Here is a 72,089-nt window from a genome sequence, read left to right as displayed (position 1 = left end):
ATTCCGTGACAATAAAAAGATATGGATGCTTAAGTATGTATTTGGTTCATGAATTTGGACCAAAAAAAATTCATGAATTCAGATAGAAATTTAAAAATAAAAAAGGAAAAATTAAATGAAATATAAATAAGATATAATTACATTTCAAACTAGGGGTGAGTAGCGGATATTCTGATCTGTCCAAATTGACCGAACCGAACTGATTCGTCGTATTTTGGACGGATGCGTGATGACGAACGAATGGTTGTGGATTGATTTTTTTCAACTAGCCTAGTTTTGGACGGATGATGGATTTGAAATTCTTTTAGCCACAAACGAACAGCCAAACCGCAAGTACCTCAAGTTATTTGCAAAACTTTGTGTTTTTAATTTGTTTAGATATTCTGTTTATGTTTTCAATTAAAAAAGAGTTTAGATATTTTGTTGTGTTTTCAATTTAGAAATCCTTTTATCAAATGGCAAGTGTTGATATTGGTATTTTTGTGTGAAAAATATAAGGCTTAATTTTTTTATTTTTTAAAAATCAAATTAAATAGTTTTTGAATAAAAAAAAATAATGAAATAATTTTGATAATGCATGATTTTCTTATATGTATTTATTATTGGTATTTGACAATTTACTTGATAATCTTTTGCTTGTGTTGAGTTGGATTGCTATAAAAAAAAAAGTTGACAAGTTATATATAATGTTCAAAATTTGTAAAAGTTTAAACTGCTAAACCGATTTGCATCCGTCAATCCGTTAAATTCGCATCCGTCAATCCGGTGAATGGATGTGGATTGATTTTTTTCAATTCGTCAATCTGACGGACGAATAGCGAATTGGAGATTGTTTGGCTGCAACTGAACCGCGAACACCCCTATTTCAAACACATTTCACATATTTTTTTCTTTTCTATTTTCAAATCTCTATCCAACCTATAAAGCACATACAACATAAAGGAAGGGTCACACATTTTACATATTTTTTTCTTTTCTATTTTTAAATCTCTACCCAAATTATGAAGCACATACAACATAAAAGGGAGGGGTTAGCCCCTTACTTCTATAGCTTGTGATAATAACGTCATTGAAAATTTTTTATGTTAAAAACCCCGTTTGGGGTTTGACCTTTTAGCTAAATTTTTTTAAAAATATTATAAAGTGTTACATTATTTTTTTATATATTTTTATAAAAATTAAAAGTTAAATTAAAATAATCAATTTTTAAGGAACTTAAATCAATAACATGATTTAACTTTATTTATTTATTTTTTACATTGAAAGTAATCGTAATCATAGTACAAGGGAATGGACACCGTTCTAGAGAGATGGGAATCTATGCCGAAGGATGTAAATGCATACCTCGGGTAAAGTTATAGATTGAGCAATAAATTTTTGGGGACATTACAAACAGTTCTCGAAGTTGGGTAAAAATATAGATTTTCTTTTGAGGTTTAAGAAATTATAAATTGTTCTTTGAAGGTCAAATTTGCATAATAAATTAGGAAGAAATCTGTATGAAAATAAAAATCTCAAGGGACAATTTGTTATGAAAATATAAACCTTAAGGGGCGGGATGTAATTTTTCAAACCTCAAGGAGAATCTATATTTTCATCAAATCTCGAGGGACTGTTTGTAATTTGCCCTAAATTTTTAGTATAAATTATACCGTAATTTTTATAAGGGATATTTATTAATAAATCTCATTTTAAAAATACGTATTTTAACTAGTCTTAATTTTTTTTTTATTGATTTGTTAAGCTCTATTAATAGAGAGTTTCTTTTTGTGTGATTCTATTTTTGATTTTGGTAATGTTTTGGTGGATAATTATACCCTGTTATGAATGTAACATATATGATGTGATATTTTAATATGACATGTATTAATGTGACATTCCAAAAAAATTCAAAACTCTTTAATGTACTTTTTCTAAATGTGATAACGTAAAGGGCATGATGTGACATTTCAAATTTTTTATTTCAAAAAAAATAAAAATCCCTTAGTGTATTTTTCTCACATGTGATAACATGATGTGTATGATATGACACTCCAAAATAATAAAAACTTTTTAATGTACTTTTTTAAATGTGACAACGTGACGAGTATGATGTGACATTTCAAAAAAAATAAAAAATTCTTTAGTGTACTTTTTTCAAATGTGACAACGTGGTGAGTATGATGTGATATTCTAAAAAAATTAAAAATTCTTTAATATACTTTTTTCCAAACGTGACATGTGACACTCCAACGTGGCGGGTATGATATGATATTTTTTAAAAATAAAAACTCTTTAGTTTACTTTTTTCAAATGTGAAACTCTAACGTAACGGGTATGATATGATACTAAAAAACTCTTTAATATATATTTTTTAAAATATAACACTCCAATATGACGGGTAAATAAGTCATTACATATCAAAATAACTAAATAAATCTCAAGAAAAGATATGAAACTATAGAGATTACAAGTTCAGAATATGGACATTAGGCTTCGTTTGTTTGGGGTTATAGGGAGGGGATTGAGATTGATAGTGAGGTGTGACTACTATATGGGGTGTTTGTTTTGAGAGATGGGGATGAGACTCCTAATCCCTTGGTATTAGTAAAGGCCTTGGAAGGAGGATTGAGAAGGAGGAGGTAGATATGGTATTAAAAAAATAGTGAGGGGATTAGAAATTTTTTTATTTTTTTTATTTTTTATATATTGAGAATTTTTTTAAAAATATTAATGTTTAATTTTTTTATATTTTTTATATTTATTTTATTATTTTATAAAAAAATAATTTAACAATTTTTACACTACCAACTATCATCAAAATAAACACAATTTTATTTAGGAAAATTTACCAATAAATCCCATTTCACAAACTATTAAACCAATTAGTCCCAACTTTATTCTTTTGTTCGAATAAGTCCTATCAGTGGGAGTTTATTTCTTGTTGATCTTATTTTTCATATTTAGTGTAACTGTGTGGACGATTTTACCCATTATTGTTTTGTTTCCATGTACTGTTGGGGCCATCAATGTGATCCCTCACTTCACCATCACTTCACCATTTCCCACATTATAACTCTTCCCCTCTTCTGTCTGCAACCCACCCGCGCTTCTCTCTCTCTCAAATTTCGTTCCCTCCAAACCCTTCCACAGATTTAATCTAACAAAACTCCTCTCATCTCTCATTTCAGATCTCTCTCTCTCTCTCATCTCAGACCCCATCTTTCTCTGCCGCTCTCTGTCTCTCGTCTCTACGCCGCCGTGGCCGCACTCTGCCGCTTGATACCATCGGCGCAACCAGTCTCCATCTTCTCTCCTCTCTCAACCGATCGAGACCTCTCTTCTCTCCCTGTATTTGTGTGTGTGTGTGATGATGATGGCGACTCAGATCTCAGTCTCAGATCTGCAGATGCATGTGTGTGTGTGTGATGATGATGGCGACTCAGATCTCAGTCTCAGATCTGCAGATGTGTGTGTGTATGTATCTGTGTGTGTGTGTCTGCCCCTCGTAATGTATGTGTGTATTTGTGTGTGTGTGTGTGTATCTGTGTGTGTGTGTATGTATCTGTGTGTGTCTGTGTGTGTATCTGTGTGTGTGTGTGTCTCTGTGTGTGTGTGTGTGTGTGTATGTATCTGTGTGTGTATCTCTGTGTGTGTGTGTGTATCTGTGTGTGTGTGTCTGTGTATCTGTGAGCAACAGTTAGATGAGGGTAATTACGTCCCTCACAATTAAATGGGACTAAACGGTTTACTAGAATAAAAATGAGACTAATTGGTTCATAAATTTACATTTTGAAATTTATTGGTAAATCTCTGTTTTATTTATCTTATAGTACAAGGGAATGGACACCGTTCTAGAAATATGGGAATCTATGCCGAAGGATGTAAATGCATTCCTCGGGTAAAGTTATAGATGGAGTAATAAAATTTTAGTATAAATTATAGCGCAATTTTTATAATTATAAATTATACTATTAATTAAGTATTTGTAGTTCGAAACGTATAATTTTTGTCTTAAAAATAAATTATAAATTTAGTTTCTAAAATTTACTTAAAATATAAATAATTCTTGTAGTTTTGAACTGTATTTATATTTCAGTTGTACTCAACAAATTTGATATATCATAGTAAAGATTGAGTCCAAGTTATTTTTCCTAAATCTTGAATATTTTGTAACATCTCAAATATTCAGTTAAACCTATTAATTAATTTTCAGATAAATATAATCCGGTTAACTTGATTTTTAATATGTATCAATATTTCACAAAATTAAGATACGTAGATTAGTAAACATACTGCAGAATCAGGTATATCTCACAAATTAAGAATTTCAACCATGTACTGCCAAAGGGTGCAGTCGGTTACTTTTGCTTTCTACCATGCAAATAGGGGCAGCACTAGAGTAAGAATACGGGGCTATTAAATTCATAATTTAATTACAAGTTTTGGGTAAGACTTCTCACATGATTCTATGAAGCATGATGAAAATATACAAAAAAAACAATAAGATTTCGGGGACAATCTACTCTCTTCATTCACCATTCGAAGCTTATTCTTTTCTTAAAAAAAAAAAAAAAAAAAAAACTAATTTGGAGTTAGTTTTAAAAAATTACAAATTAGGGTTTTTGTAATAGAAGAAATTAAATATATATATATGAATAATTTCATTCAATAGATATTGGTTGTAATTTAACTTATGAGAGAAAAAAATTATGACTCGAACACTCACTTTTAATTATTTTTTTTCTATCTGTACAAAAAACACTACAACATATAAAAGCATCTACAACAGCTCCCTTATAAGGGGTTAATTTTTCAAAAATCCTTTCCCAACGGATCCCTTATTCAACCTTCCAAATATAAGTATTGCTACAGTGACTATCTATTTGTAGGGAGTCACTGTAGCTCCTTCATATCTGATAAATTCTTATTTTATTTTGTTGACGGCGCGAAAGGGATGTCCTCCCGAATGTCTTCCTGGATGTCCCGTGAGTGCCTGTAGCTGGAGAAGGAAAATGCCTAAAATTGGCCTGATCGGTCGACTGCCTAGTTGTCCAGCCGATCGACGGCCCTTCTTTGTTTTCGGCTACTTCAATCTACTGCTTTGCTGGTTTGTTTTGCATTCTGTCTTGGGTCTGTTTGCTAGGAGAAATAAAATATTATGTTAATAGAATAGAAAAAGAATAGAGAGTTTGTTGGGAAAAATAAATAAAAAAAGTGATTCCTAAAATAAAGAATAAATCTTTTAATAAAATTTTAGGGTTAAATATAAATAGTCTGGTACATATGCTTTAAGGGTTGGGTTTTGGAGGCCATATTTTTTCCTCACCTAAAGTAAAGATTTTGTTGAAAAAAAAAAAAAAAATTAGAAAATCAATTTCTATTGTCATTAGAGTCTTGACTAAAAGAGTCTCGAAAAGTAAAAAATGGTCTTTAGTGACAACAATTTAAAAATGTCACTAGTAAATTAATGTGCTTTTAATTAAAAAAAATTTTATATAATTTTTTTAATACTTTTTGAAACATTTTTTTTATTCCAAAAATATTTTTTAATACTTTTTGAAACATTAAATGTCTAATTTTATCCCTAATTTTTTTTTTTTACTTTTAGCAATTAAAATATTTTATCTTTAAAAAGTGATTTCATCACTACAACATATAAGACTTTTAGAGACTAAATTTTTTTTTCTCTACAAGTAAAAATTTTGTTACAAAAGATATTTAGGGATCAATTTCTATAATCGCGAGGATAGTCGGTAAAAAGTCGTCCCGAAGAATAAAAAACGAAGTTTTTAGCGACAAAATTTTGAAAATATCACTAATAAATAGACTTTCAAGAACAAAATAATTTGGTCTCAAAATGGTTTATTTTTTGAGAAAAAAAAATGTCCCAAAAAAGATAATAATTTATCACTTATGTCTAATTTTCAATGTTCGTTCCTAAAAATATAATAACACTTTTCGTAACAAAAATATTTGGTACCTAAAAAATAATTTTGTCGCTAAATTTTGATCTCTAAAATCTTAAATTTTTGTAGTGCATTCTTAAATTTTTATCAATAAAACTTTATTTTGTTGTAGTGAAAACCCTACTTCTGTAAAAACAATTATGTTCTTCAACCATATACCTTCACAATCACAAATACATCCTTGCAAAATATTGAGTATATCATCTGCCACAACTTAGCTTCCTAATTTTGCTTTCAATTCAATATTATCCCACTGCTTGTGAGTTTATACATTTTGTGTGTCTTGAAGGGGAGTGCGTTTTTCATACATTTTCAATATACTTTTATTGTTACCGATAAAAATAAAATAAAATACAGATATGATGGACTTATGTTTAAGACAGTAAATATCTATGACATTGATAGTGAGTACATCAAAAAAGAAAATACACCTTAAAACACAAGTACTTCTCTTCACACACGGACACCCAAAAAGAAAAAAAGCCATACTAGTTATTGCCATAATATTATATGGCTACCATTGGAGCTTGGGTGGGTTATAAACTCACTTTATATTACAGAAATATAGCTTTAGCCTCTCTCAGCAATTTGACTAGCTTGCCTTGGATTTGGAGGCTCATGATCTCATTAGAACCGCCAACCAACTCCCCCCCTATGAACACAGCAGGCACACTAGGCCGACGTCCTAACGACAACAACTCCCTTTCCAATTGTCGTCCATTTGAAAGTTCATCAAGCTCGTAAATGGCAGGACTCGCTCCAAAACTATATATCAATGTCTTAATGGAGTGGGAAATGCAACAATCGCTTTTGCTGAAGATCACCACCGGCCTTTCAGTGCCCAAATTCGACACGGTGGCCATTGTTGGGAAGATGTTGGATGAGTGATGGTTGAAGAATGCGTGTAGTGAGGAGAGAGTTGAGAGTTGGCTTTGAAGAACTTGAGGTATGATGGGAAGTTATATATAGAAGACTAAGGTGGTGAGAAAAAATATATTCTAAAAGATAGATAGTTCATTATTAATATTTCCAAAACATAATCATTTGTCATTGCTTGAGAGTGACCTCATAAATGTATCTATGTACAATGGAATAGCAAGTTGATAATAAGAAGATCCTTATAATATAATACAATAATATACTAAACGTGATGACCGTGCAAGAGTTCTACGTTCTCGAATGACACCATTCAACACTGACGTAGCCTTCACCACGTAGGATTACATACATATATATATATGCATTTATATATTATGAAATGTGAAGGGGTTTGGCTTAGTGGATTGAGGAAGTAATCATATGGCTTACCATATAAGAGATTTTAGGTTTAAAACTCACAAAGACTAAACAATCCAAACTTTAGGGCCACTAGAGAATTTAATCGAAATGTGCATAAGTTGGCCCAAGTTATCAAATATATATATATTTATATATTTATTATTTTTTAATTCTGGTAAATCTACCCTTAAATGTTTTTTTTTTATCGTCAATAAATAAATTTTTTGAAGTAAAACAAAATACAATAAGTATATCAAGGTTTTAGAGACGAAATATTTTAATTGTTAAAAGCGTTATTTTAGTTATGAACTACTATTATTTTAAGACTAAAATTTTATTCTCAAAAAGTAAACTTTTTTGCACGATTTTTTTTCTTTCTAAAATTATGTATATTGATAACATTTTCAAAATTTTATCGATAAATATTACTTTTTTACTTTTCAATACGATCTTTTACTAACGACTCCCCTAACAACACAAATTAATCCACCAATGTTTTTTTGTAACAAAATTTCCATTTTTTGAAGATAAAAAAGTTTAGTTGCTAAAGCCTTTATATATATTAAATAGCATTGTTCATTTCTTGGATGACATCGCCCCAATTGGAAATTAGGAAATGTGGGTAATATATTCTCCGCATAATAAAATCATGCACGGGATTATAGTACGTAGTAATGTTTCAATCAAGCAATTATATATGCTACCTTTTCTTTTATCACCATGTGTGATTCTTTGTGAAAAAAAGGATATATATATATATATATACTTAGGGCATCAAAGTAATGGTCTGTTACTATTTAGAGGAAATATTATTTTACCTGTTAATTTATCACTCGTTTTTTAATTTGACATCTATATTTCGATTTATTTTATTTTAATTTTTAACAAATTAATCAATTTAATTCCTGCCGTCACATTCCGTCTGTAATTGGACGGAATGTGCTGATGTGGCACCAAGTTCATTTGGAATTTCATTTTACCCCCCAAACTATACCTTAAAAATCAATTTGCCCCCCAAATATAAAAAAATTAAATTTAAATATTTAATAAATAATTTTTTATCTCGATAATGAAAAAATTAAATTTTAAATAATATATATTTTGTAAAAAAATAATAAAAAATATAAAAATTCTCATTTTGAATTATTTTGAGACTGTGAAGCATGGATAATTCGACAAACATGTCGTACCCGTACCAGGTACTTACTGACATATGATATTTTTGCATACGTACCGCGTATACAAAATATGTACTCAAATTTTTCTTTCTTAATTTTTGGTCTACCCAGATATATCTAATATATATCCAAGCCGTGCCATCCCTCTATCGAAAATAATATTTTTCTTCTACTACAAAGATAAAATTCTTTTTACTAAACTTCTTTTTCATTTTTAGTTTTGTACTTAATATGGTTTTAAAATTAAGTTATGGTTTATAAGTTATTTAATATAATAATATTTAATTTTATTTTATACCTATGTTTTTGGCATTAAATGTCAATTGTATGTTGGATTTAACAAATTAACCATTTAATCAATTTTTGTATTATTTCAAATTAAAAATAAATATTTTTTTACAAACGTATTAAACCATTACCCTATTTTTTAAAAGATTTTACCATGTCAATATACTTATATCGTACCAATATCAGTACTCATATCCATACTTGTGCTTCATAGGTTTCAAATTATCTCGATTTGATCTTAGAAAAACCTATTGAGCCGAAAATTTCTTGACTACTTTATGCGTGTGCGCGCACGCGCAATTGTAACTAGTTTATTACCCAAATTAATTTCAATAGAATTGATTGACTAATAGTAATTTCAAAATTGAGTGGAAATTTTTTTTTTCAAAATTCAGTAAGTAACCGGTATGGGTACGACATGTTTGTTGAAGTATCCATACTTTATAGTCTCAAGATAATTCTAAATGAGGACTTCTATATTTTTTTATTATTTTTTTGCAAAGTACATAATATTTAAAATTTAATTTTTTTCATTATTGAGATAAAAAAATATTTATTAAACATTTAAATTTAATTTTTTTTAATATTTGAGGGGTAAATTAATTTTTAAGGTATAGTTTGGGGGGTAAAATACCTCTAAATGAACTTTGGTACTACGTCAGTACATTTCGTCCAAGTGTAAACAGAATGTAACGGCCGGGGTTAAATTAATCAATTTGTTAAAAGTTCAGATACTAAATTGAAATAAATCGAAGTAAGGCCGTCAAATTGAAAAACAAGTGATAGTTTGTGAGACAAAATGAGATTTCCTTTACTATTTATGTCAAAAATGACAAGAAATGTGAAATCTTCAATCTTATTTGATAATGAGATACTATATCATTATTTATACAGAAAATCTAACTAATCTAGCAAACTACTAGCCAACACTCATACACTCTATACATACAAATATTATTCTAACTGAATCAGTTGTACAGAGAAGTTATCCTCTGTTGATGCTGTGGTGCTCTTGCTGTGCTGTTACACTGGCTGCATTTTTTGCACTGTGGTCTTGAGCTATACTCTTATCATGCCCCCGCAAGCGAATGGGTAAGGTACGTACTTGTAGACACCCCATTTTTGACCGACCTTAAGACTCAGACGTCACCAACTGAGCGCTCGGTGATGTTGCATATTGTGCTCGTTCTGAGGTTGCGGAGTCTCGGCTGCGAGCCTTGCCTCCGGACTTCGGGGCTCTTTGGTGCTTTGCCTCGATTTGCGAACCAGGTCCTGCTTTCTCTATTTTCTCTTCCCAAAGGGAGGGAGAGGTCTCGTAGACCATCTCTCAACGGCCGTAGGCTACGTTTCGTGGTTCTCAGCCATTTTTCTCGTTTGGAGGCTAGTTTTCGGTTTTCGGAGCCGTCGACTGTATGCCTCGGTTCGGGACCGCTTAATTACTTCTGTTTGCTCTGATTTTTGGCACACACCTTATTTCCTCCCTTTAGAGGGACACTGTGGCCTGGGAGACCACCTTCGTGGTCATACGCCACTTCCGGTGCCTAACAGCCTGTTTTCGGGGCCTCGGACTGCGCCTTTTGGCCCCCGAACTCTCGTTTTGCATCCGTCTTGGTCCATTTTTGGTAGGGACCCTATTTTCATTGTTAGGAAGGTGGTAGTATAGTGGGAGGCCACCTTTTTCTCTTGGAAACCAGTTTTCTCTTTTTCTCTCTCCTAAAGCTAATTTTTCTGACAGAAAGCTGGTTTTTCTCACTTTTGAGCCACAATTTCTGGCTTTTCATACCACCATTGCGTTGTGCTCAACTGGGAGGCCACCAATATGGGTAGGCCGACCAGTAGTTATTCTTGACCCTTTTGAACCTTGCTAAAAAGCTAGTTTTTCTCTCTCTTGGGTCAAATTTTCTGATTTTCCACCATACAGCTGTGTTGCACTCATCTGGGAGGCCACCTTTCTGGGGTGGCCGACCAGCATTTCTCCTTGAACCTTTTGACCCCCGGTCGGTAGACCAGGGGGAGTGGCCGGCCGGCCACTAGAACTGGTCGGCCTGCTTTTTGCTTTTTGCTTTTTGCTCTCTCTGAATGCAATCTAGTTGTGCCAGTTGGGAGGCATTTGGACCATCCTCCATACGTGTATGGAGGATATTTGAGGGTTCCTAGAGAAGCTTTGGAGCCTCTCCTCTATAAAGGAGAGGCTTGTCTTCATTTGCAAGGGTTCAGCAAGTTTGCTAGAGGCTTATACACTTCTCTCTCCATAGCTTACTATTCCAAGCTCCAAACCCTAATTTTCTTGCACCATTTGCACACCAACCCTTGGTACAACACCTCCATCATCCACCCAAGCATCTTGGAGCTGATTTGCAGAGGTTAAGGAGCTCCTATCTTGGTCCAGAAGCTGCTGGAAACCTGCTCTTCAAGGGTAAGTCTCCATTTTCCTTTTTCTTGCATTATTTTGCTCCATTGATTAGCCTTATTTGCAAGCATTTCTGGACTTTGTCATAAACATTAAAGTGCCTTATTTTGAGCTCCTATTGAAGTTTGATTAAGGATACGTTTCTGTTTGAGGTCTCCTACATCCTTGTATGCTTTATCTCTCTTTTAGGGGTTATTTTGCATGATATCTTAGCCTTACTTGAAAGCATTTTTGAGATTTTCCATAAACTAAAAAAGGTCTTATTTTGAGCCCCTCTTGAAGTTTGATTAAGGGAATTTTTCTGTTTGGGGTCATCTTCCCCCTTCCATGCTTCATTTCCTCATGTTTTGAGCCTTGTATTTGAGCATTTGCTTTGGCCTTGGTTTGGCCTTTTAGTCACTGAAATCTGGTGGATTTTCAGTGGCTTAGATGTGCTTTTGAGCTTCAAAATCAGAGAGGGGTGACCCTCTCACCCCTTGTTCTCTTTACTAGCATTGTTGGCCTTCCAAAGGGGCTCCATCTTGCATGCTTTGAAGTCTTATTCCAGGCCCTATTTTGTGAGTTTTAAGGTCTGCCTTGACTCTGTCTGGACCCCGTTTGGTCATATTTTATGTCTATGATGCATGTGTAGAACAATCCCATTCAAGGCCTTTCAAAGGGACCTTTCATTGCATGCTTCCTAGACCAATTTCAGGCTCTTTTTGGTAGGTTTTAGGGCTGTCATAACTCATTTTCAGAGGTGGTTTTGCCCTTTTGTTTGTCTGTCATGTATGTGTAGAACAACCCCTTGCATGGCTTTCCAAAGGGGCTCACCATTCTTGCATGTGTTGACTAAGTTTCAGTGGTTATTTGGGCATATTTTGGCATGAAATACTTCTTTTTTTTGCTGGTTGGGTGAGCCCTCATATGTTTCATATAGTTGTAGAACAACTCATGGTTCACTAGCTTTCTTTGCATGGTTTGTTGGACCTTGATTTTAGAACATTTTGGTCATGTCTTAAACTGATAATGTGCTTATTTTGGACTGCCCTAGCTCTGTTTTTGGGTCTTGTGGTTGAATGATGCTAGTTTTGCATGCTTGTAGTTCAAGGTCCATGCTTAGCTTTGAGTTTTAAGATCCATTCCATGCATATACTGAGGTATTTTCATGCCTTGGGGTCATTTTTCATCAAATTTTAGAGCTTATATGAATGCCATGCTGTCATGTTTTCATCTCTTTAAATGCGTTTGAGAGTCGGGCTTGTATGCCTTATTTACCGACCATTGAATGAGCTCCATTCCGTTGTATTCCGAGCCATCATTTTAGGCCATTTCCCCACTATTTCAGACCTGCCTAGGGTTTGTTTGGGGTTGGTTTTGCCTTTGGTGCATTGCTTTGGGTACCTCAAGTGTAACGCACTTCATTAGTTTCGGTACCCGGGCCCCCTAGCTTGCATTGTGTGCCATATTTGCATGTTTCGGAACCATATTTCATGTTGTTTTAGAGTTGTAATTTATGCTATTCCATGCCATCTTTCATCCCTTGTGTAGACGTCCCCGAACGCCCCGGGAGGAACGAGTCCCCCGTTCCGTTCGATATTGGGCTCACTACAGTTCAGGACTCTAAAATTGTCACGGTTCTAAATCTGAACCAAAGAGTCCAAACCCGGCAAATCGTTTTGAGAAAACAAATTTTGAAAGAAGTGACAAACATGGACTGCTTTGCCAGATACAGAGTCGCCACCTAAATATTTTATTTTGGGGAAATTTAGGAAACCCTGACTCGTTTGCCTAAGGCCACGTGTCCGTCATCACCAAAGTTGCCTCGGCTCGGGAATTTGGATATGATTGGGGAAGGTCACTTCGTGAGCACTCCCGCTCGCCCGATCAAAGATCGGCCTCTACTAACCATGATATCTATTTTTGAAAACATTATGTGTTCTTGTTCCGGTTATTAGCCTAGATTTACTATGTGATGCGCACAGCATACAAGTTTAGACTGGATCGTCTGAATTGGAACAAAACATTTCATGTTTGTTTGTTTGAAAATGGTTTGATGGTACTACTCGCAAGTAGGCTAAGACGTGGATTTTCCACCCTCAGGTGGGCTTAGAAAACATGATTTTGCCACTATCTAGTGGGCTTAAAACACACATTTGATGAATTGTTCCAATTCAAATAACCCAACCTTCACCCACAGGCATTCAGGCAGTTATATCACATAAGGATATAGCCTCATAGTAAGCATGCTATCATGGTAGTCACTCACACGCATGCAAGGATGCTAAAGCATAAAACTTACCGAGTACTTCAAGCGAAAACAAAAGTTAATTAGAAATCCATGCATGACCCTAACTATACAGAAATGCCTAATGCAACACATGCAAAAATGCAACTATAGCAGGCTCGGCTATTCTAAACATGGCATATGAAATGCTACAGCTAACATGTATTCAACTTGGAATTGAAAATACAATGCAGTTAGTATGATGCGCCAAGCCCGGTGCATGCAAAACAGATGAATGAATGCAAACATGCTATCATACTGTGTGCTAATTGAAACATGCCCTAATCTAACCATCATAAGCGGGTAAATAAAAGGGAGAAAGACGTAGGGTTGGAAGACATACATCACACGCACGCACACTTATTACAACATTGCCCTCGCGCAGAGGGTCCGAATAAAATAATATACAGTCCCAAATAAATAGTACAGTCCAAATAAATAATACAGTCCAAATATGTACAAAAATCCTAATTAATTACCAAATTAACTAAGAAAACAATAAACTGGCATGCAAGCCAGGGACTGCCTTGACTCTTTTTCAGATGATGAATAATGCATATCCGGGTTGCCTTTGCATGGAAATCCACTATGATGCCCCAATTAGCCTCTGTTTTGCAATAATTTTTTGGAAAGCGCGCCAAGCCCCGGAAGACTGCTGATTCTTGATTTGCTGCAACAGAGAGCAGGAGAGGGGCATGGCAATGTATTTTCACAAATGTATGCATGCCTCAATCCTCGTGCCACCAATCACGCATCTCGATGCATGATGGCCGAGGAGTCGAATTGTGAAACTCAATATGAAATGAATGCACATATAAACACAGCAAAACCTAAACTCCATCATGGATAATCCGAAGTGTCGGTGACTGGGAATTGAGACACGTTCCGTCACTCGAAGTACGAAACGTTATTCGTTTCCCGTGCTCGGGCTAACTCCTATCCCAAGCACAATGCAATATGCATGACATGCATGAATGCAACTAATATACAACCTAGCATGCACAATACTATGAAATGGCATACACGATGTACGAGGTAACATGGCATACACAATGCGCTAACATACAACCTAGCATACACAATGCTATGAAATGAAATGACATACACAATGCACAAGGGACTTACACCAACATGAGTGGACCTCAGCCACACTCACTTAGGAGGCCATGAGATGAAAAATGAGACACTCGAAATGCGTGCACACGTGCACGCAAATTGAGAACCAAACCTAAGGCACGAATGTCACTCTACCAAAGCATGGCAAGGCATGGAACATGGTATGAAAACATGCAAATTTCAGGGCTAAAATATGACACAAAACAGCCCCGAATCATGGAAACATGGCACCCGATGCATGAAATGAATCCCGAAACATGAAATGAGGTACATGGAATGACCTATGGCTATGCAAAGCATGCATTATTTGAACATGAAGTGTGAAGAAAGAATCAAGACAGTCCCAAAAAAAGCAGATTTACAGTTTTAAGCAAGGCCAAACAATGAACACAAATAGGACTAAGCTAGCATGCAAAAATGGCCCCGTAAGAGAGGTAATGAAGCAAGTAGCAGCTTCTGGCCCTAAATGGTCAAGAGCCCTTCAACAAAGTTGAAGAGGGGCTCAAAATGAAGCAATTTACAGTCTACAACAGGCCACGGATCTAAACACAAACAGGCCTAAAACAATGTGCAAGAAATGGGCCAAAAGGGAGACAAAGAAGCAAGTGATGGTTGCTGGCCTCAAACAGAATAGGGCCCTTCAACAAAGTTGAAGAGGGGCCAAAAAAATGGTTTTTTACAGTTAGTGACCAAACCCAAAACAGTGCACATGCAAGCTTAAAATACTATGCAAAATAAGGCTTAAAAAGAGGTTTAAACACAAAGAGCAAAAAGAGAACTTCAAACAGCAAAGGTCCCTTGATTAAACATGAAGAGAGGGTCAAAATAAGGCTATTTACAGTTCGGACCAGAGCCCAAAAATACGAGCACAAGGGGCTAACAAATCATGCAAAAATAAGACCAAAAGAGGGATAAAGAGGAAAGTGATAAAATGAAGCCTCAAACAGTGAAGAGCCCTTCAACGATGTTGAAGAAAGGCTAAAAATAAGCCACTTTTCAGTTTATAATCAAGCTCAAAACAGTTTAAAAATGAGCCTAAAATACTATGCAAGAAAGGGGCATACAAGAGAGGTAAATAAGCAAGTGTTAAAAGGAAGCCTCAAACAGGAAGAGGCCCTTAAACAAACATGAAAAGGAGCTCAAAAAAATGCTATTTTCAGTTAGGGACGGAGCCCAAATATGCAAGAAAGTATGGCTAATATATTGAGCAAAATAAGGCAAGAAAGAGGGAGGAGGAGACTTACCCTTGAAGACCAAGTCTTTGACAACTCTTGGACCAAGTTTGGTGGCTCCTTAGCTCTGGAAAAAAGCTCCAAGTGGCTGGAATGGATGGTGGTGGTGTGGTGCTAGGTGGTGTAGTGTAAAATGGTGTAGGGTTTGGGAGGTTTTGAGGGTTGGAGTGTGGGGAGAGAGAGAGAGACAATATAGGAGGCTTAGAGCAAAATTTGTAACCCTCCAAATGAGAGCTGGAGGGCCTGATATATAGGAAAAAGAGGGGGAAAAGAGGGGGGAAAAATGGGGGGAAATGGATTCAAGTTTCCCCCAAAAAATGCAGCCCCTCGGATACACAATCTGGGGGGAAACAAAATACATTTCTGTAATGTACTTGGAGAGAGGATCAAGGCCTGCTGGTTTGCTAGGGTTTAGGTGGCCGGCCGGCTTTCCCCATGGCCAGCCGGCCAAGGGTCAAAAGGCTCAATGAAGATTAATGGCCGGCCATGCCAGATTGGTGGCCTCCCATGTGTGCACAACACAATCATGTGGTCAAAAACTGGAGAAAGTGAACCAGGAGAGAGAAAAGGCCACTTTTAGGAGGGGTTCAAAAGGGTCACACAGAATTATTGGCTGGCCATATGATATTGGTGGCCTTCCAGGCGTGTATAACACAAATATGTGGTTTGGGGCAAGAAAAAGTGGCCTTAGGGTGGTCAACATTGGCTTTCAAGTGAGAAAAAACGGGCGACAGAGGGCGACGGAGGGATAAAACTGGTTGTCAGAACAATTGCTGGCCTCCCACCCTTCTACGACCTTCTTAACAATGAAACAGAGGTCCCTGCCAAAAATGAACCCAAACTGATGCAAAATGAAGGTTCAGGGGCCGAAACGCGCAGCCCGAGGCCCCGAGAACTGACTGTTAGGCACCAGAAGTGGTGTTCGACCACGAAGTTGGTTTCTCGAGCCACAGTGTCCCTCAAAAGGGAGCAAATAAGATGTATGCAAAAACCGGAGCAAACGGAGGTGGTTAAGCGGTCCCAAACCGAGGCACACGGCCAACGGCTCCGGAAAAACCGGAAACCAGACTCCAAACGGGCAAAATGGCCTACGACCACGAAACGTAACCTACGGCCACTGAGAAATGATCTACGAGACCTCACCCTCCCTTCGGTAAGAGAAAACAGAGAAAACAGAGCCTGGTTCACAAACCGAGGCAAAGCATGAAAGAGTCCGGAAGTTCGGAGGCAAGGCTCGCAGCCGAGACTCTGAAACCTCTGAACGAGCACGGTATGCAACATCACCAAGCGCTCAATCGGTGACGTCTGAGTCTTAAGGTCGGTCAAAAATGGGGTGTCTACAGTTGCCCCTCTTTGACAGAACTCGAAAGTCATAAGTGACGCGAGTGAATGTCAAAGCCCAGAGACGACCCATTTTTGACAAGGCCGAAGACTTAGACAAACAAGCAAGACAAATAGAGATGTGCCCGTAGGCATGCCCGCAGGCAGGGGCAAAATGCAACCGATAATGCAAGAAGCCGAAGGTATCTCAATGATCATGCAAATGCAGCAAGCTGTAATGAAGCACATATTCGCAAATAGATGCAACAGTTTTAAGTAAGAATGCAAAGCAACAACTACATTTCATGCAGTTAGGAACGTAGAGAATTATTCAATTCTCGTTGTGTCTCACACGGAGAAGATACGATACCTGCGCGATTCGTCTGGTCGTACCAGCTTCAAATGAACCGTACATACAATATCGTACTTGCAAAATAAAGAAACTCAACAAGCACAACATATCTAACAACATATGTTCAATGTGATATCGAATGCAGACAATTGCGGTGTTGATGGAAAAGTGCATCGCAATGAGGGAAGAAACGCGCGTAACAACGCGAGTTTAAGCACGGAGGCTCGGTGATATCAAAGAGACGTGCATAACAATGCAAGTATGTGCATGAGAATGCAAGTTATGTGCATGATAACACAGGACAAGCGTAAACCAGGATGTATGTTTGTCCCAAAACAACGAGCAAGGAAATGCGCGTTTCGGCGAGGACAACTTGATCGCGGCCTCTAGTTCACCTCCCGGAGAGGTGACAACATGTTCAAAAGGATATATCTCACTTTCGATAAGTAATGATGAGACATGCATCGGAAGTTGAAGTTGAGGTTCCGGCGGAGCGATTTCACGACAGAAAGTGCACTTCTCTTGTACTTTTTTAGCTCCCGGGGACTCCAATCCTCCCCAAAATTTGCAGGGACCTTGGGGGACATGTGGGGGACATGTGGGGAACACCACCGGCCATCTTTATTGGGAGGGGGAGGCCACCGGCCAGTTTTTGAAAAGGGAATGGCCGGCCTGCTCGAAAAAGTGGCCGGCCGGCCACTTTGCCAAATTTCGGGGCAATTTTGTACTTTCACCCTCCTTTCTTTAAATACACTCATCCAAACACTTCGTGCTCACAAGTGCAGCTCTGAAAACATCTCCTCTTCCTTCCCAAACCATTTTCTCCCTCAGATCTGTGCTCTATACGCGTTTTCCAACGTCCCACGCAAGTTGTTTTCGCAAAATCTTTCAGTTTTAAGCACTTTGAACCGATTAAATTTTGGTTTCGGGGCTTCTTTTCTTATTTTCGCCACTTGAGGTGAGTTTGTCTCAATATTTGGAAGATTTTCCCGGGAGTTGACTTTTGCTGACTTTTTCATTTCCTGAGAGTTGACTTTTGTTGACTTTTTCCAATTTTGGCTCATTTTAGCTCATTTTTGCCCCTTTTGCAGATTTTCCGAAATGGCTGGTCATTTCCCCCACGGTGGAGGTCCTTCGGATGCCGGAGGTGATCCCGATGTCATGGCTCTGCCTCCGAGGGTTCGCCCTTTCATACCCGAGAGGTACGACCCACCGGCACATATTCTTCCGCGGGCTGGTTTCTATCACTTCACCGATTTCGACGAGCGAGCACCCGGGGATCTCCTTCTGCGGGAGCCAGAGTATCACCTCTCCCATGAGGCACGAGAGGTATTTACTTCGTTTTTACCTTTTCTGTAACATATTATGAATTTTTCATGCATTCAGTTTGCACTCTGAACATACGGTTCAATCACTTGAATTGCTGAACACTCAGCCCATAAATTGATTGTGAACACACGACACACATCGGTTGAGGGTTGAACACGCAACCCAAGCACTGATTTTCTGAACACACAGCCCAAATTGAAGGTGAACACGCAGCACACACTGATTGAGAGTCGAACACGCAGCCCAAACACTGATTTTCTGAACACACAGCCCAAATTGAAGGTGAACACGCAGCACACACTGATTGAGAGTTGAACACGCAGCCCAAACACTGATTTTCTGAACACACAGCCCAAATTGAAGGTGAACATGCAGCACACACTGATTGAGAGTTGAACACGCAGCCTAAAACACTGATTTTCTGAGCACACAGCCCAAATTGAAGGTGAACACGCAGCACACACTGATTGAGAGTTGAACACGCAGCCCAAAACACTAATTTTCTGAGCACACAGCCCAAATTGAAGGTGAACACGCAGCACACACTGATTGAGAGTTGAACACACAGCCTAAACACTGATTTTCTAAACACACAGCCCAAATTGAAGGTGAACACACAGCACACACTGATTGAGAGTTGAACACGCAGCCCAAACACTGATTTTCTGAACACACACACTGATTGAGAGTTGAACACGCAACCCAAAACATTGATTTTCTGAACACACAACCCAAATTGAAGGTGAACACACAGCACACACTGATTGAGAGTTGAACACGCAGCCCAAACACTGATTTTCTAAACACACATCCCAAATTGAAGGTGAACACGCAGTACACACTGATTGAGAGTTGAACACGCAGCCCAAACACTAATTTTCTGAACACACAGCTCAAATTGAAGGTGAACACGCAGCACACACTGATTGAGAGTTGAACACGAAGCCCAAAACACTAATTTTCTGAACACACAGCCCAAATTGAAGGTGAACACGCTGCACACACTAATTGAGAGTTGAACACGCAGCCCAAACACTGATTTTCTGAACACACAGCTCAAATTGAAGGTGAACACGCAGCACACACTGATTGAGAGTTGAACACGAAGCCCAAAACACTAATTTTCTGAACACACAGCCCAAATTGAAGGTGAACACGCAGCACACACTGATTGAGAGTTGAACACGCGGCTCACTTACTTTACTTTGCACGCAGCCTGTTCATTTTATGTTGAAAGATGTATCCATTCTGAATGCAGGTGACTTCTCGCACTGTGCGGGGATATGGCTCTACCACGGCGAGAGATTGGTACACTGAGCTCTCGGAGGCTGTTCGGGATTTGGTTGACTTAGCGGGGTTTGGGCCCTTCTGTACTGGGCTATCTCGTTGTCATGCCAGGAGGACGTTGATGGCCGCCTTGGTGGAGAGATAGTGGGACACCACCAACTCCTTCCATTTTTCTGCCACGGGGGACTTGACTATGACCCCGTTTGACTTTGCTGTACTGACTGGCCTTGACGTGGGAGGTTGGCCTATCCTTTACGATGAGGACATGGGCCAGTGGGAGGCTGCTTGGATATATTTGCTGGGGGTTCGCCCGTCTGTTGGTAGATCTTCGGGGAGAGTCCGATACACCTGGTTCTCTTCCCATTTCCGGCGGGTGGAGATGGAGCCCGAGACTCCTGAGGAGGCAGCACAGTATGCCCGCGGCTTTCTGATGTTCCTCTTCGGGACCACTTTGTTTGCCGACAGGGGGAACACTGTTGGGCTTTATCTGTTGAGTGCTTTGGTGGACTTGTCACAGGTTAGTCGGTATGACTGGGGTGGCGCCGGCTTGGCTACCCTTTATTGCTACATGAGCGTGACCTCCCGCGGACGGGGGGACTTACTTGGCGGCTATTGGAGAGCCTGGGAGGTACTTTCTGCCCTCTTGATTTACATTTCTGCTCCTCATTACCTGCACATTGCACACCCGGCGCACTTTATATTCTGTATCGTGCACTTTGCCCTCAACACTTCGTATTTTGCTTTGTTTTCCACAGTTGTGGGTCTATGTGTATTTCCCGACATTGGCCCCGGAGTTGGTGGTAGAGGGACCTCTCGTGACCCCGTACTCACTTGTATTTGAAGGCCAGCACCGGCCAAGACCTCGGGAGTCCCTCCTTTATCTGCGGCAGTATTTCGACACGGTGCGGTCGACGGAGGTATTTCAAAACTCTCAGTTCTTTCTGGTTTCATCTTTGATTTGTCATGTACATTTTCGATTTCTGCTTGGTTTATGCATCTGTTATCCGTAGATTACATGGCAGCCATGGGCGCCTTTAGGTGAAGGTCTCCGATTCCAGTTTGCCGGAGGGTGGGGTGCCTCCCGGTACAGGATCCTGTTCGAAGGGCCAGTTGGTAGGGCCTGGTTTTTGGGGGACCGCTTCTTGCGTCAGGTCTGGGGGTACATTTCTCAGGACCCTTCCTCAACACCCCCAGTCGATATGCGGATTGCTGATAGGCTCTCTTCCCGGGATGTTGTTAGTGCTATGCTGGGTACTGATGCTTTGCTACATCTTGAGGAGGGGGATTACGCTACTTACCGTCACATATACCTGATGCCTCCATTGACGGGAGTTCGTACTTCGACGATGAGGCTTGCTGGCATGCCATCTTCGAGCCAGGCCCGGGCTCAGGCTGCAGACTCCCCTTCCACCAGTAGGGCTGGTACATCTAGAGGTGGGGGTGGATTAGTTCCCCCGATTCCTCCGACTTATCCTCATCCTGGATGGCTGGACATGCCGACCGAGTTGATGGGGTGGCAATATGGGACTACCTCTCCGATTCCGATCCCGATAGAGCCTCCAATGCCCGGCCATCGATATGTCAGAGACCCCGACTCACCACCGGTATGTTTTACGGGTTTGATTCATTACTCAGATACTTGGACGTTCATTCCTTTACTGATACCCTTGCCTTTGCATCTACAGCCCCCTGTTGAGTACATAGATCAGGTGCTCGAGATGGTAGCCTCACTTGAGGGGATGGTCCTGCGGAGGGAGGCGCAGTTGTCCATCATGGGCTTCCAGGTACCCTTTAGTTTTCTGGCATTTATCATACTTCTGATGATATGCTGATTTCTACTGCATTGATAGGCCACTTGTGTAGAGCACATCTGATACACACCTCACTTATACACTGTGTTTACATATACCCACTTCATGTAGTTTTCTCGTATCTGCATCTGATGTACATATTTGGACTGATGTATTTAAATTGAACCCTTTATTCTCAGATGCCCCCGGTATATGCTCAGCCGTAGGCCGGGCCACCTGGGCCTTCTCGGGGAGGTGGACCATCCGAGCCTTTTCGAGGAGCTGGGCCATCTGGGCCTTTTCGAGGAGCTGGCCATCCAGGCCTTTTCGAGGAGCTGGGCCATCCAGGCCTTTTCGAGGAGCTGGAGGGGGGTCATCTCGTAGACGCAGAGCACACATTGTAGAGGAGGAGCCCGTTGAGGATGAGGAGGAGGAGGAGGCTGCAGATCGTCAGTCGGAGACATCTACTGACAGAGAGGACGGCTCCGGTCTCGATTTCGGGAGTGGAGGCGAGGCTGAGGGGGGTCCCGAGGATGACGACTCCGATTCAGATGATGATGATGTCGATGGTGGCGGAGAGTCTATTCCGTAGAAGAGGATGAAGAGGGCCTCTTATTCCTGCTCTTGAGAGCACAGATGCAGTTGTTTCCTATTTTATTTATCTTTTTGCTAGTAGTTGTAGCACATTGTACATTATTGGGCAGTTTTATTCTTTGTAAAACTTGTGCCTTAGCCTGTAAAATGTTGTAACAAGCGAGGCATGATGGAATGAAACAGCTTTTGAAAAAAGTATTGTATTTTAAACTCTTAGCATCATATCGCATCATTTTGCATCATAATGGAAATGTGCATTGTGCATTTTGCCCAGTCAGGTAGTGAACCGACGTAACAATTTAACTTTCTAGGATATAACAAAACCTTAGCAAGTTTGCAACTCGATAAGCAAAACACAATAGCGTTGACAACTCAATAAATAAGACTCAAACAAAAATTGCTTAAACAAAGAGTAACAACTCAAAAACACGAAACACGACAGCTCGACAAACAACTCGATAAACAAAACTTAACAAAAAAGTGTACTTCGGACGATCTGGGCAACGGAACGCATCCGAAATAGAGGGAAATAGAGGCCTTCGACACACCCGTTGTATGGAAATGCTTGAAACTTTCTCTTGGAGGGTAAAACAGGGCTAAAGACACACATTGGAGCATGGCCGGCTACTTTTGGGGGCCGGCCGGCCAGATTTATTGCAGAGGGGAGGCCGCCGGCCAGGTTTTGAAAGAAGAAATGGCCGGCCTGCCAGAAAAGATGGCCGGCCGGCCACTCAGCTCAGCAACCGTCAAATTTTTGACACTTGTCCCCCGAATAGTGTCTTTTCCTCTTTAAAAGCCTTAGCTCCGTGTTTTGATTCAATTCGTCTTAGTTTTGCACAAAAATGGAGGCATTTCTCGTTGAAAATCTCACAGCTTGAATCGCTTCTCTAGATGGTCTTCCGGGGTTTTGGCTTGAATGCACTGTTTACGCTGAGTCGCACTCCGTTGCACCTTCCTTTCCTCCATGCCGCGGCGAGGTTTTAGAACCCGGTGACGCATGTCTTTAGCTTTGGTGGGCAAGAGGTATGTCCGACTTTTGAAGATTTTCAAGTTTTGATGGAATCTGAATGTCATGAAGAGATCTTGCCCCAATTCCGCTTTGGCCACGCCCAAGCTTTAGGGCAGATGTGTGGACTCACCGCGCATGACGCTCGGTCTCTGATCTGTAATGGGGAACTGGATATCCTCGGTTTGATTCATCGCTTTTCTGACGCTGGTGACCGCAGCAACCATTATTGGCAAGGTTTCCGGTAACACGCCCTTTGCTTGTGCCTGCTGTCTCACTTTCTGCTTTCCCCGGGCTTTGGCGGATTTAGCATTCGTCTGATTGAAGTTGCTCAAGGCTTGAAAGAAGGAAAGAGCTGCATCGCCATGACCTTGGCCGAGACACTGATGGGCTTGGATGCTATCTATCGCCGGGAGACGACTAGATTTGTTGGGAGTCCACTGCCGCTGTAGGTAATGTTTCCCACCCAATCTTACATATGTATTTGCTCACATCACTCGGCCCCCAGGCTCGTTTTTTCTCACAAAAACCCTTTTCTCACTTTTCTCTCACCGTACATCTCTCTATTCTTTATTCTCTCATTTTTCATCCCTCCCCCAGGTATGGTTGATGGACAAATTGCAGGTCGTGGACTCTTGCCCAGCCTACTCAGCTCGAGGCTATTTCTTTCGATAACGCCTAGTCGATGCCCCTGATGAAAGGTGGTGGTTTGACTGGATGTGCAATTTGTCTGTAGGTCACATTGCTTGGCGTTGTCCTTGGCTCAATCTCCCGGTAATGAGCTATAGCATGTCCCAGCTGATCGGGATCCAGTTAATTGGTCTGACCCACTGTGTGTTCTACTTTTCGTTCCGGTTCTTGCGCCAGTTTGGTCATGATCAGATTTGCCCGCCAGAGGGGATTGAGTACCCGGCCGCTTTCCCGGTCCGAGGTGCACAGCTTGCCCGATATGCCACAGCATGGAGGACTAGAGAGCTCCTGGCCCCTGCTCTCACTTTCAATTGCACTTTGTCTGACGAGTGTTGGGACTGGCTTAATGAGGAGGCACAGGTCGGGCCCAGCTTGGCATCAGAGGCTTCGACCAGCTCTGGGAGGGGGCGCAGGGATACTTGACTTGACTATGCCCCGAATTTATTGTTTTATTAGTACTTTCAAGTTTTCTTTATGAATGTAATAAAAAACAACTTCGATTGTATGCAAGAGTAGGAGAACTCTATTTTGAAATCAATGAAATTGAAGGTTGTGGTACTGAAAATTTTCCGCTTTGGTCCAAAAATGATCTTAGTTGTAAAGAGATTAATTTGAACAAAGTCAACTTTTATTAAAACTTTTCAAAACCATTTTCGATATGGATCAGAACTGGACACGCCTAAGATTTGTCACTGAGATGCACAACCCCGGATCCCTGCAACTGGAAAGTTGCCCATAGTCTGAAGAGTACCGCGACACTGCATTTCAACGAAAATTTGCCCCTAGTCTGAATAGCACTGCACCGGAGATTCCGATAAATGCTGATGGATAAAGATGACTGAGATGGTCAAAATGGACAAAGTTGATAGGGGAAAAGTTTATGGCTGAACTTCAGGATGAAGTTGCCTACGTATCCCGAAGATAGGAATCAAGCCTTACGTAGTTCAGGCTTAGGTTCACTCGAGTATTTTCACTCTCCTTTTACGCTCTAATTTTTGCCAAGGTCGCCCTTTGCGGGTTTTCAACCTTGCGAGCTCAGTTTTTATATTTTTCAATTTTTTGTGCTCTAACTTTTGCTTAGGTCGCCCTTTCGGGTTTTCGGCCTAGCGAGCGTCTCAGGGGTAATATTTCTTCAACTTGTCCATGTTGATCGGTTGGAAAAATTCCAGGCCATCTAGGTCCATCAGAACCACAGCTCCACCTGACCAGATAGCTTTAATGATGTAGGGACCAGTCCAATTGGGTCTGAACTTGCCCCTTGGGTCGTGGATGGGAGCTCGGTTGTCCTTGAGCACCAAATCTCCTTCCTTTAGATTCCTGGACTTAACTTTCTTGTTGAAAGCCCGGGCAATTCTACGTTGATAACCTTGAACATGGTACAGTGCTTTCAGTCTTCTCTCATCAAAGAGCATGAGTTCCTCAAACCTGCTCTGCTGCCAATCTGCTTCGGCTATTTGACACTCAACCAATACTCGTAATGACGGAACTTCAATCTCGATAGGTAGAACGGCCTCCATCCCATAAACCAATGAATACGGAGTTGCTCCGGTAGAAGTTCTAATTGAAGTCCTGTAGCCCCACAGAGCAAATGGCAGCTTATCTGGCCAATCCCGGTAGGTTTCCACCATCTTCTGCAGTATGTGTTTGATATTCTTGTTGGCGGCCTCGGCCGCTTCGTTGGTTTGCGACCGGTATGTGGATGACTTATGGAAAGCCACATTGTATTTCTCCAACAAGTCAATCACTTCCTTCTTAAAGTGGGAACCATTATCTGAAATGACCTCGTTCGGGACCCCATAGCGACAGATGATGTTGTTTCTGATAAAATTTGCAACGTGCGACGCCTTCAACACCGCATACGATTGGGCTTCGACCCACTTCGTGAAATAATCTATCGCAACCAGGATGAACTCATGCCCATTCGATCCCTTCGGAGTGACAACCTCGATCACATCGATTCCCCAAACTGAAAATGGCCATGGCGAAGTCATGTTGTACAGCTTCGACGGCGGGATATTCATGCGGTTTGCATGAACCTGACACTTGTGGCATCGTCGAACAAAACCGATACAATCCTCCTCCATGGTGGACCAGCAGTAACCCTGTCTGAGGATCTTCCGTGCTAGCATTACTCCGTTCATATGCGCACCACACTCTCCTCCATGGATGGCCTCCATCAGGCGCTTCGATTCCTCGGCTTCAACACACAGCTTATACATTCCCAGATGACCTCTCTTATACAGCTTACCCCCACAGATGATGAATTGAACGGCCATTCTTCTGATTGCCCTTTTATCCTTGGCATTTACCCCTGGCGGGTATGCTTCATTTTCCAAGAAATTCCAAATGTCGTAATACCAGGGGTTTTCGTCCTGAACCTCATTTATAGCAGCGATCGACTCATAGGCTGGCGCAAATTTCTGGTCAATGACGACTGGACGCATTCGGATTCCAAACGGGATGTGTATCATGGAAGATATAGTTGCTAAAGAATCTGCGAACCTGTTGTTCTCTCTTGGAAGATGAGCAAAGTTTAGCTTTTCAAACCGAGGAATTAACAAGTCCAAGGTCTGGTGGTACATCATCATCTTTTCTTCTTTGACCTTCCAGTCTCCTTTTGCTTGAGACACAACAAGTTTTGAATCCCCGATGACGTCCAACCGTCTTGCTCCTAATTCCAGGGCTGCTTTTAGACCGGCAATGCATGCCTCATATTCTGCTTCGTTGTTCGAGACTTTGAACCAGAATTTGAAGGCTAGAGGGATACGGGAATTGTCAGGTGCTATCAGCAACACTCCTATCCCATACCCGTACTGATTTGACGCTCCGTCAAAGTACATCGTCCAATACTCGTCGTCGATGTGCAAAATGGCTTCATCTGGGAATGAGTACTCGACTGCTTCACCTCCTTCCACCGGATGGTCAGCTAAGAACTCTGCTACTGCTCTCCCCTTGACTGACTTGCGTGTTACATATTTCAAATCGAATTCGGAGAGCAACAGCAACCAACGAGCTAGACTACCCGTAAGTGCCGGTTTCTCGAAAAGGTATTTGATGGGATCTAGTCGTGAAACCAACATTACAGAGTGAGCTAACAAGTAGTGCCGCAGCTTCCTGGTAGCCCATACCAAAGCTAAGCAAGCCTTCTCCAGCGGGGTGTAGCGGGTCTCGTAATCCAACATCTTCTTGCTCAGATAGTAGATGGCCCTCTCCACTTTATCCTCTGATTCTTGTGCAAGCATGCAGCCCATTGTAGTCTCAGTCAGTGAAAGGTATAATATCAACGGTTTTCCCGGCTCTGGTGGTGACAACACGGGCGGGTTCTGTAAATATTTCTTGATCTGTTCAAAAGCAGCATGGCATCGGCCGTCCCATTGGAACATCTTTCCTTTCTTCAGGAGACCAAAAAGTGGTTCACAAGTCAAGGTTAATTTCGAGATAAACTGTCTTATGAATTGCACTTTACCCAGAAAGCCTCGCACCTCCTTTTCAGTCCTTGGTGGGGGCATTTCTAGGATGGCCCTGATTTTTGAAGGGTCGACCTCGATGCCCCTTTGTGTAATCAGAAATCCCAGTATTTTTGCCGCTGTAACACCGAACGTACATTTCTGAGGATTTAGCCGCAACCGGAATTCCCCGATCCTTTGGAAGAACTTCTGTAAGGCGGTGTAGTGGCCCTCTCTTTTTTTGGACTTGACAATCATGTCGTCCACGTACACCTCAACCTCTTTATGGATCATGTCGTGCAATATTGTAGTCGCGGCCCGTTGATAAGTAGCTCCGGCATTCTTCAACCCAAATGGCATTACTCTGTAGCAGTATGTCCCCCACGGGATGGTGAATGCAGTCTTTTCTCTGTCTTTTGGTGCCATTACTATCTGATTGTACCCTGAGAAGCCATCCATGAATGAGAGCAAAGCATGCCCTGCTGTGAAATCCACCAACTCATCAATATACGGCAAGGGAAAGTCGTCCTTCGGACTGGCTCTGTTTAAATCCCTGAAATCCACGCACACCTGGATCCTGCCATCCTTCTTCGGCACTGGAACGATGTTGGCCGACCAAGTCGGGTATTCGGACACCAGCAGGAAGCCTGCATCGATTTGCTTGGTGACCTCTTCTTTAATCTTAAGAGCCCAGTCCGGGCGGATCCTTCTGAGTTTCTGTTTGATAGGTCGGGCCTTGGGGTCAAGGGGGATCCGGTGCTGTACAATCTCAGGATCGATCCAAGGCATGTCTTCGTAGGACCACGCGAAAACATCTTTGAAATCTTTTAATAAGGCGACTAAGCGCTCGCGTTCCTCCGAAGACAACGTGGACTCGATCTGGACCAGCCGTGGGTCCTTCTCAGTACCAATATTCACGGTAATGATTTCATCCGTTAAGGGTTTGACAAATCTCTCCTGCTCCTGCTCAATTAAACATTGCAAAACCGGAGGAATTTCTTCCTCGTTGTTTTCAACAAAATTTTGAAAGTCTGAGTTTAAGCAATAAATTAAGGGCACAGAAAAGTACTCAGAAACCACAGTTACTTGATTCTCATTAAGCACATCCAAATCGTCCGAATTCTCGGTTATAACAGACTCAAACAAGAAAGAAAAAGACGACCTGGACATAACTGTGGCATTCGGGTTATCATCCCCAGGATTACCAGACTCAGACTCAGTCGAGCTGGAACCTGATTCCGACTCACAGGACTCGGTGGAATCAGATTCCGGCTCACTACCTGACCCGGCGTTGCTAGACAAAAACCCCTCCTCGTACTGCCAAGTGAGAGAGGGTGTGATAGATGCATCCAAAATAGTTGCTGGTAGGCCCGCAGCCGCTTAGGATACCCTGAATGGGCCTATACATTAATTTGAAAGGCTTCCCAGGCTTCTTTGTTCTGGCTCTCCCAGCCATCTCTTTACCCTTCCTCACCCAGTCCTCTTTGGTGGGCAGATAACCCAAGCCAAAGGTATGAGGGTTGTGTGGCACTTCGGCCAATGCTGCGACACCCTTCCGGCCGCTCCTTCCTAATCCCATCCCGGGGATGTGTTGTAGCTTGTTCATGAGGTAGACGGATTGAGCACTGACGTATACTCCCTCATTAACGGCCATGATATTTTGCACAACCCGGGCCTCAGCCAAAGTAAATCCTGATAAGAACACATCCTCCATGCCGTGCTCGATTTCCAAGACTGGTGTAGACACTTCTGGCGGTGGATGGATTGATGAATTCCCAAAAACAATAGCTACCCCTTTCCCGTGAGGGTACTTTAACATCTGATGCAAAGTGGAAGAGACTGCCTTGACCTGGTGTAACCACGGTCGCCCCAAAAGTAGGTTAAAGGTTGCGGGAACGTCCAAGACATGGAATTCAATGTCGTGTTGTCCTGGACCAACCTGAGTCTGAATTTTGACAGTCCCCATCACCTCCCTGCTAGTGTTATCATAGGCTCTGATCACTTGAGTAGTCGGCACGAAGTCCGCAGGCTTCAATCCGATCGCATATGTCGTCCTTGACGGGCATACATTAATGGCGGATCCCGTATCGATAAGAACCACTGACACCCACTTGTCTCTACATTCCACGGAAACGTAGAGGGGTTTGTTGTGATTTGTTCCCTCAGGTGGTAGTTCTTTGTCTGAAAAGGTTAATGCCGGGGAACCTTCTCCCGGAAAAATCAGTCCAACCAGCTGTTCTGGTGTAGTATCTATAGAGAGTTTGGCCTTGTCCATGGCAGATAAGACAGCCTGTCTGTGTACTCGCGACGCCATAAACAGTCCCCAGATGGAGATGTCTGCTTGTATTTTCTTTAACTGCTTCAATACAGCCTCCTCTTCAAACTGCTTCTCCTTCTGTTTCTCAGCTTCTTTATCCTTCCCAGATGCCTCAAGTTGGTCTAGGTTCGGGGGCTTGAAATACCGCCCGCTTCTTGTCATGTGATCAACCTCATCGAGGTACCAGGTGTCATCTGGTTGATTGCTTCCCCAGTCTTCGTCTGTATGGGCAAGACATAAGTCATCGTCTTCCCACCACATTTCGTTGGCATTCAAAAGGCACCTGTCTGGCTCGGGCATATTTGTACTCACAGCACTTTCAGCCTGCATGCTCACAGCATGCTCTGTTTTTGTGCCCACAGCACTTTCGATCCCCTCATGGATTTTGGCTTTCCTGGTTCTCTCAGATCCCTGTTGTTCTACTTGCGTCAGTGTAGTTTGTTGTTCAACTTTCCCTGCATTCACAATGCTTCTGTCCTGAGCGAAATTCTTTGTACCGGCGCTCTCCGGCAATGTAACCTGACTTCCGGCCCTTCCGGCCACAGTTGATACTCTCGCCCCTGCCAGGCCCTGTTCTGGTTGGGATTCTTCCACCACATCTGGTTGATCATCCAGCCATCCAGTGGCCTCTGCCGATTCCTCATAATCAAACCAGTTGACTGCCGCGCCCCCTGATTCTTGGTCATCGAAAAACTGTAGGTTGGCAAAGTCCTCCTCCACAACTGTCAGATCATTTGCCCCTTACTCAAATCCATCCCCCCGGATCACACACAGCTCTTCCTTCTCTGGCAATTCTATACCCAGCCCAATCTGGCCTGTTGACAAGATGTACTCACTTGGATCGTAGGCTTCCCCAGCAAAATTCTCAGACTGTTCAATCCCAGAGTCAACAATCCCATTCTTTCCTGAAGTCTGCCCTACCCCATCTTTGTTGGTCACCACCGTTGGCTCGGGTTGGGTTGTGGAGATGTCCATCATGCACAAGAAGTCAGTGCAGTCGGGAAGGAGCACCTTCGGCTTAGGTAGATGCGTAGGAGTAATATAGATGCTAGGATCGTAAGACACGACCCCAGTCTGGATAAGATTGACTCTTTTGGGAGGTGGAGCTTGGCTGTGTGTAGGGAGTGGATTGGTTGTAACGTTAGGTTTCTCTGGAGGTAGAATCACATTTTTATCAACGAGGTCTTGAATCTCGTTATAGACACCCCATTTTTGACCGACCTTAAGACTCAGACGTCACCGACTGAGCGCTTGGTGATGTTGCATATCGTGCTCGTTCAGAGGTTTCAGAGTCTCGGCTGCGAGCCTTGCCTCTAGACTTCAGGACTCTTTCATGCTTTGTCTCGGTTTGCGAACCAGGCTCTGATTTCTCTGTTTTCTCTTCCCAAAGGGAGGGAGAGGTCTTGTAGATCATCTCTCAGTGGCCGTAGGCTACATTTCGTGGTCGTAGACCATTTTGCCCGTTTGGAGTCCGATTTCGGTCTTTCGGAGCCATTAGCCGTGTGCCTCGGTTCGGGACCGCTTAACCACCTCCGTTTGCTCCGGTTTTTGGTATACATCTTATTTGCTCCCTTTTGAGGGACACTGTGGCTCGAGAAACCAACTTCGTGGTCGAACACCACTTCCGGTGCCTAACAGTCAGTTTTCGGGGCCTCGGGCTGCGCGTTTCGGCCCCCGAACCTTCATTTTGCATCGGTTTGGGTTCTTTTTTGGCAGGGACCTCTGTTTCATGGTTAAGAAGGTCGTAGAAGGGTGGGAGTCCAGCAATTGTTCTGACAACCAGTTTTATTCCTCCGTCGCCCTCTGTCGCCCGTTTTTTCTCACTTGAAAGCCAATGTTGACCACCCTAAGGCCACTTTTTCTTGCCCCAAATCACATATTTGTGTTGTACACACCTGGGAGGCCAGTAATTGTGTGTGACCCTTTTGAACCCCTCATAAAAGTGGCCTTTCCTCTCTCCTGGTTCACTTTCTCCAGTTTTTGACTACATGGTTGTGTTGTGCACACATAGGAGGCCCTCTTTCTGGGGTGGTCGGCCACTAATCATGATTGACCCTTTTGACCCTTGGCCGGCCGGCCATGGGGAGAGCCGGCCGGCCACCTAAACCCTAGAAAAGTAGCCGACCATGATCCTCTCTCTAGGTACTTTACAGATATGCATTTTGTTTCCCCCCAGATTTTGTATCCGGGGGGCTACACTTTTGGGGGGAAACTTGAATTCTTTCCCCCCCATTTTTCCTCCCTTTTTCTCCCCTCTGTTACCTATATAACAGCAGCTCCAGCTCCTATCTGAGGGTTACAAAAATTTTCTCTAAGCCTCTTGCATTGATCCTCCCTCTCCTTCTCTTCCAAGCACCAAAACCTCTCCAAACCCTACACCATTTCCACACCACCACCTAGCACCATACCACCACCATCCATTCCAGCCACTTGGAGCTGTTTTCCAGAGCTAAGGAGCCACCAAAATTGGTCCAAGAGTTGTCAAATCTTTGTCTAGAAAGGTGAGTCTTCATTCTCCTCTTTTCGGCTCTATTTTTGCATACACTCTAAGCTATACTTTCTTACATATTTGGGCTCCGACCCTAACTGAAAATACCATTATTTTGAGCTCTTTTTCATGTTTGTTTAAGGGCCTCTCCCTGTTTGAGGCTTCCTTTTAACACTTGCTTCTTTACCTCTCTTGTATGCCTCTTTCTTGCATAGTATTTTTGGCCTATTTGTAAACTGTTTTGAGCTTGGTGATAAACTATGAAGTGGCTTATTTTGAGCCCTTATTCAACATTTTTGAAGGGCTCTTCACTGTTTGAGGCTTCCTTTTGTCACTTGCCTCTTTACCCCTCTTTTGGCCTCATTTTTGCATGTTTTGTTATCCCCTTGTGCTTATATTTTTGGGCTCTGGTCAAAACTATAAATAGCCTTATTTTGACCCCATATTCATGTTTGATCAAGGGTCCTTTACTGTTTGAGGCTCCCTTTTTGTTCTTTGTGTTTAAACCTCTTTTTAGGCCTTATTTTGCATAGTATTTTAGGCTTGCATGTGCACTGTTTTGGGTTTGGTCATTAACTATAAAACACCATATTTTGGGCCCCTATTCAACTTTGTTGAAGGTCCCTCCTCTGTTTGAGGCCAGAAACCATCACTTGCTTCTTTGTCTCCCTTTTGGCTCATTTCTTGCACAATGTTTTAGGCCTGTTTGTGTTTAGATCCGTGGCTTGTAATAAACTGTAAAGTACTTCATTTTGAGCCCCTCTTCAAATTTTTTGAAGGGCTCTTGGCCATTTGGGGCCAGCAGCTGTTACTTGCTTCATTACCTCTCTTACGGGGCCATTTTTGCATGCTAGCTTAGTCGTATTTGTGTTCATTTTTTGGCCTTGCTTAAAACTGTAAATATGCTTGTTTTGGGACTGCCTTGAATCTGTGTTCACACTTCATGTTCAAATAGCGCATGTTTTGTATAGCTATAGGCCAATGCATATGCCTAGTTTTGTATTTCGGGTTCATTCCATGCATCGGGTGCCAGGTTTCCATGTTCCGGGGCTGTTTTGCATCATATTTCAGCACTGAAATTTGCATGTTTGCATACCATGTTTCATGCCTTGCCATGCCTTGTTAGAGTGGCATCTGTGCCTTAGGTTCGGTCCTCGATTTGCGTGCATGTGTGCACGCATTTCGAGTGTCTCATTTTCATCTCATGGCTTCTGATGTGAGTGTGGCTGAGGTCCACTCATGTTGGTGTAAGTCCATCGTGCATTGTGTATGCCATTTCATTTTATAGCATTGTGTATGCTAGGTTGTATGTTAGCGCATTGTGTATGCCATGTTACCTCGTGCATCGTGTATGTCATTTCATAGCATTGTGCATGCTAGGTTGTATATTAGTTACATTCATGCATGTCATGCATATTGCATTGTGCTTGGGATAGGAATTAGCCCGAGCACGGGAAACGAGAGACGTTTCGTACTTCGAGTGACAGAACGTGTCTCAATTCCCAGTCACCGACACTCCGGATTATCCATGATGGAGTTTAGGTTTTGTTGTGTTTATATGTGCATTCATTTCATATTGAGTCGTGCAATTCGACTCCTCGGCCACCATGCATCGATATGCGTGATTTGTGACACGAGGATCGAGGACTACACTCCCCGAAGAGTAGTCATGCATACATATGTGAAAATACTTTGCCATGTCCCTTTGTTGCTCTCTATTGCAGCAAATCAGAAATCGGCAGCCTTCCGGAGCTTGGCACGCATTCCGAGAACAATTGTAAACAGAGGCAAACCGGGGCATCGCGAGGGATTCTCCGCACAAGGCAACCCGAGCATGCATCATTTATCATCCGGAGCAGATTTGAGGCAGTCCCTGGCTTGCATGCCAATTTATTGTTTTCCTAATTTAATTTGTTAATTAATTAGGGTTTTGTACATATTTGGACTGTAATTATTTGGGACTGTATATTATTTATTTGGACCCTCTGCGCGAGGGCACAACTGTAATAAGTGTACGTGTGTGTGATGTATGTCTTCCAACCCCACGTCTTTCTCTCTTTTATTTACCCGCTTATGATGGTTAGATTAGGGCATGTTTCAATTAGCATACAGTATGATAGCATGTTTGCATTCATTCATCTGTTTTGCATGCACCGGGCTCGGCGTATCATACTAACTGCATCGTATTTTCAATTCCAAGTTGAATACATGTTAGCTGTAGCATTTCATATGCCATGTTTAGAATAGCCGAGCCTGCTATAGTTGTATTTTTGCATGTTGCATTAGGCATTTCTGTATAATTAGGATCATGCATGGATTTCTAATTAGCTTCTGTTTTGGCTTGGAGTACTCGGTAAGTTTTATGCTTTGGCATCCTTGCATGCGTGTGAGTGACTGCCATGAATAGCATGCTTACCATGAGGCTATATGCTTATGTGATATAACTGCCTGAATGCCTGTGGGTGAAGGTTGGGTTATTTGAATTGGAACAATTCATTCACTGTGTGTTTTAAGCCCACTAGATAGTGGCAAAATCATGTTTTCTAAGCCCACCTGAGGGTGGCAAATCCACGTCTTAGCCTACTTGCGAGTAGCACCATCAAACCATTTTCAAACAAACAAACATGAAATGTTTTGTTCCAATTCAGGCGATCCAGTCTATACTTGTATGCTGTGCGCATCACATAGTAAATCTAGGCTAATAACCGGAATAAGAACGCATAATGTTTTCAAAAATAGATATCATGGTTAGTACAGGCCGATCTTTGATTGGGCGAGCGGAGGTGCTCACGAAGTGACCTTCCCTAATCGTACCCAAGTTCCCGAGCCGAGGCAACTTTGGTGATGACGGACACGTGGCCTTAGGCAAACGAGTCAGGGTTTCCTAAATTTCCCCAAAAAAAAATATTTAGGTGGCGACTCTGTATCTGGCAAAGCAGTCCATGTTTGGCACTTCTTTCAAAAATTTGTTTTCTCAAAACGATTTGCCGGATTTGGATTCTTTGGTTCAGACTTAGAACCGTGACAATTTGAGAGTCCGAACTGTAGTGAGCCCAATATCGAACGGAACGGGGGACTCGTTCCTCCCGGGGCGTTCGGGGACGTCTACAGTTTCTGGCGACTCTGTTGGGGATTTAGAGAACTTGACTCGAACTCATGATATCTGGTTTTGACTACACTTATGTGTTTCTTTGCATTGCATTTGCATTGGTGCGCATAGGACATCGTGTTTGCCATCTGCTATTCCTGAACGGTTTGCCAGAGGCTTGTCTTGTCAAGGCATGACCATAAGGCTGACCGGTTGTGGGCTCTGCCAGTATGGGAACACAAACCCCGGTTTTACCGAGGCACCCTTTTTGACCATTCGCCCTAGTGCATATTCGGATCCATAGTGACCATTCCAAACTAGGACAGGTTGCTTACCCGTTTATAGGTTGTTTGAAACCGCTGCGTGCGTAGTGAAACCCTAGCTCCTGACAAAATAGGACAGGGAAACCCTACCAGTCAGTCAGCAAGATCAGCAGAATACTGCCAGGATGGAAGAAATGATGCGCCAGCTCCAAGAGAGCATGAGATAAATGCCGGAGGACGCTGCCCGCCAAGCAGAGTTCTCTAGACAGCAGGCCACAGTCATGGCTCAGCAGGCCGAACTAATCACTAGACTGTAACAGCAAAATGCAGCATCTGCCTCACATCAAGTTCCTCCCCCACCAGGGATCCCGTTACCCGAGCAGGCACCTACTGTCCAGAATGCCTTGCCAAACACCCAGAACACCTTACCCAATGTCCAGAACATCCAAGAGGACACAGATCTTCCAACGGGGCCAGCTCCGCTCCCGCTTCTGCCTCAACTGTCCAAAACCCATACACCCAACCACCCGAACTCTCCCTTCGAGTTCGAAATAGACCATACAGCTCTGAAACTGAGCAAGCTCGAGAAGCTCTTCAAGAAATCACAAGGAGTAAAGGCTATTCCAGATATTGAGGATGGATATACCGATATGGCCGTAACGTTGCTAGATAGATTCAAGATGCCGCAGATTGATCGTTTCGACGGATCCGGGGATCCCATGGTCCACCTCTGGTTATTTTCAGATATACTGTGGCCAATGGGCCTAACCCGACCACAAAAGCTTTCGTTGTTCGGCCGAACCCTGTCGGGTGTGGCCGCTATCTGGTACGCGAAGTTGGAAGATGAGGTAAAAAGAAGTTGGGATGAAATGGCCGAGGCCTTTGTTGCACAGTACTCGTACAATACCCAGATCGAGATTACAACTCGTGATCTCGAAACAACGAGGCAGGAGCCCAAGGAGACTTTCTTAGATTTCGTAACTCGGTGGAGGGCGAAGGCATCGATGATGACTTTGAGGCCCACTGATAAGGACCAAATCAGGATGATTGTGCGCAATCTCCAACCAAAATTGGTGCAGAAGATGATTGTACTCCCATTCCCCACCTTTTCGGATCTACATGAGATGGGGGTACAAATCGAGGATGCAATGAAACAGGGTCTGATCGACCAAGATAGGGAGCAACCAAGGAGGACTTTCAATCGTAACAACAATGCAGGCCTGAGTGGCGCTGCAACTGCAAGAGCTTCAGAGGTGAGCATGGTCACCACCATTCCCTCTTCCCTTCCAAGACCCATGGCAGCCACGCCCTTCTCCGGTGCATCCGGAAGCAACACACAGACTACCAAATACCATCCCAGAGGCCAAAGAACCTTCACCCCACTGTACATGCCCTTGTCTAAGGCTCTGGGGGTCTTAATCAGAAAGGGGCATCTAAAACCCCTGGAGCCGAGGCCATTACCAAATCCACTTCCACCCTCTCACAACCCAGCCAAGTACTGTGCATATCACCAGTAGCACAGTCATGATACTGACCAATGTTTCAGGCTGCGCCACGAGATTCAAGACCTCGTTGATAAAAATGTGATTCTACCTCCAGAAAAACCTAACGTCACAACCAATCCACTCCCTACACACAACCAAGCTCCACCTCCCAAAAGAGTCAATCTTATCCAGACTGGGGTCGTATCTTACGATCCTAGCATCTGTATTACTCCTACCCATCTACCTAAGCCAGAGGTGCTCCTTCCCGACTACACTGACTTCTTGTGCATGATGGACATCTCCACAACCCAACCCGAGCCAACGGTGGTGACCATCGAAGATGGGACAGGGCAGACTTCAGGAAAGAATGGGGTTGTTAAGTCTAGGATTGAACAGTCTGAGAGTTTTGCTAGGGAAGCCTACGATCCAAGTGAGTACATCTTGTCAACAGGCCAGATTGGGCTGGGTATAGAATTTCCAGAGAAGGAAGAGCTGTGTGTGATCCAGAGGGATGGATTTGAGCAAGGGGCAAATGATCTGACAACTGTGGAGGAGGACTTTGCCAACCTACAGTTTTTCGATGACCAAGAATCAGGGGGTGCGGCAGTCAACTGGTTTGATTATGAGGAATCGGCAGAGGCCACTGGATGGCTGGATGATCAACCAGATGTGGTGGAAGAATCCCAACCAGAACAGGGCTCAGCAGGGGCGAGAGTATCAACTGTGATCGGAAGGGCCGGAAGTCAGGTTACATTGCCGGAGAGCGCCGGTACAAAGAATTTCGCTCAGGACAGAAACATTGTGAATACAGGGAAAGTTGAACAACAAACTGCACTAACGCAGGTAGAACAACAAGGATCTGAGAGAACCGGAAAAGCCAAAATCCATGAGGGGATCGGAAGTGCTGTGGGCACAAGATCAGAGGATGCTGTGAGCATGCAGGCTGAAAGTGCTGTGAGTACAAACATGCCCGAGCCAGACAGGTGCCTTTTGAATGCCAACGGAATGTGGTGGGAAGACGATGACTTATGTCTTGCCCACACAGACGAAGACTGGGGAAGCAATCAACTAGATGACACCTGGTACCTCGATGAGGTTGATCACATGACAAGAAGCGGGCGGTACTTCAAGCCCCCGCACCTAGACCAACCCGAGGCATCAGGGAAGGATAAAGAAGCTGAGAAACAGAAGGAGAAGCAGTTTGAAGAGGAGGCTATATTGAAGCAATTAAAGAAAATACAAGCAGACATCTCCATCTGGGGACTGCTTATGGCGTCGCGAGTACACAGACAGGCTGTCTTATCTGCCATGGACAAGGCCAAACTCTCTATAGATACTACACCAGAACAGCTAGTTGGGTTGGTTTTTCCAGGAGGAGGTTCCTCGGCATTGACCTTTTCAGACAAAGAACTACCACCTGAGGGCACAAATCACAACAAACCCCTCTACGTTTCCGTGGAATGTAGAGACAAGTGGGTGCCAGTGGTTCTTATCGACACGGGATCCGCCATTAATGTATGCCCATCAAGGACGGCATATGCGATTGGGTTGAAGCCCGCGGACTTCGTGCTGACTACTCAAGTGATCAGAGCCTATGATAACACTAGCAGGGAGGTGACGGGGACTGTCAAAATTCAGACTCAGGTCGGTCCAGGACAACACGACATTGAATTCCATGTCTTGGACGTTCCCGCAACCTTTAGCCTACTTTTGGGGCGACCGTGGTTGCACCAGGTCAAGGCAGTCTCTTCCACTTTGCATCAGATGTTAAAGTACCCTCACGGGAAAGGGGTAGCTATTGTTTTTGGGAATTCATCAATCCATCCACCGCTAGAAGTGTCTACACTAGTCTTGGAAATCGAGCACGGCATGGAGGATGTGTTCTTATCAGGATTTACTTTAGTTGAGGCCCGGGTAGTGCAAAATATCATGGCCGTTAATGAGGGAGTATACATCAGTTCTCAATCCGTCTACATCATGAACAAGCTACAACACATCTCCGGGATGGGATTAGGAAGGAGCGGCCGGAAGGGCGTCGCAGCATTGGCCGAAGTGCCACACAACCCTCATACCTTTGGCTTGGGTTATCTGCCCACCAAAGAGGACTGGGTGAGGAAAGGTAAAAAGATGGCTGGGAGAGCCAGAGCAAAGAAGGCTGGGAAGTTTTTTGAATTAATGCATAGGCCCATTCGGGGTACCCTAAATGGACGCTTCGTTCGGGAGGGGGAGGACTTCCCATTTTGTGGCTTCCCAGAGCCATGGCTGAACGCGGAGAGGAAGCGTGTGCCTGGTTTCGAGATCTTCTTCGACCTGTAACTATCTGGGGATGACGTTGCCGAAGAGCAGACAGACCCATCAGCTGAGGTTGGGCAGTGTAAGGCAGTGGATTCCGAGGGCACCGAACTTGAGATGGGGGTAGCGCTGGCATGTCTACTTTCAGATCCTTCGATCGACCAAAAGTGCTTGGGGGATAACTTCTCAGTTTCCATGATTGGGGATGGAACGGCTGCGGGCCCGCCAGTAACTATTTTGGATGCATCTATCGCACCCTCTCTCACTTGGCAGTACGAGGAGGGGTTTTTGTCCAGCAACGCCAGGTCAGGTAGTGAGCCGGAATCTGATTCCACCGAGTCCTGTGAGTCGGAATCAGATTCTAGCTCGACTGAGTCTGAGTCTGGTAATCCTGGGGATGATAACCCGGATGCCACAGTTATGTCCAGGTCGTCCTTTTCTTTCTCGTTTGAGTCTGTTGTAACCGAGAATTCGGACGATTTGGATGTGCTTAATGAGAATCAAGTAACTGTGGTTTCTGAGTACTTTTCTGTGCCCTTAATTTATTGCATAAACTCAGACTTTCAAAATTTTGATAAAAACGACGAGGAAGAAATTCCTCCGGTTTTACAACGTTTAATTGAGCTGGAGCAGGAGCAGGAGAGATTTGTCAAACCGTTAACGGATGAAATCGTTACCGTGAATATTGGTACTGAGGAGGACCCGCGGCTGGTCCAAATCGGGTCCATGTTGTCTTTGGAGGAACGCGAGCGCTTAGTCGCCTTACTAAAAGATTTCAAAGATGTTTTCGTGTGGTCCTACAAAGACATGCCTGGGATCGATCCTGAGATTGTACAGCACCGGATCCCCCTTGACCCCGAGGCCCGACCTGTCAAACAGAAACTTAGAAGAATCCACCCGGACTGGGCTCTCAAGATTAAAGAAGAGGTCACCAAGCAAATCGATGCAGGCTTTCTGCTGGTATCCGAATACCCGACTTGGTTGGCCAACATCGTTCCAGTGCCAAAGAAGGATGGAGGGATCCAAGTGTGCGTGGATTTCAGGGATTTAAACAGAGCTAGTCCGAAGGACGACTTTCCCTTGCCGCATATTGATGAGTTGGTGGATTTCACAGCAGGGCATGCTTTGCTCTCATTCATGGATGGCTTTTCAGGGTACAATCAGATAGTAATGGCACCTGAAGACCGGGAAAAGACTACATTCACTACCTCGTGGGGGACATACTGCTACAGAGTAATGCCGTTTGGGTTGAAGAATGCCAGAGCTACTTATTAACGGGCCGCGACCACAATATTGCACGACATGATCCACAAAGAGGTTGAGGTGCACGTGGACGACATGATTGTCAAGTCCAAAGAAAGAGAGGGCCACTACACCGCCTTGCAAAAGTTCTTTCAAAGGATTAGAGAATTTCGGTTGCGGCTAAATCCTCAGAAGTGTACATTCGGTGTTACAGCGGGAAAAATGCTGGGATTTCTGATTACACAAAGGGGCATCAAAGTCGACCCTTCAAAGATCAAGGCCATCTTAGAAATGCCACCACCAAGGACTGAAAAGGAGGTGCGAGGCTTTCTGGGTAAAGTGCAATTCATAAGACGGTTTATCTCGAAATTAACCTTGACTTGTGAACCACTTTTTGGTCTCCTGAAGAAAGGCAAGAAATTCCAATGGGACGGCCGATGCCAAGCTGCTTTTGAACAGATCAAGAAATATTTACAAAACCCGCCCGTGTTGTCGCCACCAGAACCGGGGAAACTATTGATATTGTACTTTTCAGTGACTGAGACTACAATGGGCTGCATGCTCGCACAAGAATCAGAGGATAAAGTGGAGAGGGCCATCTACTAGCTGAGCAAGAAGATGTTGGATTATGAGACCCGCTACACTCCGCTGGAAAAGGCTTGCTTAGCTTTGGTATGGGCTACCAGGAAGCTGCAGCACTACTTGTTAGCTCACTCCGTAATGTTGGTTTCACGACTCGATCCCATCAAATATCTTTTTGAGAAACCAGCACTTACGGGTAGGCTAGCTCGTTGGTTGTTGTTGCTCTCCGAATTCGACCTGAAATATATGACACGCAAGTCAGTCAAGGGAAGAGCAGTAGCAGAGTTCTTAGCCGATCATCCAGTCGAAGGAGGTGAAGCAGTTGAGTACTTATTCCCAGATGAAGCCATTTTGCACATCAACGACGAATATTGGACGATGTACTTTGACGGAGCGTCAAATCAATACAGGTATGGGATAGGAGTGTTGCTGATAGCACCCGACAATTCCCGTATCCCTCTAGCCTTCAAATTCCGGTTCAAAGTCTCGAACAAAGAAGCAGAATATGAGGCATGCATTGCCGGTCTAGAAGCAGCCCTGGAACTAGGAGCAAGACGGTTGGACGTCATCGGGGATTCAAACCTTGTTGTGTCTCAAGCAAAAGGAGACTGGAAAGTCAAAGAAGAAAAGATGATGATGTACCACCAAACCTTGGACTTGTTAATTCCTCGGTTTGAAAAGCTAAACTTTGCTCATCTTCCAAGAGAGAACAACAGGTTCGCAGATTCTTTAGCAACTCTATCTTCCATGATAGACATCCCGTTCGGAATCCGGATGCGTCCAGTCGTCATTGACCAGAAATTTGCGCCAGCCTATGAGTCGATCGCTGCTATAGATGAGGTTCAGGACGAAAACCCCTGGTATTATGACATTTGGAATTTCTTGGAGAAGGAAGCATATCCGCTAGGGGTAAATGCCAAGGATAAAAGGGCGATAAGAAGAATGGCCGTTCAGTTCATCATCTGTGGGGGTAAGCTGTATAAGAGAGGTCATCTGGGAATGCATAAGCTGTGTGTTGAAGCTGAGGAATCGAAGCGCCTGATGGAGGCCATCCATGGAGGAGAATGTGGTGTGCATATGAACGGAGTAATACTGGCACGGAAGATCCTTAGACAGGGTTACTACTGGTCCACCATGGAGGAGGATTGTATCGGTTTTGTTTGGTGATGCCACAAGTGTCAGATTCATGTAAACCGCATGAATATCCCGTCGTCGAAGCTGTACAACATGACTTCGCCATGGCCATTTTCAATTTGGGGAATCGATGTGATCGGGGCTGTCACTCCGAAGGGGTCGAATGGGCATGAGTTCATCCTGGTCGCGATAGATTATTTCACAAAGTGGGTCGAGGCCCAATCGTATGCGGTGTTGAAGGCGTCGCACGTTGCAAATTTTATCAGAAACAACATCATCTGTCGCTATGGGGTCCCAAACGAGGTCATTTCATATAATGGTTCCCACTTTAAGAAGGAAGTGATTGACTTGGAGAAATACAACGTGGCTTTCCATAAATCATCCACATACCGGCCGCAAACCAACGGAGCGGTCGAGGCCGCCAACAAGAATATCAAACACATACTGCAGAAGATGGTGGAAACCTACCGGGATTGGCCAGATAAGCTGCCATTTGCTCTGTGGGGCTACAGGACTTCAATTAGAACTTCTACCGGAGCAACTCCGTATTCATTGGTTTATGGGATGGAGGCCGTTCTACCTATCGAGATTGAAGTTCCGTCATTATGAGTATTGGCTGAGTGTCAAATAGCCGAAGCAGATTGGCAGCAGAGCAGGTTTGAGGAACTCATGCAGTTTGACGAGAGAAGACTGAAAGCATTGTATCATGTTCAAGGTTATCAGCGCAGAATTGCCCGGGCTTTCAACAAGAAAGTTAAGTCCAGGAATCTAAAGGAAGGAGATTTGGTGCTCAAGGACAACCGAGCTCCCATCCACGACTCAAGGGGCAAGTTCAGACCCAATTGGACTGGTCCCTATATCATCAAAGCTATCTGGTCAGGTGGAGCTGTTTTTCTGATGGACCTAGATGGCCTGGAATTCTTCCAACCGATCAACATGGACAAGTTGAAGAAATATTACCCCTGAGAGGCTCGCTGGACCGAAAACCCGAAAGGGCGACCTAGGCAAAAGTTAGAGCACAAAAAATTGAAAAATATAAAAACTGAGCACGCAAGGTTGAAAACCCGCAAAGGGCGACCTTGGTAAAAGTTAGAGCGTAAAAGGAGAGTGAAAATACTCGAGTGAACCTAAGCCTGAACTACGTAAGGCTTGATTCCCATCTTTGGGATACGTAGGCAACTTCACCTTGAAGTTCAGCCATAAACTTTTTCCCGATCAACCTTGTCCATTTTGACCGTCTCAGTCATCTTTATCCATCAGCATTTATCGCAATCTCCGGTGCAGTGCTATTCAAACTAGGGGCAACTTTCCGTTGCCACACAGTGCCGCGGTACTCTTCAGACTAGGGGCAACTTTCCAGTTGCAAGGATCCAGGGTTATGCATCTCAGTGACAGATCTTAGGCGTCTCCAGTTCTGACCCATATCGAAAATGGTTTTGAAAATTTTTAATAAAAGTTGACTTTGTTCAAATTAATCTCTTTACAACTAAGACCATTTTTGGACCAAAGCGGAAAATTTTCAGTACCACAACCTTCGATTTCATTGATTTCAAAACAGAGTTCTCCTACTCTCGCATACAATCGAAGTTACTTTTTATTACATTCATAAAGAAAACTTGAAAGTACTAATAAAGCAATAAATCCGGGGCATAGTCAAGTCAAGTATCCCTGCGCCCCCTCCCAGAGCTGGTCGAAGCCTCTGATGCCAAGCTAGGCCCAATCTGTGCCTCCTCATTGAGCTAATCCAAGCACTCGTTAGACAAAGTGCAGCTGAAAGTGGGAGCAGGGGCCAGGAGCTCTCTAGTCCTCCATGCTGTGGCATATCGGGCAAGCTGTACACCTCGAGTCGGGAAAGCAGCCGGGTACTCAATCCCCTCTGGCGGGCAAATCTGATCATGACCGAACTGGCGCAAGAACCGGAACGGAAAGTAGAACACACAGTGGGTCAGACCAATCAACTGGATCCCGATCAGCCGGGACATGCTATAGCTCATTGCCGGGAGATTGAGCCAAGGACAACGCCAAGCAATGCGACCTGCAGACAAATTGCACATCCCGTCAAACCACCACCTTTCATCAGGAGCATCGACTAGGCGCTATCGAAAGAAATAGCCTTGAGCTGAGTAGGCTGGGCAAGAGTCCACAACCTGCAATTTGTCCATCAACCATACCTGGGAGAAGGATGAAAAATGAGAGAATAAAGAATAGAGAGATGTACGGTGAGAGAAAAGTGAGAAAAGGGTTTTTGTGAGAAAAACCGAGCCTGAGGGCCGAGTGATGTGAGCAAATACATATGTAAGATTGGGTGGGAAACATTACCTGCAGCAGCAGTGGACTCCCAGCAAATCTAGTCGTCTCCCGACGATAGATAGAATCCAAGCCCATCAGTGTCTCGGCCAAGGTCATGACAATGCAGCTCTTTCCTTCTTTCAAGCTTTGAGCAACTTCAATCAGACGAATGCTAAATCCGCCAAAGCCCGGGGAAAGCAGAAACTGAGACAGCAGGCACAAGCAAAGGGTGTGTTGCCGGAAACCTTGCCAATAATGGTTACTGCGGTCACTAGCGTCAGAAAAGCGATGAATCAAACCGAGGATATCCAGTTCCCCATTACAGGTCAGAGACCGAGCATCATGCGCGGTGAGTCCACACATCCGCCCTAAAGCTTGGGCGTGGCCGAAGCGGAACTGGGGCAAGATCTCTTCATGACATTCAGATTCCATCAAAACTTGAAAATCTTCAAAAGTTGGACATACCTCTTGCCCGCCAAAGCTAAAGACATGCGTCACCGGGTTCCAAAACCTCGTCGCGGCATGGAGAAAAGGAAGGTGCAGCGGAGTGCGACTCAGCGTAAACAGTGCATTCAAGCCGAAACCCCGGAAGTTCAACTTTTCCAAACCATCTAGAGAAGCGATCCAAGCTATGAGATTTTCAATGAGAAACGCCTCCATTTTTGTGCAAAACTAAGATGAATTGAATCAAAACACAGAGCTAAGACTTTTAAAGAGGAAAAGACACTATTCGGGGGACAAGTGTCAAAAATTTGACGGTTGCTGAGCTGAGTGGCCGGCCGGCCACCTTTTCTGGCAGGCTGGCCATTTTTTTTTTCAAAACATGGCCGACGGCCTCCCCTTTGCAATAAATTTGGCCGGCCGGCCCCCAAAAGTAGCTGGCCATGCTCCAATGTGTGTCTTTAGCCCTGTTTTACCCTCCAAGAGAAAGTTTCAAGCATTTCCATGCAACGGGTGTGTCGAAGGCCTCCATTTCCCTCTGTTTCGGGTGCATTCCGTTGCCCAGATCGTCCGAAGTACACTTTGTTTTGTTACGTTTTGTTTATCAAGTTGTTGTTTTGTTTATCAAGTTGTCATTTTGCTTATCGAGTTGTTTGTCGAGCTGTCGTGTTTCGTGTTTTTGAGTTGTTACTCTTTGTTTAAGCAATTTTTGTTTGAGTCTTGAGTTGTCAACGCTATTGTGTTTTGCTTATCGAGTTGTAAACTTGCTAAGGTTTTGTTATATCTTAGAAAGTTAAGTTGTTGCGTCGATTCACTACCTGACTGGGCAAAATGCACAATGCACATTTCCATTATGGTGCAAAATGATGCGATATGATGCTAAGAGTTTAAAATACAATACTTTTTTCAAAAGCTGTTTCATTCCATCATGGCTCGCTTGTTACAGCATTTTACAGGCTGAGGCACAAGTTTTACAAAGAATAAAACTGCCCAATAATGTACAATGTGCTACAACTACTAGCAAAAAGATAAATAAAGCAGGAAACAGCTGCATCTGTGCTCTCAAGAGCAGGAATAAGAGGCCCTCTTCGTCCTCTTCTGCGGAATAGACTCTCCGCCACCATCGTCATCATCATCATCTGAATCGGAGTCGTCATCCTCGGGATCCCCCTCAGCCTCGCCTCCACTCCCGGAACCGAGACCGGAGCTGTCCTCTCTGTCAGCAGATGTCTCCGACTGACGATCTGCAGCCTCCTCCTCCTCCTCATCCTCACCGGGCTCCTCCTCTACAATGTGTGCTCTGTGTCTACGAGACGACCCCCCCTTTAGCTCCTCGAAAAGGCCCGGATGGTCCACCTTCCCGAGAAGGCCCAGGTGGCCCGGCCTGCGGCTGAGCATATACCGGGGGCATCTGAGAATAAAAAGTTCAATTTAAATACATTAGTCCCAATATGTACATCAAATGCAGATACAAGAAAACTATATGAAGTGGGTACATGTAAACACAGTGTATAAGTGAGGTGTGTGTCAGATGTGCTCTACACAAGTAGCCTATCAATGCAGTAGAAATCAGCATATCATCAGAAGTATGATAAATGCCAGAAAACTAAAGGGTACCTGGAAGCCCATGGTGGACAACTGCACCTCCCTCCGCAGGACCATCCCCTCAAGTGAAGCTACCATCTCGAGCACCTGATCCATGTACTCAACAGGGGGCTGCAGATACAAAGGCAAGGGTATCAGTAAATGAATGAACGTCCAAGCATCTGAGTAATGAATCAAAGCCGTAAAACATACCGGTGGTGAGTCGGGGTCTCTGACATATCGATGGCCGGGCATCGGAGGCTCTATCGGGATCGAAATCGGAGAGATAGTTCCATACTGCCACCCCATCAACTCGGTCGGCATGTCCGGCCATCCACGATGAAGATAAGTCGGAGGAATCGGGGGAACCAATCCACCCCCACCTCTAGATGTACCAGCCCTGCTGGTGGAAGGGGCGTCTGCAGCCCGAGCCCGGGCCTGGCTCGAAGATGGCATGCCAGCAGGCCTCATCATCGGAGTACGAACTCCCGTTAATGGAGGCATCAGGTATATGTGACGGTAAGTAGCATAATCCCCCTCCTCAAGATGTAGCAAAGCATCAGTACCCAGCATAGCATTAACAACATCCCGGGAAGAGAGCCTATCAGCAATCCGCATGTCGACTGGGGGTGCTGAAGGAGGGTCCTGAGAAGTGTACCCCCAGACCTGATGCAAGAAGTGGTCCCCCAAAAACCAGGCCCTACCAACTGGCCTTTTGAACAGGATCCTGTATCGGGAGGCACCCCACCCACCGGCAAACTGGAATCGGAAACCTTCACCTAAAGAAGCCCATGACTGCCATGTAATCTGCGGATAACAGGTGCATAAACCAAGCAGAAATAAAAAATGTACAGGACAAATCAAAGATGAAAACAGGACGAACTGAGAGTTCTGAAATACCTCCGTCGACCGCACTGTGTCGAAGTACTGCCGCAGATAAAGGAGAGACTCCCGAGGTCTTTGCCGGTGCTAGCCTTCCAATACAAGTGAGTACGGGGTGATGAGAGGTCCCTCTCCCACCAACTCCGGGGCCAATGTCGGGAAATACACATAGGCCCACAACTGTGGAAAACAAAGCAAAATACGAAGTGCTGAGGGCAAAGTGCACGATACAGAGTATAAAGTGCGTCGTGTGTGCAATATGCAAGTAATGAGGAGCAGAAATGTAAATCAAGAGGGCAGAAAGTACCTCACAGGCTCTCCAATAGCCGCCAAGTAAGTCCCCCCGTCCGCAGGAGGTCGTGCTCATGTAGCAATAAAGGGTAGCCAAGCCGGCGGCACCCCAGTCATACCGTCTGACCTATGACAGGTCCACCAAAGCACTCAATAGATAAAGCCCAATTGTGTTCCCCCTGTCGGCAAACAAAGTGGTCCCGAAGAGGAACATCAGAAAGCCGCGGGCATACTGTGCTGCCTCCTCAGGAGTCCCGGGCTCCATCTCCACCCGTCCGAAATGGGAAGAGAACCAGGTGTATCGAACTCTCCTCGAAGATCTATCAATAGGCGGGCGAACCCCCAGCAAATACATCTAAGCGGCCTCCCACTGGCCCATGTCCTCATCGTAAGGGATAGGCCAACCTCCCACGTCAAGGCCAGTCAGTACAACAAAGTCAAACGGGGTCATAGTCAAGTCCCCCGTGGCAGAAAAATGGAAGGAGTTGGTGGTGTCCCACCATCTCTCCACCAAGGCGGCCATCAATGTCCTCCTGGCAGGACAACGAGATAGCCCAGTACAGAAGGGCTCAAACCCTGCCAAGTCAACCAAATCCCGGACAGCCTCCGGGAGCTCGGCATACCAATCTCTCGCCGCGGTAGAGCCATATCCCTGCACAGTGCGAGAAGTCACCTGGATTCGGAATGAACACATGTTTCAGCATAAAATGAATAAGCTGCGTGCAAATAAAATAAATAGGCTGCGTGCAAAGTAAAGTAAGTGGGCTGCGTGTTCAACTCTCAATCAGTGTGTGCTGCGTGTTCACCTTCAATTTGGGCTGTGTGTTCAGAAAATCAGTGTTTTGGGCTGCGTGTTCAACTCTCAATCAGTGTGTGCTGTGTGTTCACCTTCAATTTGGGCTGTGTGTTCAGAAAATCAGTGTTTTGGGCTACGTGTTCAACTCTCAATCAGTGTGTGCTGCGTGTTCACCTTCAATTTGGGCTGTGTGTTTAGAAAATCAATGTTTTGGGCTGCATGTTCAACTCTCAATCAGTGTGTGCTGCGTGTTCACCTTCAATTTGGGCTGTGTGTTTAGAAAATCAGTGTTTGGGCTGCGTGTTCAACTCTCAATCAGTGTGTGCTGCGTGTTCACCTTCAATTTGGGTTGTGTGTTTAGAAAATCAGTGTTTTGGGCTGCGTGTTCAACTCTCAATCAGTGTGTGCTGCGTGTTCACCTTCAATTTGGGCTGTGTGTTCAGAAAATCAGTGTTTGGGCTGCGTGTTCAACTCTCAATCAGTGTGTGCTGCGTGTTCACCTTTAATTCGGACTATGTATTCAGAAAATCAGTGTGTGGGCTACGTGTTCAACCCTCAACCGATGTGTGCCGTGTGTTCACAATCAATTTATGGGCTGAGTGTTCAGGAATTCAAGTGATTGAACCGTGTGTTCAGAATGCAAACAGAATGCATGAAAAATTCATAATATGTTACAGAAAAGGTAAAAACGAAGTAAATACCTCTCGTGCCTTGTGGGAGAGGTGATACTCTAGCTCCCGCAGAAGGAGATCCCCGGGTGCTCATTCGTCGAAATCAGTGAAGTGATAGAAAATAGCCCGCGGGAGGATATGAGTCGGTGGGTCGTACCTCTCGGGGATAAAGGGGCGAACCGTCGGATGCGAAGAGATGATGTCAGGCTCGCCTCCAGCGCCTGGAGAACCGCCGCCGTGGGGAAAGTGACCCGTCATTTCAAGAAATCTGCAAAAATGGGCAAAAATGAGCCAAAATTTGAAAAAGTCAACAAAAGTCAACTCTCGGGAAATGAAAAAGTCAACAAAAGTCAACTCCCGAGAAAATCTTCCAAATATTGAGACAAACTCACCTCAAGTGGCGAAAATGAGAAAAGAAGCCTCGAAATCAAAATTTAATCGGTTCAAAGTGCTTAAAACTGAAAGATTTCGCGAAAACAACTTGCGTGGGACGTTGGAAAACGCGTGTAGAGCACAGATCTGAGGGAGAAAATGGTTTGGGAAGGAAGTGGAGATGTTTTTGGAGCTGCACTTGTGAGCACGAAGTGTTTGGATGAGTGTATTTAAAGAAAGGAGGGTGAAAGTACAAAATTGCCCCGAAATTTAGCTAAGTGGCCGGCCGGCCACTTTTTCTGGCAGGCCGGCCATTCTCTTTTCAAAAACTGGCCGGTGGCCTCCCTCTCCCAATAAAACTGGTCGGTGGTGTTCCCCACATGCCCTCCAAGGTCCCTGCAAATTTTGGGGAGGATTGGAGTCCCCGGCACCTGAAAAAGTACAAGAGAAGTGCACTTTCTGTCGCAAAATCGCTCTGCCGGAACCTCAGCTTCAACTTCCGATGCGTGTCTCATTACTACTCGTCGAAAGTGAGATGTATCCTTTTGAACATGTTGTAACCCCTCCGGGAGGTGAACCGGAAGCCGCGACCGAGCCGCCCTCGCCGAAACTTGTATTTCCTTGCTCGTTGTTTTGTGACAAACATACATCCTGGTTTACGCTTGTTCTGCATTATCATGCACATAACTTGCATTCTCATGCACATACTTGCATTGTTATGCACGTCTCTTTGATATCACCGAGCCTCCGTGCTTAAACTCATGTTGTCACGCGCGTTTCTTCCCACATTGCGATGCACTTTTCCATCAACACCACGATTGTCTGCATTCGATATCACATTGAACATATATTGTTAGATATGTTGTGCTTGTTGAGTTTCTTTATTTTGCAGGCCCGATATTGTATGTACGGTTCATTTGAAGCCGGTGCAACCAAACGAATCGCGCAAGTATCGTATCTTTTCCGTGTGAGACGTGGCAAGAATTGGACAATTCTCTGCATTCTTAACTGCATGAAATGTAGTGGTTTCTTTGCATTCTTGCTTAAAACTGTTGCATCTATTGTGAATATGTGCTTCATTACAGCTTGCTGCATTCGCATGATCCTTGGGTTACCTTTGGCTTCTTGCATTATCATTTTGCATTTTGCCCCTGCCTATGGGCATGCCTGCTGGCGCATCTCTGTTTATCTTACCTGTTTGTCTAAGTCTTCGGCCTTGTCAAAAATGGGTCGTCTCCGGGCTTTGACATTCACTCCCGTCACTCATGACTTTCGAGTTCTGTCAAAGAGGGGCAACTGTAGACACCCCATTTTTGACCGACCTTAAGACTCAGACGTCACCGACTGAGCGCTTGGTGATGTTGCATATCGTGCTCGTTCAGAGGTTTCAGAGTCTCGGCTGCGAGCCTTGCCTTCGGACTCCCGGACTCTTTCATGCTTTGCCTCGGTTTGCGAACCAGGCTCTGATTTCTCTGTTTTCCCTTCCCGAAGGGAGGGAGAGGTCTCATAAATCACCTCTCAGTGGCCGTAGGCTACGTTTTGTGGTCGTAGACCATTTTGCCCGCCGTTGGCCGTGTGCCTTGGTTCGGGACCGCTTAACCACCTCCGTTTGCTCCGGTTTTTGGCATACATCTTATTTTCTCCCTTTTAAGGGACACTGTGGCTCGAGAAACCAATTTCGTGGTCGAACACCACTTCCGGTGCCTAACAGTCTGTTTTCAGGGCCTCGGGCTGTGCGTTTCGGCCCCGAACATTCATTTTGCATCGGTTTGGGTTCATTTTTGGCAGGGACCTCAGTTTCATTGTTAAGAAGGTCGTAGAAGGGTGGGAGGCCAGCAATTGTTCTGACAACCAGTTTTATTCCTCCGTCGCCCTCTGTCGCCCGTTTTTTCTCACTTGAAAGCCAATGTTTACCACCCTAAGGCCACTTTTTCTTGTCCCAAACCACATATTTGTGTTGTACACACCTGGGAGGCCAGTAATTGTGTGTGACCCTTTTGAACCCCTCATAAAAGTGGCCTTTTCTCTCTCCTGGTTCACTTTCTCCAGTTTTTGACTACATGGTTGTGTTGTGCACACATGGGGGGCCCTCTTTCTGGGGTGGCCGGCCACTAATCATGATTGACCCTTTTGGCCCTTGGCCAGCCGGCCATGGGGAGAGCCAGCCGGCCACCTAAACCCTAGAAAAACAGCCGGCCATGATCCTCTCTCCAGGTACTTTACAAATATGCATTCTATTTCCCCCCAGATTTTGTATCCGGGGGGCTACACTTTTGGGGGGAAACTTGAATTCTTTCCCCCCCATTTTCCCCCCCTATTTCTCCCCTCTTTTGCCTATATAACAGCAGCTCCAGCTCCTATCTGAGGGTTATAAAAATTTGCTCTAAGCCTCTTGCATTGATCCTCCCTCTCCTTCTCTTCCAAGCACCAAAACCTCTCCAAACCCTACACCATTTCCACACCACCACCTAGCACCATACCACCACCATCCATTCCAGCCACTTGGAGCTGTTTTCTAGAGCTAAGGAGCCACCAAACTTGGTCCAAGAGTTGTCAAAGCTTTGTCTACAAGGGTGAGTCTTCATTCTCCTCTTTTTGGCTCTATTTTTGCATACAATCTAAGCTATACTTTCTTACATATTTGGGCTCCGACCCTAACTGAAAATACCATTATTTTGAGCTCCTTTTCATATTTGTTTAAGGGCCTCTCTCTGTTTGAGGCTTCCTTTTAACACTTGCTTCTTTACCTCTCATGTATGCCTCTTTCTCGCATAGTATTTTTGGCCTATTTGTAAACTGTTTTGATCTTGGTTATAAACTGTGAAGTGGCTTATTTTGAGCCCTTATTCAACATTTTTGAAGGGATCTTCACTGTTTGAGACTTCCTTTTGTCACTTGCCTCTTTATCCCTCTTTTGGCCTCATTTTTGCGTGTTTTGTTAGACCCTTGTGCTTATATTTTTGGGCTCTGGTCCGAACTGTAAATAGCCTTATTTTGACCCCCTCTTCATATTTGATCAAGGGTCCTTTGCTGTTTGAGGCTCCCGTTTTGCTCTTTGTGTTTAAACCTCTTTTTAGGCCTTATTTTGCATAGTATTTTAGGCTTGCATGTGCACTGTTTTGGGTTTGGTCATTAACTGTAAAACACCATATTTTGGGCCCCTCTTAAACTTTGTTGAAGGGCCCTCCTCTTTTTGAGGCCAGAAACCATCACTTGCTTTTTTGTCTCCCTTTTGGCTCATTTCTTGCACAATGTTTTAGGCCTGTTTGTGTTTAGATCCATGGCTTGTTATAAACTATAAAGTACTTCATTTTGAGCCCCTCTTCAACTTTGTTGAAGGGCTCTTGGCCATTTGGGGCCAGCAGCTGTTACTTGCTTCATTACCTCTCTTACGGGGCCATTTTTGCATGCTAGCTTAGTCCTATTTGTGTTCATTGTTTGGCCTTGAATAAAACTGTAAATATGCTTGTTTTGGGACTGTATTGAATCTTTCTTCACACTTCATGTTCAAATAGCGCATGTTTTGTATAGCTATAGGCCAATGCATATGCCTAGTTTTGTATTTCGGGTTCATTCCATGCATCGGGTGCCAGGTTTCCATGTTCCGGGGCTGTTTTGCATCATATTTCAGCACTGAAATTTGCATGTTTGCGTACCAAGTGTGCATGCATTTCGAGTGTCTCATTTTCATCTCATGGCTTCTGATGTGAATGTGGCTGAGGTCCACTCATGTTGGTGTAAGTCCATCGTGCATTGTGTATGCCATTTCATTTCATAGCATTGTGTATGCTAGGTTGTATGTTAGCGCATTGTGTATGCCATGTTACCTCGTGCATCGTTTATGCCATTTCATAGCATTGTGCATGTTAGGTTGTATATTAGTTGCATTCATGCATGTCATGCATATTTCATTGTGCTTGGGATAAGAATTAGCCCGAGCACGGGAAACGAGGGACGTGTCGTACTTCAAGTGACGGAACGTGTCTCAATTCCCAGTCACCGACACTCCGGATTATCCATGATGGAGTTTAGGTTTTGTTGTATTTATATGTGCATTCATTTCATATTGAGTCGTGTAATTCGACTCCTCGGCCATCATGCATCGATATGCGTGATTGGTGGCACGAGGATCGAGGACTACACTCCCCGAAGAGTAGTCATGCACACATATGTGAAAATACTTTGCCATGCCCCTTTGTTGCTCTCTGTTGCAGCAAATCAGAAATCGGCAGCCTTCCGGAGCTTGGCACGCTTCCGAGAACAATTGCAAACAGAGGCAAACCGGGGCATCGCGAGGGATTCTCCACACAAGGCAACCCGAGCATGCATCATTCATCATTCGGAGCAGATTTGAGGCAGTCCCTGGCTTGCATGCCAATTTATTGTTTTCCTAATTTAATTTGTTAATTAATTAGGGTTTTGTACATATTTGGACTGTAATTATTTGGGACTGTATATTATTTATTCGGACCCTCTGCGTGAGGGCACAACTATAATAAGTGTGCGTGTGTGTGATGTATGTCTTCCAACCCCACGTCTTTCTCCCTTTTATTTACCCGCTTTTGATGGTTAGATTAGGGCATGTTTCAATTAGCATACAGTATGATAGCATGTTTGCATTCATTCATCTGTTTTGCATGCACCGGGCTCGGCGCATCATACTAACTGCATCGTATTTTCAATTCCAAGTTGAATACATGTTAGCTGTAGCATTTCATATACCATGTTTAGAAAAGCCGAGCCTGCTATAGTTGCATTTTTGCATGTGTTGCATTAGGCATTTCTGTATAATTAGGATCATGCATGGATTTCTAATTAGCTTCTGTTTTGGCTTGGAGTACTCGGTAAGTTTTATGCTTTAGCATCCTTGCATGCGTGTGAGTGACTCCCATGAATAGCATGCTTACCATGAGGCTATATGCTTATGTGATATAACTGCCTGAATGCCTGTGGGTGAAGGTTGGGTTATTTGAATTGGAACAATTCATTCACTGTGTGTTTTAAGCCCACTAGATAGTGGCAAAACCATGTTTTCTAAACCCACCTGAGGGTGGCAAATCCACGTCTTAGCCTACTTGCGAGTAACACCATCAAACCATTTTCAAACAAACAAACATGAAATGTTTTGTTCCAATTCAGGCGATCCAGTCTATACTTGTATGTTGTGCGCATCACATAGTAAATCTAGTCTAATAACCGGAATAAGAACGCATAATGTTTTCAAAAATAGATATCATGGTTAGTAGAGGCCGATCTTTGATCGGGCGAGCGGGGGTGCTCACGAAGTGACCTTCCCCAATCGTACCCAAGTTCTCGAGCCGAGGCAACTTTGGTGATGACGGACACGTGGCCTTAGGCAAATGAGTCAGGGTTTCCTAAATTTCCCCAAAATAAAATATTTAGGTGGCGACTCTGTATCTGGCAAAGCAGTCCATGTTTGGCACTTCTTTCAAAATCTGTTTTCTCAAAACGATTTGCCGGATTTGGACTTTTTGGTTCAGATTTAGAACCGTGACAATTTTAGAGTCCTGAACTGTAGTGAGCCCAATATCAAACGGAACGGGGGACTCGTTCCTCCCGGGGCATTCGGGGACGTCTACAGTTTCTGGCGACTCTGCTGAGGAGTTAAAGAACTTGACTCGAACTCATGATATCTGGTTTTGACTACACTTATGTGTTTCTTTGCATTGCATTTGCATTGGTGCGCCTAGGACACAGTGTTTGCCATCTGCTATTCCTGAACGGTTTGCTGGAGGCTTGTCTTGTCAAGGCATGACCATAAGGCTGACCGGTTGTGGGCTCTACCAGCATGGGAACACAAACCCCGGTTTTACCGGGGCACCCTTTTCGACCATTTGACCTAGTGCATATTCGGATCCATAGTGACCATTCCAAACTAGGACAGGTTGCTTACCCAATATAGGTTGTTTGAAACCGCTGCGTGCGTAGTGAAACCCTAGCTTCTGACAGAATAGGACAGGGAAAACCCTACCCCAACATAGGGGTGTTTTGGCTCTCACTTATCTGTTATGTGCTGTTAGAGTGTGCCTCTACAAGGATTGCATGTATCAGTTTATAAGTTTAGGCATCAGGCCTGCGGGCATCAGTCAGTGTTTGAGAATCAGTTATCTGCGGGTATCAGAGATTCAGTTTTGGGGACAGTGATTCAGGGATAATGATCAGTGATTGAGGACAGTGTGTATTCAGCTTATCGACCGTGTGTTGTTATGCCCGGCTGTGTGTCATGCATTTACTTTATGCTATTATGCTGTCCATTTATCTGTTTATTTCTTTCCTTATTGCTTTATTTATCTTTTTACTAGGGCAGTTTTAGCACAATTACTTCCGACCCAGTAGATATTCCCCAAGCACTTTGGACAAGAGGTCGCCGGCTCAATCGATCCGAGGATCTAGTTGACGGACAGCCAGTGTTTCACTCTCTACCCCCAGTTGTCAGAAGAAGGCCAAGAAGACGCAGTGTGTCAGAGCAGAGGTTACCAGAACAGTGGTCTACCTTAGCAGTGAATAGTCAGGCTGAGGTTTTAGTTTCTGCTATAGAGATACACATACCAGTCAGTCAGCGGGATCAGCAGAATACTGCCAGGATGGAAGAAATGATGCGCCAGCTCCAAGAGAGCATGAGACAAATGTAGGAGGACGTTGCCCGCCAAGCAGAGTTCTCTAGACAGTAGGCCACAATCATGGCTTAGCAGGCCGAACTAATCACTAGACTGCAACAGCAAAATGCAGCATCTGCCTCACATCCAGTTCCTCCCCCACCAGGGATCCCGTTACCCGAGCAGGCACCTACTGTCCAAAATACCCTGCCAAACACCCAGAACACCTTACCCAATGTCCAGAACATCCAAGAGGACACAGATCTTCCAACGGGGCCAGCTCCGCCCTCGCTTCCGCCTCAACTATCCAAGACCCATACACCCAACCAACCGGACTCTCCCTTCGAGTTCGAAATAGACCATATAGCTCTGAAACTGAGCAAGCTCGAGAAGCTTTTCAAGAAACCACAAGGAATAAAGGCTATTCCGGATATCGAGGACGGATATACCGATGTGGCCGTAACTTTGCCAGATAGATTCAAGATGCCGCAGATTGATCGTTTTGACAGATCCGGGGATCCCATGGTCCACCTCCGGTTATTCTCGGATATACTGCGGCCAATGGGCCTAACCCGACCACAAAAGCTTTCGCTGTTCGGCCGAACCCTGTCGGGTGTGGCCGCTATCTGGTACGCGAAGTTGGAAGATGAGGTAAAAAGAAGTTGGGATGAAATGGCCGAGGCCTTTGTCGCACAGTACTCGTACAATACCCAGATCGAGATTACAACTTGTGATCTCGAAACAACGAGGCAGGAGCCCAAAGAGACTTTCTCAGATTTCGTAACTCGGTGGAGGGCGAAGGCATCGATGATGACTTTGAGGCCCATTGATAAGGACCAAATCAGGATGATTGTGCGCAACCTCCAACCAAAATTGATGCAGAAGATGATTGTACTCCCTTTCCCTACCTTTTCGGATATACATGAGATAGGGGTACAAATCGAGGATGCGATGAAGCAAGGTCTGATTGACCAGGACAGGGAGCAACCCTGGAGAACATTTAACGGCAACAATAACGCAGGCCCGAGTGGTGCTGCAACCGCAAGAGCTTCGGAGGTCAGCATGGTCGCCACTATTCCCCCTCTCATTCCAAGGCCCATGGCAGCCACACCCTTCTCCGGTGCATCCGGAAGTAATACCCAAACCACCAAATACCAGCCTCGAGGCCAAAGAACCTTCACCCCACTGTACATGCCTTTGTCTAAGGCTCTGGGGGTCTTAATCAGAAAGGGGCATCTAAAACCCCTGGAGCCGAGGCCATTACCAAATCCACTTCCACCCTCTCCCAACCCAGCCAAGTACTGTGCATATCACCAGCAGCACGGTCATGATACTGACCAATGTTTCAGGCTGCGTCACGAGTGTAGACGTCCCCGAACGCCCCGGGTGGAACGAGTCCCCCGTTCCGTTCGATATTGGGCTCACTATAGTTCGGACTCTCAAATTGTCACGGTTCTAAGTCTGAACCAAAGAGTCCAAATCCGGCAAATCGTTTTGAGAAAACAAATTTTTGAAAGAAGTGCCAAACATGGGCTGCTTTGCCAGATACAAAGTCGCCACCTAAATATTTTATTTTGGGGAAATTTAGGAAACCCTGACTCGTTTGCCTAAGGCCACGTGTTCGTCATCACCAAAGTTGCTTCGGCTTGGGAACTTGGGTACGATTGGGGAAGGTCACTTCGTGAGCACCCCCGCTCGCCCGATCAAAGATCGGCCTCTACTAACCATGATATCTATTTTTGAAAACATTATGCGTTCTTATTCCGGTTATTAGCCTAGATTTACTATGTGATGCGCATAGCATACAAGTATAGACTGGATCGCCTGAATTGGAACAAAACATTTCATGTTTGTTTGTTTGAAAATGGTTTGATGGTGCTACTCGCAAGTAGGGTAAGTCGTGGATTTGCCACCCTCAGGTGGGCTTAGAAAACATGATTTTGCCACTATCTAGTGGGCTTAAAACACACATTTGATGAATTGTTCCAATTCAAATAACCCAACCTTCACCCACAGGCATTCAGACAGTTATATCACATAAGCATATAGCCTCATGGTAAGCATGCTATCATGGCAGTCACTCACACGCATGCAAGGGTGCTAAAGCATAAAACTTACCAAGTACTCTAAGCCAAAACAGAAGTTAATTAGAAATCCATGCATGATCCTAATTATACAGAAACGCCTAATGCAACACATGCAAAAATGCAACTATAGCAGGCTCGGCTATTCTAAACATGCCATATGAAATGCTACAGCTAACATGTATTCAACTTGGAATTGAAAATACAATGCAGTTAGTATGATGCGCCGAGCCCGGTGCATGCAAAACAGATGAATAAATGCAAACATGCTATCATATTGTGTGCTAATTGAAACATGCCCTAATCTAACCATCATAAGCGGGTAAATATAAGGGAGAAAGACGTGGGTTTGGAAGACATACATCACACACACGCACACTTAAGATAATATACAGTCCCAAATAAATAGTACAGTCCAAATAAATAATACAGTCCAAATATGTACAAAAATCCTAATTAATTACCAAATTAACTAAGAAAACAATAAACTGGCATGCAAGCCAAGGACTACCTTGACTCTTCTTCAGATGATGAATAATGCATATCCGGGTTGCCTTTGCACGGAAATCCACTGTGATACCCCAATTAGCCTCTGTTTTGCAATAACTTTTTGGAAAGTGCGCCAAGCCCCGGAAGACTGCTGATTCTTGATTTGCTGTAACAGAGAGCAGGAGAGGGGCATGGCAATGTATTTTCACAAATGTATGCATGCCTCGATCCTCGTGCCACTAATCACGCATCTCGATGCATGATGGCCGAGGAGTCGAATTGTGCAACTCAATATGAAATGAATGCACATATAAACACAGCAAAACCTAAACTCCATCATAGATAATCCGGAGTGTCGGTGACTGGGAATTGAGACACGTTCCGTCACTCGAAGTACGAAACGTCACTCGTTTCCCGTGCTCGGGCTAACTCCTATCCCAAGCACAATGCAATATGCATGACATGCATGAATGCAACTAATATACAACCTAGCATGCATAATGCTATGAAATGGCATACACGATGCACGAGGTAACATGGCATACACAATGCGCTAACATACAACCTAGCATACACAATGCTATGAAATGAAATGGCATACACAATGCACAAGGGACTTACACCAACATGAGTGGACCTCAGCCACACTCACATAGGAGGCCATGAGATGAAAAATGAGACACTCAAAATGCGTGCACACGTGCACGCAAATCGAGGACCAAACCTAAGGCACGAATGCCACTCTACCGAAGCATGGCAAGGCATGGAACATGGTATGCAAACATGCAAATTTCAGCGCTAAAATATGACCCAAAACAGCCCCGAATCATGGAAACATGGCACCCGATGCATGAAATGAATCCCGAAACATGAAATGAGGTACATGGAATGACCTATGGCTATGCAAAGCATGCATTATTTGAACATGAAGTGTGAAGACAGAATCAAGACAGTCCCAAAAAAAGATATTTACAGTTTTAAGCAAGGCCAAACAATGAACACAAATAGGACTAAGCTAGCATGCAAAAATGGCCCCATAAGAGAGGTAATGAAGCAAGTAGAAGCTGCTGGCCCTAAATGGTCAAGAGCCCTTCAAAAAAGTTGAAAAGGGGCTCAAAATGAAGCACTTTACAGTTTATAACAAGCCACGGATCTAAACACAAACAGGCCTAAAACAATGTGCAAGAAATGGGCCAAAAGGGAGACAAAGAAGCAAGTGATGGTTTCTGGCCTCAAACAGAAGAGGGCCCTTCAACAAAGTTGAAGAGGGGCCCAAAATATGATTTTTTACAGTTAGTGACCAAACCCAAAACAGTGCACATGCAAGCTTAAAATACTATGCAAAATAAGGTCTAAAAAGAGGTTTAAACACAAAGAGCAAAAACGGAACTTCAAAAAGCAAAGGTCCCTTGATCAAACATGAAGAGGGGGTCAAAATAAGGCTATTTACAGTTTGGACTAGAGCCCAAAAATATGAGCACAAGGGGCTAACAAATCATGCAAAAATAAGACCAAAAGAGGGATAAAGAGGCAAGTGACAAAAGGAAGCCTCAAACAGTGAAGAGCCCTTCGACAATGTTTAATAAGGGCTAAAAATAATCTACTTTACAGTTTATAACCAAGCTCAAAACATTTTACAAATGAGCCTAAAATACTATGCAAGAAAGGGGCATACAAGAGAGGTAAAGAAGCAAGTGTTAAAAGGAAGCCTCAAACAGGGAGAGGCCCTTAAACAAACATGAAAAGAAGCTCAAAAAAATGATATTTTCAGTTAGGGTCGGAGCCCAAATATGCAAGAAAGTATGGCTAATATATTGAGCAAAATAAGGCAAGAAAGATGGAGGAGGAGACTTACCCTTGAAAACTAAGTCTTTGACAACTCTTGGACCAAGTTTGGTGGCTCCTTAGCTCTGGAAAACAGCTCCAAGTGGCTGGAATGGATGGTGGTGGTGTGGTGCTTGGTGGTGTAGTGTAAAATGGTGTAGGGTTTGGGAGGTTTTGAGGGTTGGAGTGTGGGGAAAGAGAGAGACAATATAGGAGGCTTAGAGCAAAATTTGTAACCCTCCAAATGAGAGCTGGAGGGCCTGATATATAAGCAAAAGAGGGAAAAAGGAGGGGGGAAAAAAGGAAGGGAAATGGATTCAAGTTTCTCCCCAAAAATGCAACCCCCCGGATACACAATCTGGGGGGAAACAAAATACATTTCTATAATGTACCTGGAGAGAAGATCAAGGCCGGCTGGTTTGCTAAGGTTTAGGTGGCCGGCTGGCCTTCCCCATGGCCGGCCGGCCAAGGCTCAAACGGCTCAATGAAGATTAATGGCCGGCCATGCCAGATTGGTGGCCTCCCATGTGTGCACAACACAACCATGTGGTCAAAAACTGGAGAAAGTGAACCAGGAGAGAGAAAATGCCACTTTTAGGAGGGGTTCAAAAGGGTCACATAGAATTACTGGCCGGCCATATGATATTGGTGGCCTCCCAGGTGTGTACAACACAAATATGTGGTTTGGGGCAAGAAAAAGTGGCCTTAGGGTGGTCAACATTGGCTTTCAAGTGAGAAAAAACGGGTGACAGAGGGCGACGGAGGAATAAAACTGGTTGTCAGAACAATTGCTAGCCTCCCACCCTTCTACGACTTTCTTAACAATGAAGCAGAGGTCCCTGCCAAAAATGAACTCAAACCGATGCAAAATGAAGGTTCGGGGGCCGAAACGCGCAGCCGGAGGCCCCGAAAACTGACTGTTAGGCATCGGAAGTGGTGTTCAACCACGAAGTTGGTTTCTCGAGCCACAGTGTCCCTCAAAAGGGAGCAAATAAGGGGGGTGTTTGGGAATAAAAAATATAGCCTAATTTAGGCTAAAATTCACAAAAAGACAAAATAGGCTAAAATAGCTAATAAGACAAAATATCACATCAAACCCATAATCATTTCACTTTTTCTCTCACAAACATCACATCCAACCATAAAAAAATCCAATCATCTTCTCAAACACAAAAATTTTAGCCTACTAAAATAGCTAAAAACCAAAATAGCCTACTAAAATAGCAACTTCCCAAACAAAGCTAAGATGTATGCCAAAAACCGGAGCAAACGGAGGTGGTTAAGCGGTCCCGAACCGAGGCACACGGCCAACGGCTCCGAAAAAATAGAAAACCGGACTCCAAACGGGCAAAATGGCCTACGACCATGAAACATAGCCTACGGCCACTGAGAAATGATCTACGAGACCTCTCCTTCCCTTCGGTAAGAGAAAACAGAGAAAACAGAGCCTGGTTCGCAAACTGAGGCAAATCATGAAAGATTCCGGAAGTCCGGAGGCAAGGCTCGCAGCCGAGACTCTAAAACCTCTGAACGAGCACGGTATGCAACATCACCAAGCGCTCAATCGGTGACGTCTGAGTCTTAAGGTCAGTCAAAAATGGGGTGTCTACACCTTGCCATGCTTTGGTAGAGTGGCATTCCATGCCTTAGGTTCGGTCCTTGGTATTCGTGCATGTGTGCACACATTTCGGTTATCTCATTTTCATCTAATGGCCTCTGATGTGAGTGTGGCTGAGGTCCACTCATATTGGTGTAAGTCCATCATGCATTGTGTATGCCATTTCAGTTCATAGCATTGCGTATGCTAGGTCGCATGTTAGAGCATTTTGTATGCCATGTTACAACGAGCATTATGTATGCAATTTCATAGTATTGCGTATGCTAGGCTGTATGTTTGTCACATTGTATATGCCATTTCATTTGCATCGTGTTTGGGATAGGAGTTAGCCCAAGCACAGGAAACGAGAGACGTTTCGTACTCCAAGTGATGGAACGTGTCTCAATTCCCAGTCGCCGACACTCCGGTTTAACCATGATGGAGTCTAGACCTTGTTGTGTTTATATGTGCATTCATTTCACATCGAGTCGTGCAATTCGACTCCTCGGCCATCATGCATCGAGATACGTGATTGGTGGCACGAGGATCGAGGACTACACTCCCTGAAGAGTAGTCATGCATACATATGTGAAAATGCTTTGTCATGCCCCTTTCTTGCTCTCTGTTGCAGCAAATCAGAAATCAATAGCCTTCTGGAGCTTCGCATAACATTCCGGGATTAAGTGTAAACAGAGGCGAATCGGGGCATCGCAATGGGTTTCCGCGCAAGGCAACTCGAACATGCATCATTCATCATTCGGAATAGAGCTGAGGCGGTCCATAGCTTGCATGCTAATTTACTTGCTTTCCTAGTTAAACTATTAATTAATTAGGGTTTTGTACTTATTCGGACTGTAATTATTATTCAGACTGTATTATTTATGCGGACCCTCCGAGCGAGGGCACAATTGTAATAAGTGTGCGTGCGTGTGATGTATGTCTTCCAACCCCACGTCTTTCTCCCTTTTATTTACCCGCTTATGATGGTTAGATTAGGGCATGTTTCAATTAGCATACTTATGCTTGCATGTTTGCATCATTCATCTGTATTGCATGCACCGGGCTCGGCGCATCATACTAACTGCATTGTATTTCAATTCCGAGTTGAATACTTGTTAGTTGTAGCATTTCACATGCCATCCTTAGAATAGCCAAGCCTACTATAGTTGCATTTTGCATGTGTTGCATTAAGCATTTCTGTATATTTAGGATCATGCATGATTTCTAATCAGCTTCTGTTTTGGCTTGGAATACTCGGTAAGTTTTATGCTTTAGCATCCTTGCATGCGTGTGAGTGACTGCCATGATAGCATGCTTACCATGAGGCTATTTGCTTATGTGATATACTTGCCTGAATGCCTATGGGTGAAGGTTGGGTTATTTGGATTGGAACAATTCATCGATTGTGAGTTTTAAAGCCCACTTGAGAGTGGCAAATCATCTTGTTTTCTAAGCCCACCCGAGGGTGGCAAATCCACGTCTTAGCCTACTTACGAGTAGCACCATCAAACCATTTTCAAATAAACAAACATGAGATATTTTGTTCCAATTCAGGCCATTCGGTCTATATTTGTATGCTGTGCGCATCACATAGTAAATCTAGGCTAATAACCGGAATAAGAACGCATAATGTTTTAAAAACGAGATATCATGGTTAGTAGAGGCCGATCTTTGATCAGGCGAGCGAGGGTGCTCACGAAGTGACCTTCCCTAATCGTACCCAAGTTCCCGAGCCGAGGCAACTTTGGTGATGACGGACATGTGGCCTTAGGCAACGAGTCAGGGTTTCCTAAATTTCCCAAAAAAAAAATATTTAGGTGGCGACTCTGTATCTGGCAAAGCAGTCTATATTTGGCACTTCTTTCAAAAAATCTATTTTCAAAAATGATTTGCCGGATTTGAACTCTTTGATGATTCATTAGTCTTGCATTGCACTCTGTGAGATTAGATACAGGACCGTGACTTTGAGTCCTGAACTGTAGTGAGCCCAATGAACAAAACGGGGGATATTCTCCTGGGACGTTCGGGGACGTCTACAGTACCATAAGCTTAGGATAGGAAAATTGGGCAACAGGAAGGGGTTTGGTAAATAGGTCAGCAACCCGATCAGAAGACGACACATGGCCAACCACAACTTTGTTGGAAAGAACCTTCCCGCGAATAAAATGGCAATCTATCTCGATATGCTTAGTGCGTATATGGAAAACAGGATCAGAGACAAGAGAAATGGCTGAGATGTTATCGCACAATAAGACAAGAGTAGTAGTGGGAAGGTAAAGGTCGCAGACAAGCATATGTAGCCATTGAAGCTCAGCAGACGCTTGAGCAAAAGCCCGGTACTAAGCTTCAGCAGAAGTCCGCGAAACAGTGGACTGTTTGTTAGCAGACTAGGAAACCAGATTAGGCCTAAGAAAAACGCAATACCCAGTAGTAGACTTGCGATCGAGAACATCACCAGTCCAATCCGAATAAAAAAAGGCATACTAGTCTAGTGAACCAGGAGTGAAGAATAAACCATTAGAAAGAGTACCTTGAATATACCGAAGTAACCTTTTGACAGTGTTAAAATTGGCAACAGTGGTTGCATGGCTAAATTGACATGCATGGTTAACGACAAAGGAGATATTAGGGCGAGTGATAGTAAGGTATTGCAAGGTACCAACAATACTACGATATAGAGATGGTTGAGAAAATGACACTGAGGTGGCGGAAGATGGAGTGGACTTGGATGCCATAGGAGAAGAACATGACTTACAGTTGAGCATACCGGTCTTGGTGAGAATCTCAATGGAATATTTTTGTTGAGAAAGAAACAAACCAGAGACAATGCGGGCAATAGAGATACCAAGAAAGTAGGATATATCACCCAACTCCTTCATGGAAAATACTGTGTGCATATGATGTATAAGGGAGGAGATGTGCTGAACACTATTCCCAGTAATTAAAATATTATCTACATAGATTAAAAGAACAATGATAGTAGTGGAAGTCTTCTAAATGAATAAGGATGAATCACAATGACTATTCTTAAAACCAGAGGAGAGCAAATAGGAGGAAAATGTGGAGTACCAAGCTCTCGGAGCTTGTTTAAGGCCATAGAGAGCCTTCTTTAACTGGCACACATGATGAGGATGAGTAGCACTTTCAAAACCTGGAGGTTGAAGCATGTAAACTTCTTCCAGAAGAAGACCATGAAGAAAAGAATTCGAGATATCCAATTGTTTAATAGACCAATTAAAATGGAGAGCCATGCTAAGAAGAACTCGAATTGTGGGTTGCTTGGCGACTGGACTAAATGTTTCCAGGTAATCAATACATTCTTATTAGAGATAGCCCTTAGCGACAAGTCGAGCTTTATGGCGAGCAATAGGCCCATCAGAATTTTTCTTTAAGCATAAAACCCATTTACAATAGATGGTATTTTTGTGAGGAGGTAAGTTAACCAGAGACCAGGTACACTGGGCTTACAAGGTGTTAAATTCCTCATTCATGGCTTTAGTCAGTTCAGGAGTTTGAGCTGCTTCAGAAAAATGAGTGGGCTCAATAAAAGGAAAAACAATGGAAATATGAGCAAAAGAAGCCTTTGACTGAGTGATAATGGGATGGATATTGGAAGGAGATGGATGTGTGGAGAAAAAAAGGTCAATAGTAAGAGAAAAAATAAGGATAGGAATAGGGAGAGGTTGAGATAGAACAGGCTGAATTGGTGAGACTATAGTAGACAGAGGGGAAAACCGAGCTAGGATAGTGGTAGGATGCTGAATTGATGCAGTCTGTAGTGCTGGCTGTACTACTGTGGTTGCAGTGGGCTGAGGTAAGACAGAAATAGGATGCTGAACTAGGATAGTGGCAGGATGCTGAACTGATATAGTCTGTCTCACTTACTGTGCTGATGCAGTCTGTCTTGCTTGCTGCACTGATGCAGTTTGTCCTGTTGGTGCTACAGAAGCTACAAGCAGAGCAACTGATGGCTGAAGAAAAGGAACCACTGGAACAGAGGGTGAAAACAGAGGAAAAGAGGACTGGGAAGGAAGAGAGGACCATAAAAAGGAAAATAACTGAGAAAGACTAGGTGTAGAAAAAGTATGGGATGAAGAAGTAAAAGAAAAAAAAGATTCATTAAATATGACATGCCGAAACAAGTATATTTCACCAGATATTGGGTCAAGACATCGATATCCTTTAATAGAGAGGTGATAACCAATGAAGACACAAGGAATAGACCGAAGAGCGAGCTTATGAGGAGCATAGGGTTGAAGCCAGGGAAAACACCTACAACTAAAACTTTTGAGAAAGGTAAAGGCAGGTGGATGATGAAATATGACCTCATATGGAATTTGATTTTGAAGTTTAGAGCTAGGTAACCTATTAATAAGGAACACAGATGTAGCAAGAACAACAAACCAATAAACAAGGGAAATGGCAGATTGATGGAGCAAAGCAATTGTGGTAGTAACAAGATGCCGATGTTTTCTCTCAGCAACTCCATTTTGTGGAGGAGTGTGAGGACAACACAATTGCTGAATGACTCTATGAGATTTAAGAAAGGACTCAAATTGAGAGCTGGTGTATTCACCACCCTTGTCAGTTCAAAAATTTTTAAGAGTAGTCTCAAATTGAGTTTCAGCAAAAACCTTAAATTCCATAAACATGGTAAACACTTCACTTTTATAACAAAGGGGATAAACCTAAGTGAATTTGCTAAAGTCATCAATGAACAACACATAGTACTTATAGCCAGAAATAGATGGAGAGAAAGGACCCCAAATATCACTATGGATGAGAGAGAAAAGCTTATTTACAGTAGAGTTAGACAAATTAAAGGAAAGTCTGTGACTCTTTGCTACATTACAATGAGGGCACAAATGCTTGCTGGAAAAAAAAGTAGTAGGCAATTGAAATATATGCAAAAGATATTGGAATTTCTGAGCAAATGGATGACCAAGTATGGTGTGCCATGTATCAGTGGTCAAGCAAGCAGTTGGGTGATGTGTAGGTAAGGAAAAATGGGAAGACACCTTTGATGAAGGCCACTGATAAAGACCATGGCTATGAGTACCTTTAAAGAGAGGTCTCTCGGTAGTCTTGTCTTGAACCACAAATGATTTGTCATCAAAAATAATAGTGCAATTATTGCCAGAAGTGAGTTGATGGACTGAAAGAAGATTAGAAGAAATATCCAGAGCATGAAGAACGTTAGTCAGTTTAAAAGGAAAAAAAGGAGTGGGAAGAATACCATTGCCTGTGTTATGAATGGGAAGATGACTACCATTACCGGCTGTGACGACCCAGACTTGTTAATCGTGATTTTAATTAATTAACTATTTGTTAATTCTAATTGAACTAAGTGCCAAGTAATTTAATTTGTGCACATCTGTCCAAATTGGAAAATTGCCTGTTAAGGTTACAACTTTGAAACCGAAATCGACAATCTTATTAGGTGCACAAATTCAAATTGAGTACATGGATGGGCTTATGGGAATTTTTAGAGCTATTTGGGAAATTTGATTGAAAAATTGATTCAGTTTACTGAAATTGTCTGTGATTGAATTGAGCCTTAATTGGAACTATTAATTATGTTCCTACATGTTAATTATGTGATTAAGTGTTATTGATTGTTATGAGATTTATTGAATTGTATTGTTTGAATAGATATGTTAGAATGAAAATTAAACCTGTCTGATTCGCTAATTTAAACAAGCTAGAATTAAATAATAGGATAGGAATTAGAGTCTAATTCGCATTCATAGAATTAAATTTAGTGTAATTGAGATTCTATTGTGATAAGGATTAATTTAATTTAATGAGCAATGACTTATTAGCCTTAGTTGAATTAATTGAAATATTAATAGAAATGTAAAATTGAATACAATAAATGTATACATGTGTCCTATTCACCAACTAGGTGATTAAGTAGTGGGTCTTCTTCAAATACACGTAGAGAGAGAGTGAGAATAGGAGAGCTTGAGCACTTGAATTTAGGAAGAGAATAAAAGGAAAGGGAAAGAGGAACGAGAAAGAGGAACTTGTGAAACCCTTAACATCTTTTTTTCCACAATTCACTTACTTTAGGTAAGAATTCTCCCCCCCCCCTCCCCCTCCCTCTCCCTCCCTCTCCCCCTAATCTCATGTAGTTGAATGTTTTTGAAGATTCATACTTATAAGTTAAAGAATTTAAGTGTAAGGAAAAAGAATATAATTTTAATGGAAGTTTAGTTCATATTGATACATGCATGGCAAGATTCATAAATATCCATGATCATACATTCATATTCTTACATACACCTCCAAATTGAAGTTGAAGCTTCATAGGAATTGGGAAATTGAAGCTTAGTATGGAAAGGTTTATGCTTATACATGTCAAATCTTGAAGTAAAATATTCATGACCAAATAAGAACTTAGATGAATTAATTTTTAAACTTACCATGCATGGTATAGTTTTATGTACTTCATGATCCTTCAGTTTGTTAGTTTGCACGTTCCTCCAAAACAAAAAGGAATTCTATGAGAATTAAGGATTAGAGCTTAACTTGTATGTTTAATGAACATAAATTGTGAATTCAAGAACATGAGTTCATTGCATGGACTTTGGGTTTTAAATTAATCTTTGATTTCAAATGAAGAAAGAGATTGTTTATTTACCATGATTGTGAAAGTCTTGAGTCATGAATTGTGCAAAAATGAAGTTAATTTTTAAAAGAAAATGGACCCAAAAACATAGATTAATTCCACCATATTCAAGCAAAACTACTTCAATTTCATTTCGTTCCAATTCACACAACAATTCTTTCTGACCAGTGAGTGAACATGATAAATTTCCAATAGATTTTCTACTCAATGCATCTGCAACGGTATTTGCCTTCCGTGGATGATACAGAATTTGCAAGTCATAGTCTTTTATCAATTCCAGCCATCTTCTCTATCTCATGTTCAGTTCCTTCTGAGTAAAGAAATATTTTAAACTTTTATAATCGGTATACACTTCACAAGTTACGCCGTACAGATAGTGATGCTAGATTTTCAAAGCAAACACCACAGCGGCCAGTTCAAGATCATGAGTCGGGTAATTCTTTTCATGAGGACAGCGTTGTCGAGAGGGATAAGCAATTACTTTCGCATTTTACATTAGCACACAACCCAAGCCTTTGTAGGAGGCATCACTGTAAATCTGAAATCCATCAGTTCCATTAGTCAGGGTCAGGATTGGCGAAATTACCAGTCTAGTTTTCAATTCTTGAAAGGCTGACTCTTGTTGATCATTCTAGTCAAATGGTACATTTTTCTGTGTCAACTGCGTCAATGGCATAGCAAGTTTTGAAAAATCGTTCACAAATCTGCGATAATAACCTACAAGCCCCATAAAACTTTTAACTTCAGACACGTTGGTTGGTCTTGGCCAATCTACAATGGCTTTGATTTTCTATGGGTCAACAGGGATACCATCCTTGTTGATTACATGTCCTAGAAATGTCACACTGTCAAGCCAAAATTCACATTTGAAAAATTTGGCATATAGCTTCTTTTTTCTCAGAGTTTGTAACACAATGCATTAGTCACCCTAAACGGCATTACCAAAAATTCATAGTGTCCGTATATCGTTCTGAATGCAGTTTTCTCTACATCTTCTGCATTAACTTTTAATTGGTGATACCCGGATCTAAGATCTATCTTGCAGAATACTTGTGCTCCGTGAAGTTGGTCAAATAGATCATCTATTCGGGGCAATGGACATTTGTTCTTCACAATTACCTTGTTCAACTCACGGTAGTCAATACACAGCCTCAAGGGCCCGTATTTCTTTTTGACAAACAACACTGGAGCACCCCAAAGTGACGTGCTCAGACGGATAAATTTCTTGTCTAAGAGTTCTTGGAGCTGAACTTTCAACTCTCTCAGTTTAGAAGTTGACATTCTATATGGGGTTTTGAAAATCGGTTGTGTTTCGGGTACAACATCAATAGTAAACTCAATTTCCCTGTCAATTACATCTCCCGACAAGTCAGTTGGAAATACATCAGGAAATTCATTTACTACAGAAATGTTCTCTACATTGGGATTATCAGAAGTCACAGTCAAAACACAACATATATACCCTCTACATCCCTTCTTAAGCAATTTAGCAGCTTTCATGGCAGAAATCAAGTATGGGGGAGAGACCACCCCATTCCTGATGAACACAAACTCAAGTAACCTTGGTGGATGAAATATAACGGACTTATTCACATAGTCAATATTTGAACAATACTTCGTTAACTAGTCCATACCCAATATGCAGTCAAAATGGTCAATTCCTAGAGGTAATAAATCAACATACAATATCACATCACCAATCACAACATCACATGCCGGGTACACATATGCACATGCCATAGAACCCTCAGATGGCGTTGATATAGACAATAAATAATTCATGAATTCTAATGGTCTAGTTAATTTCCGAGAAATAGCATGTGACACAAAGGAATGCGTGGAACTAGAATCTATCAATACATAGGCATTCTAAGCACAGAGAGAAATTATACCTGACACCACTGATTTAGTATTCTGTACGTCACTAAGCACAAGTGCAAAAACTCTACCCTATCTCAAGGCTTCTCTTCCCATATTAGTTCTAACATTTGTTCTTGATCTAGAAGCAGATACTGCTAAATTTACTACAGGATGGTTGCCATTCTCTAACCTAATTGGACAATCTCTTATCATGTGTCCCGTCTTGCCACACTGGAAACAAACACCAGATACCCAATGGCAAACTCCTCTATGTCTCCTCCCACACTGAGACCCACTGCTTTGACTTGAGCTGTTAGAAGATCCCGTATTTTGTTTCTTATTTAAAGCAAATGAATGACCTTTTTTGAAAGTGATTCCAGATCTTTTCCCCTTCCATTTAGTTGTTAGGGCAAGAGCTTGTTTCTTTGCTGCCAAAATGGCTTCTGCCATCAATGCCCTATTAAGCACATTTACATACGTAGGTAGTTTGAGGACTCTTACTCGATCAAATATATCTAAATCCAATCCAACCTCAAATTTTTGAGCTTTCTTGTAGTTCGTGTCTACCATATGAGGTGCAAATCGAGCTAGTTCAGTGAATTTAGCCTCATACTCTGCTACGGACATGTTGCCTTGCTTGAGTTTCTAAAATTCTAAAACCTTTCGGTCCTGAAAGCACTAAGGAAAGTAGAAAATCGTATTAAATTGAGCTTATGTCATATTCCCATTACTATTTCGGACCAATAACCACCATCTCCGGGGCTTCGTCTTTCATGGTGTAGGTGGCCAAAGGACTTTCCGAATCTCAGAATAGGGAAACACTTCCAATAATTTCTCCATTTCCAACAACCATGTTTTCAGCCTTTAATGGTTCAATACCTCCCAGGAAAGTTGGCGGTTTCATTTTCATGAAATTTTGAGTCAAGTTGATTATATAACTGTTATCTAGCTCATGTTGTGCTGGTGGAGGCAGAGGAGGCAAGGGTTGTTGCCTTTGTTGCTATGTTAGTGTTTCAGTCAGAGCTGCAAGTATTTGTTCCATACAACTCATGCGAGCCTCCGAGGATTCACTTGTATCATTACTTCTTGCATTTTCTATGATACTATAAAGAGGCAAGGTAATAATAAACATAGGAATAATCTTGTTCATTTTTTTTCAATTTCATTTGTTTAGGTTCAAATTCAGTTTTCACATTTGTAAAGATTAGCACACACTCACACATGCATATGAAATGTCCCTA

At 43.2% G+C, this 72,089-nt stretch overlaps 1 protein-coding gene across 1 annotated transcript; it reads left to right on the top strand.

Moving 5' to 3' along the window:
- The first annotated feature begins 20,269 nt into the window (after nt 1-20,269).
- Nucleotides 20,270-66,332, top strand: LOC145803821 (protein MAINTENANCE OF MERISTEMS-like). Its single transcript, XM_082897183.1, has 4 exons — nt 20,270-20,632; nt 20,760-20,921; nt 21,015-21,426; nt 66,256-66,332. Exons 1-4 carry the CDS (start codon nt 20,270-20,272, stop codon nt 66,330-66,332), a joined length of 1,014 nt encoding a protein of 337 aa, XP_082753309.1.
- The last annotated feature ends 5,757 nt before the right edge of the window (nt 66,333-72,089 follow it).

The sequence above is a fragment of the Camellia sinensis genome, chromosome 12, assembly GCF_055761805.1.
Source record: "Camellia sinensis isolate YWXY chromosome 12, ASM5576180v1, whole genome shotgun sequence".
Classification (NCBI taxonomy): Eukaryota; Viridiplantae; Streptophyta; class Magnoliopsida; order Ericales; family Theaceae; genus Camellia; species Camellia sinensis.
This window is presented reverse-complemented; position numbering and strand designations above follow the sequence as displayed.

Bases quoted from the DNA above. Each gene is read 5' to 3' on its own strand.
- LOC145803821 (XM_082897183.1), top strand. From the start codon at position 20,270: ATGGGCCAGTGGGAGGCTGCTTGGATATATTTGCTGGGGGTTCGCCCG. The intron at 20,922-21,014 runs GTATTTCAAAAC...TGTTATCCGTAG, and splicing joins ACACGGTGCGGTCGACGGAG to ATTACATGGCAGCCATGGGC. The intron at 21,427-66,255 runs GTACATCTAGAG...GTGCTGATGCAG, and splicing joins CCCTTCCACCAGTAGGGCTG to TCTGTCTTGCTTGCTGCACT.